At 39.1% G+C, this 68,524-nt stretch overlaps 10 protein-coding genes across 22 annotated transcripts; 5 read left to right on the top strand and 5 right to left on the bottom strand.

Moving 5' to 3' along the window:
• The first annotated feature begins 2,994 nt into the window (after positions 1-2,994).
• LOC133714287 (uncharacterized) lies at positions 2,995-3,721 on the top strand. The gene is made up of 2 exons (XM_062140376.1): positions 2,995-3,350; positions 3,452-3,721. The coding sequence occupies exons 1-2, from the start codon at positions 3,097-3,099 to the stop codon at positions 3,717-3,719; spliced, it is 522 nt and encodes a 173-aa protein (XP_061996360.1). The 5' UTR covers positions 2,995-3,096; the 3' UTR covers positions 3,720-3,721.
• Positions 3,722-5,045: 1,324 nt separating this feature from the next.
• Positions 5,046-13,250, top strand: LOC133716936 (WAT1-related protein At1g25270-like). Its single transcript, XM_062143571.1, has 8 exons — positions 5,046-5,239; positions 6,739-6,801; positions 8,525-8,641; positions 8,768-9,020; positions 9,118-9,236; positions 12,696-12,735; positions 12,843-12,993; positions 13,093-13,250. The coding sequence occupies exons 1-8, from the start codon at positions 5,046-5,048 to the stop codon at positions 13,248-13,250; spliced, it is 1,095 nt and encodes a 364-aa protein (XP_061999555.1).
• An 11,518-nt stretch (positions 13,251-24,768) lies between these two features.
• On the top strand, positions 24,769-30,220 carry LOC133714901 (anaphase-promoting complex subunit 6-like). 3 transcript variants are annotated; one of them, XM_062141171.1, is made up of 11 exons: positions 24,769-25,107; positions 25,436-25,587; positions 25,870-26,030; positions 26,829-27,010; positions 27,104-27,229; positions 27,484-27,558; positions 27,729-27,854; positions 28,770-28,839; positions 29,112-29,215; positions 29,309-29,435; positions 29,960-30,220. In XM_062141171.1, the coding sequence occupies exons 2-7, from the start codon at positions 25,455-25,457 to the stop codon at positions 27,766-27,768; spliced, it is 717 nt and encodes a 238-aa protein (XP_061997155.1). In that variant the 5' UTR covers positions 24,769-25,107; positions 25,436-25,454; the 3' UTR covers positions 27,769-27,854; positions 28,770-28,839; positions 29,112-29,215; positions 29,309-29,435; positions 29,960-30,220. The 3 variants fall into 3 exon arrangements, with proteins under 3 accessions (XP_061997155.1, XP_061997156.1, XP_061997154.1); XM_062141172.1 differs by having other exon boundaries at positions 29,314-29,435; XM_062141170.1 differs by having other exon boundaries at positions 29,112-29,435.
• Positions 30,221-34,795: 4,575 nt separating this feature from the next.
• Positions 34,796-37,112, bottom strand: LOC133714900 (cell number regulator 6). Its single transcript, XM_062141169.1, has 4 exons — positions 36,644-37,112; positions 36,113-36,227; positions 35,290-35,555; positions 34,796-35,201 (listed from the first exon to the last, which is right to left on the bottom strand). Exons 1-4 carry the CDS (start codon positions 36,752-36,754, stop codon positions 34,962-34,964), a joined length of 732 nt encoding a protein of 243 aa, XP_061997153.1. The 5' UTR covers positions 36,755-37,112; the 3' UTR covers positions 34,796-34,961.
• A 461-nt stretch (positions 37,113-37,573) lies between these two features.
• On the bottom strand, positions 37,574-38,814 carry LOC133714902 (peroxisomal membrane protein 11B). Its single transcript, XM_062141173.1, has one exon. It carries the CDS (start codon positions 38,527-38,529, stop codon positions 37,849-37,851), a length of 681 nt encoding a protein of 226 aa, XP_061997157.1. The 5' UTR covers positions 38,530-38,814; the 3' UTR covers positions 37,574-37,848.
• A 697-nt stretch (positions 38,815-39,511) lies between these two features.
• Positions 39,512-43,463, bottom strand: LOC133714898 (uncharacterized). Of its 5 annotated transcripts, none has more exons than XR_009848856.1 (10): positions 43,220-43,463; positions 42,916-43,044; positions 42,789-42,828; positions 41,957-42,032; positions 41,674-41,874; positions 41,278-41,490; positions 40,792-41,184; positions 40,632-40,692; positions 39,836-39,948; positions 39,512-39,758 (listed from the first exon to the last, which is right to left on the bottom strand). XR_009848856.1 is itself a non-coding variant. In XM_062141168.1 (8 exons), exons 1-7 carry the CDS (start codon positions 43,260-43,262, stop codon positions 40,834-40,836), a joined length of 1,053 nt encoding a protein of 350 aa, XP_061997152.1. In that variant the 5' UTR covers positions 43,263-43,463; the 3' UTR covers positions 40,531-40,692; positions 40,792-40,833. The 5 variants fall into 5 exon arrangements, 2 of the variants coding, with proteins under 2 accessions (XP_061997152.1, XP_061997151.1); XR_009848854.1 differs by having other exon boundaries at positions 39,836-40,529; XR_009848855.1 differs by having other exon boundaries at positions 40,628-40,692.
• Positions 43,464-44,955: 1,492 nt separating this feature from the next.
• Positions 44,956-49,580, bottom strand: LOC133715379 (conserved oligomeric Golgi complex subunit 7). Its single transcript, XM_062141866.1, has 10 exons — positions 49,183-49,580; positions 49,001-49,090; positions 48,783-48,902; positions 48,581-48,682; positions 48,211-48,473; positions 47,475-47,620; positions 46,994-47,192; positions 46,043-46,724; positions 45,626-45,958; positions 44,956-45,505 (listed from the first exon to the last, which is right to left on the bottom strand). Exons 1-10 carry the CDS (start codon positions 49,465-49,467, stop codon positions 45,227-45,229), a joined length of 2,499 nt encoding a protein of 832 aa, XP_061997850.1. The 5' UTR covers positions 49,468-49,580; the 3' UTR covers positions 44,956-45,226.
• A 6,206-nt stretch (positions 49,581-55,786) lies between these two features.
• LOC133716937 (uncharacterized) lies at positions 55,787-56,200 on the top strand. The gene has a single exon (XM_062143572.1). It carries the CDS (start codon positions 55,787-55,789, stop codon positions 56,198-56,200), a length of 414 nt encoding a protein of 137 aa, XP_061999556.1.
• A 450-nt stretch (positions 56,201-56,650) lies between these two features.
• Positions 56,651-65,270, bottom strand: LOC133718072 (probable LRR receptor-like serine/threonine-protein kinase At3g47570). 7 transcript variants are annotated; one of them, XM_062144876.1, is made up of 6 exons: positions 64,988-65,270; positions 64,704-64,872; positions 64,516-64,628; positions 63,865-63,938; positions 57,588-63,369; positions 56,651-57,481 (listed from the first exon to the last, which is right to left on the bottom strand). In XM_062144876.1, the coding sequence occupies exons 5-6, from the start codon at positions 60,298-60,300 to the stop codon at positions 57,132-57,134; spliced, it is 3,063 nt and encodes a 1,020-aa protein (XP_062000860.1). In that variant the 5' UTR covers positions 60,301-63,369; positions 63,865-63,938; positions 64,516-64,628; positions 64,704-64,872; positions 64,988-65,270; the 3' UTR covers positions 56,651-57,131. The 7 variants fall into 7 exon arrangements, 6 of the variants coding, with proteins under 6 accessions (XP_062000860.1, XP_062000859.1, XP_062000857.1 ...); XM_062144875.1 differs by having other exon boundaries at positions 57,588-63,751; XM_062144873.1 differs by having other exon boundaries at positions 63,842-63,938.
• Positions 65,271-66,856: 1,586 nt separating this feature from the next.
• LOC133716938 (uncharacterized) lies at positions 66,857-67,270 on the top strand. Its single transcript, XM_062143573.1, has one exon. It carries the CDS (start codon positions 66,857-66,859, stop codon positions 67,268-67,270), a length of 414 nt encoding a protein of 137 aa, XP_061999557.1.
• The last annotated feature ends 1,254 nt before the right edge of the window (positions 67,271-68,524 follow it).

The following is a 68,524-nucleotide window of genomic DNA, read 5'->3' on the forward strand; positions in this document are numbered from 1 at the left end:
TGCTACATAGGTGTTTTTACTATTTTATGCATAAACCTTTTTGTTTAGATTGTATACTAGTTCTCATAGCTACTAACTATATTTCTTCACGGTGTAGATTTTAATTATCCCTCAAAACTCTTGTGTTGATTAATTTACTTAACTACACAGTGATTCAAACTTCATAAGAGCTAGGGGTGATCATATGACATATGTGGTTGGTCAGGTCAGGTTTCAACTTGCTATTTGCTAATCAGCCAATCATATAATTTCAGGTTGACATTTGAAGAAACCATTCTCAACCACAGATACACACAAATCAACCCACCCGACTTACTGATCAGTACTTTTTTTTATTTTTTTTTTATAGATAAACAACTCAAATGCTACAACTAGTTTTTCATGAATCGAACTCACAACCTCCCAATTACAAATGGAAGACTATGTCACTGGACTAAATGACATTGGGCTGCTAATTAGTAATTACTAATTGGATTAGACGGGTTATAAGATTTATAATACCTAGACATTGGTTTTTTAATTATGGCAAATTTCACTTTACCCTCATGATTTTTGCACTCTAAATAATTTGTGTCCACGTATTTTTAATTTCATTACGGGTGCTCATATACTTACCAACTTCAATTAATTAATCTTGTATAATCCTTGGTTTTGTTGCCAACTATTGTGGGATGTATTTTGAAATTGAAGCCATATACGATATAATTTAGCATTGTTGCATTGGTGAATCATCATCGTACAAGGGAGTCAATTAGAGCCACAGTTTCAAGTTACAAAATATTTGTAAGAAAAACTAATGATTGGACATGATTAAATTGATTAAATTGGAGGGAGGAGAGCATAAAGGTACATGATGAAATTAAAAGTGCATGACCGATTTAACATGTAAATGTTAGGAAAATAAAATAAAGTAAACTCTTATAATTGTTTAGGCTCTTAAGTTGCTTTCTGGAAAGATAATTTCATTAGGAGACCTCTTGTTGATTTCTTTAGTTTGCAGGTGGTTGTGGAGAATCTTAATGGACGGGTTTTTGATTATATTATTAATGGTGTTTGCAATTTTCTTGAACTCTTGCAATTTCATTTTCCGGCTATATGTGAGTTGATAAGTTAAGTTCCAGTTGCTGTTGATCCAACCACTAAGGACTTGGTCATATGGTCTTCTTCCTCATTAATTGAGCTCACTGCTAAGATTGCATATCATTTCTTAAGGCAGCCATTGCCTTCTTTGAACTGGGGTAAGATCATGTGGTCTCAGTATATAACACCAAGAATGTCCTTATTAAATTGGAAAGTTTTACATGGTCGTGTGCTTGCTGCTGACTTTTTGCAAAAAAGAGGTGTATCTATGGCTTCAGCATGTGGTCTTTGTTGCAAAGGTTCAGAGTCTGTAGACCATATTTTTCTTAATTGCTCATTTGCCTTTTAAATTTGGAGATTCATGGGATTAAGGTTTGAATTGGGTACTCTTCCTAACTCATTAATTGGAGTCTTGCAATTTGGTCTTCAGGGACGTAGTGCTCAATTAAGAGAATTATGGATTTTTTGTTTGACTACAGTACTATGGTTCATTTGGCAAGCAAGAAATAAGGTGAGGTTTGATGGGTGACAATTCATGTATCAATGATTTGTCATCTAATTACAGGACATATACAAGCAGCAAGTCTGCTTGCAAAAGACCCTATGAACAACTTAATTCAAGATCTGCGAGTGGTGAAAGCTTTTGGCGCACAATGTAATCTTCGTCCTGTTCTGAAGATAACTGAGGTTATTTGGCATCCTCCTCCCCTTGGGTGGGTTAAGATAAACTCAGATGGTGCATGGAAAAGTGACTCTGGTGTTGGTGGCTATGGAGCTATTTTTGTGATTATAGAGGAAATTTTCTTGGTGTTTTTTCTTCAAATTTAGACATTCTTAGTTCCATTGCAGCGGAGGTGATGGCAGTAATTAAAGCTATTGAACTAGCTTGGGTTCGGGAATGGAAGCATATATGGCTAGAGGTAGATTCTTCTCTTGTCCTTGACTTCCTACGCTCTCCCCATTTGGTTCCATGGCAATTAAGGGTTCAGTGGAAGAATTGTTTGCACCATATTTCGATGATGCATTTTCGCTCGTCTCACATTTTTCGGGAAGGTAAGAAAGTTGCAGACTTGTTGGCAAACTATAGTACTTCCACGGTCTTAGTTTGGTGAGATTTGACTCCTCCATTCATACTATCTCATGTAATAGTGACCGTTCAGGTTTTCCACAGTATCGCATTAGCTAGTTTGTTTTTTGTGTGTTTGATATTTTTATTAGAGAGGTTTTGGCTTAGTCCCCCTCTCCTTGTATCTCTTTTCTTTAAACTTCTTTAAATAAATTTTGAGGCGTTAAGAAGCTTCATTGCCTCTCTTATCCCTCTATTCAGCCAAAAAAAAAAATATATATATATACAAATTTATACATTTGTGTCTATCAATTTTTGTACAAAAACACATTAAACTTGATAGATAAAGAAAAGAAATTCATGCTCGCACAACAAAGGTAGACGATTATTAGAGTCAAATTTGGGATCATTAACTTGCAAGCTTCTGTTACCAAACCAACTGGCATGGTCTTAGACACTAAAAGGCTTAAGAGTTGAGACTTTAAAATGGTTATGACATTCCACATAAGACATCATTAACTATCTATCATATCATTTTCGTACGTCTTACGGACTTTACAGTGTGAAGTATCGAGTTAAAATGTCATTAGGAGAAGTTTTAATTGCCAAAACAATTTGTACAGCCTCTAATATCAATCTTAATATTTATACATGTTGTTCATAGTCAATCCGGATCTTTGGTCCATATAGCTAGTGGAAATCAATCCCAGCAGAATAAGAATTGGATCGGAGAGATATTTTTTCATTGGCTCGGTACAATGAGTTTGGAACAGAGTCGCATATATATAATTATAGTTATATAGTTATATACAACTTCTAGTCCAAGTTGAATATGGAATGCCCTCGATTACTATAAAAAGGGGTCATGACCGGAGACATAAACTCACTCAAAGCACAAAACAAATTGCTCTCTCTCTCCTCGATCGGTGGCTAGCTAGTAATTACCAACAATGAATGTTGAAACTCGAATGGAGATCGTTGATCAGGATTTGAAACACCTCAGAACTTCACAATCACAAGACCGTCTTGGAGATGTGTCTTTACATATCAAAAATCTGGAGAAGGAGCTAATCCTTCTAAGCAGTATCAAGAAGATTGACCATGAATTGGAAAGACTCAAGGAACTGGACCGTCTCTATGCTGCTGGAGGAAACTGTCCGGCAATAAAAAACCTCGAGAGGGCTCGACACCAGCTCGTCCGGGAGTAAGTACTATAGCTTTCACCTCGATCAATTAGCATACAAATTGAAGCACGAATTATGTTTTTAACTAGTCAACGATTAACATTGTTTCTTTGTTTTGCAGACAGATGTCATTGGCAATTAAAACTCGCTGTTCGAGCCTCCTGTGCAGCAGCAAGAACATTGAGGATGAATTGAAGAAACTAAAGGCCCTAGAACCCACTTCTGACAACTGCTTCAGTAATATGAGGTCTGCAATACAACTTCTTGAGACAGCTAAAAAAGATGTCAAATTTGAGTTGGCCGAGACTGAGGCCCTTGAAACAATGGGTAATTGGTGCATGTCCAAGTTGGACAGCTTTCTTGATAGATTACGGCCCAACCAAAGCTGATGCCCAAGGCAAAATTATAACCAAAACCTGCTTGATTTTGATGGTATTCTTATCATAAAATTTGAAATTTTGAATATTTGTCTGAAAATAAATTTAAAATAAATATTACAACTATATTCCCTAGCTCCTCCTGTTTCGCTTGAATTCCCAATCATATTGTGCTTCTTGTTTTTTTTTTTTTTTTTCTGTAGTTTTATTTCAAAAACACCGTTACAGTAGTTTTACTAAAGACTTTGAGAGGCTCCTGATGCATTAAATAATTTCATTAATCTTTTTTATTTTGAATAAATAGAATATTAAGTGATATTAGTTCCTTTGCGAAAACCAATTTGAGGTAAAAAACGCTTACTCTCAAATGTTATTGGTCTTTGGGTTGATAATTTTTGGGTCATTTAGAAAAGTAGGATGGAATTTTCTCCATCTTTTTTATTTTGAATAAATAGAATATTAAGTAATATTAGTTCCTTTGCAAAAACCAATTTGAGGCGAAAAATGCTTACTCTCAAATGTTATTGGTCTTTGGGTTAATAATTTTTGGGTCATTTAGAAAGTAGGATGGAATTTTCTCCATTTGGACAATAAAAAAGAATGAAATAAATCTAGACCTAATTGGTGATTTGTAACTTGCAAGTAAGTTAACAGAGTTAAAAGAGGGCACTTAAAAAGGGAGTGTATAGTAACCTTGCGCGATCTGTTTTATTCTATTGTTCACATTTCATGCAAGTGCCGCAAGCCACCAAATTCCCGTTCATAACATCACAAAAAAATCATGAAAAAAGATACCCAAGAAAGGAACTCAAATGCGTATGTATAGATTCAACGGCTACAACTCAACTGGCCTAGTAAAAAAATGAAAAGCATGTGTATGCACTAACATGATATATTAATTGACTGAGATATATACAAACTTCTAACTCAATTACTTCATTTCCTAAAGGGTTTTGCAAGGTCATCAATTTACAGTACAGCCTTAATAAATACTGCAATATCAAACATAAAGAAGTGGAGCTGGCTAGCACAAAGATTGATAGACAAGGAATCTATCTCCCAAGGCACAATTGTACGAGGGAGATAGAGGAATCTTTCACTATTCACCACCCCCAAAAAAAAAAAAAAAAAATGATCATCATCGGTGACATCATGGTTTAATTATGATGAAAATGCAGAGATTCCTTGAATGTCCAGGCTACCACTCTCTATAAATATGTAGGCTACCACTCTATAAATATGTATAACAGCTCGCTGCCTCTCATAAACTGATAATCAAAGCCTTCCCCTCCCCCCCCCCCCCCCCCCCCCCCCTCCTTCCGTCTCGAAAAGTTCCTAATGGTGCAGAATCATGAGGCTTCCTCTAATTTGAAGCCGGTAATGATGATGGTGGTTACCCAGATTTTGTATACTGTGATGAACATAATGTACAAACTAGTTGCAGTAACAGGGATGAACTTGAATGTTTTCGTTGCCTACCGACTGATGTTTTCAGCGGCGTTTATGGTTCCACTGGCTCTGATACTTGAGAGGTACATAATATATTTCTCCAAGTCTTCATTTCTTCTATATTTAATTAAAGGGGGTGAAATTTGCACCCCCAAATTTGCAAACCACACCCCATTTTATTTTTTTAATAATATTTCAACTCCTATCTTTTTACACTTCCTAAAATACCCTTATAGTCAGATTTGGTCCTCTCTCTCTCTCTCTTTTCTCCAAAACCACGACAACTCTTATTCTTCTCTTCTCTCTCTCTCCTCTGAAAACAAGCCCAAGCTGGGTTCCTCTTTCTAGCTGCAAGGTTAAAGAGCAGAGACCGAACTGGATCATACAAAACATCAACGCCTTTAAGCTTTCTGGTTTTCAAAAAGTCCTTCACACTTTGGATAATACTTTGACTGCTGGAGTCCACATGATCAACCCCCAATGACTCCAAATACTGCATATTCTCAGCTCCCCTGCAAATTCATCACCCAAGACACAATCAATCTCCAATTCAAACCCAGACACAATCCCAATTTCCCACAAACAACAAAAGCAATGAAGCCAAACATGAATTACACCAACACATCCACACATGAATTACATAAACCCAATCACAAATGTACTTACTTGACCGGAGCTCAAATTGGCCTGGTGAAGAAGAGCCACATGAGAGGTCCGAAATGCAACCGGCAGTGCATCAGCAGCCACCAAACCACACCCTTCCGGCACTTCAAACCTTCCAACACCAAAAGTTTCCGCAATCAAATTCAACTCAATTATATAACAGAGAACTCACAGAAGTGACTGATCGACGACGATGAACTGAGCAAAGGACCCGAGGGCGGCGACGGAGCAAACAGCATCGCCGACTTTAAACTTAGAGACGCCGGGGCTGACGGTGTTGACGACGCCAGAGTAATTGGAGCCGGAGATGAAAGGCAGAGGCGGCTTCTCTTGGTACTTGCCAAGTATCTGAAGGTAATTAGCGTAGTTTAAGCTCGTAGTTTTCACTCTTACTCTCACCGATGTGGGAATCTCCAGTTCAGGAATCAGATAACTCTTCTCGATCACTATTGCTTTCTCTTCCGAAATCGGAACCGTTGGATCGAGGGCGGCGTAGACGGCGTCGATTTGGGCGAAGAGCATGTTGTCATAGTGGAGATTGGTCGCCAGATCCGGCGAACCGGCGCTGGGTTCGATTTGTAGGCAAAGGGTAGGAGTTGATTAGGAATGGAGATCCGATTTTGGCGTGGAAATCGAGGATCGGATATAAGCAATTCTTCAGATCCCGGCGGAATGCTCCGGCCGACGGAGATTGAGGTGGACTCGATTTATGGTGTGCGTGTGTGAGAGAGAGAATATCAAATCTGACTCTAAGGGTATTTTAGGAAGTGTAAAGGATGGGAGTTGAAATATTATTAAAATAATAAAATGGGGTGTGGTTTGCAAATTTGGGGGTGCAAATTTCACCCCCCTTAATTAATTGTAGAATAAACTTCTTAATCATTTTACACATCACTGATACCTGTATTGTAATAATCAGGAAGAGAAGGCCAAAACTTACTTGGGTTGTGTTGTTTCAAGCTTTTCTCTGCGGCCTAATTGGGTAAGTTTTCGTCGCATTCCATTAAGGTATATACAGTATATCACTATATCTCTTTAACCAAAACAAAATAGTAAGAAATCTTTGATATCCAAATTTAAATTCTGATTTAATAAGGGTCATTGACCCAAAGCACCAAAATTGGACAAAGTTATCCCACTTACCCGAGCAAGAAATTTTTATTCCCACTTACCCTATTTGAAGTAAAATGACATTTTTGCCCTCAGCCAAATTGGAAAAAGACATTGATGCCATGCTCCTCTATCTCTCCTCTCTCTCCGGCACGAGCATCACACTCCCTCTCTCTCTCCTCACCCACGCCGACGAGGACAACCATATAAACAAGCCTTCGAATCCCTCCCCAACTGGTCCTCCAACGACTTCGACCTCTACATGTCCTCCGATCCTGATTTCCCGCCGGCCCAGTTCGTCACCGTCCACGAAGAAGACGACGAAGACTTGACTGCGAAGACGACATCTTTTCCCAGTACCATTCCACAATCCACGCCGAGCGGAACCGCGATGACATCGTTTCGGAGCCCAATTCCATTTCCAACACACGACGATTTGTCGTCGGATCGCGAGAACCAGGTCAATTTCGTTATGGATCGGTTCCACAGCGCGTCGAGCAGTCTCAGGTAACAGCCCGTTCCGTTTTGGTCTCCGGCGACTCCGATTTTGGGGTTGTGGAGGGGAATTGTGACATGGAGGCTCTGGGCTCGAGCTCCCGGAGGACGTCAGCGACACATCAACTACTACTTCCGGTCCCGGGTCTGCAGTCGGAAAGATGGGAGAAGATGACATGGGTGCCCAAATCATTTTCTGGGTGCCCATATCAGTTTTTTTTTTTTTTTTTTTTTTTAAGTAACGGGACAGTGAAAGAAAAAAAGTTTTGAATGTCTATTGGGGCAATAGGCGTCTATTGGAGGGCAATAGACGTCTATTGGGGGGCAATAGACGTTTTGAATTGACGTAATCTCTTCTTTTTTTTATTTAATCAAAGTTTTATTTGTGTAATTTTAGGAAAATTAGTTCCCATTTCGGTAATCGAAACGTCTATTGGGGGCAATACATGGCTGATAGTCGTCTATTGGGGGGCAATACATGGTTGATAGTCGTCTATTGGGGGCAATAGACGTCTATTAGGGGGCAATAGACTATCGGAGCAATAGGCGTCTATTGGGGGCAATAGGGGGCAATAAAGGTCTATTGGGGGGCAATAGATGTCTATTGGGGGCAAAAAAACTTTCCGGTGAGATTTTCAGCAAATTCCGGTGGGCGGCAGCCGGTGACCGGAATCCGGCGGCCGGTGACCGGAATCCGGCGGCGGTGACCGGAATCCGGCGGCCGGTGACCGGAATCCGGCGGCCGGTGACCGGAATCCGGCGACCGGTGACCGGATTCCGGCGAAAGTTGGCCGGATTCCGGCGGCCGGTGACCGGATTCCGGCCGCCGGTGACGGACTCCGGCGAAGTCTCCTATGGTTTCTCTCTCTTCCATTTTCTCTATTTCTCTCTCTAAGTAACAAAGGGGTGAGGGGTAAAATGGTATTAAAAAAAAATTAAAAACAAAAAAAAAATATTAATGGGGTATTAGGGAAGACTCCCTTAGAGTGTATTGGGTAAGAGAGAATTAAAAAAACTTAATGGGGTAAGTGGGAAAAAAATCCCTAGAAATGGGGTAAATGGACAAAACCCCATTTAATAATTCATTTTGATTGTGGCAGGGCTGCCGCGACACAAAACTTATATGTTGTGAGTCTAGCGCTGACGTCACCCACATTTCTTGCAGCCATCTCCAATCTCCTCCCAGCCATTACCTTCGTGGTTGCTCTATGTTTTCGGTACATATATATACAGTTTGCACTACTTCCCGAGTACTGTTAAGTCTCATTCAGACATTTTAGCAAACATCTTTTCTTTATTATTGGATTATTTTATTTATTATTTGTGATAAATGATCTGATTAGGCAGGAGAAGTTGACCTTGGGATATTCCGGCATAGCCAAAATTGTTGGGACCGTGGTTGGGATAGGAGGAGCAATGCTTTTTACTTTCTACCGTGGACCTGTATTTACCATTTGGTCCACTCATATTGACCTTCTACGGCAATATCACAACACTAGTAGCGTCTCATCCTCAGGCCACAAGAACAATCCTGCGTTGGGCTTCCTGGCAGGCTTCGGCAGCATCTTATGCTTCGGAATATGGCTCACAGTTCAGGTTTCAACGGCCACAAATAAACCACATGATCTTCCAAACATTTGAATTATCTGCGTGTGTTCGTGGAAATGATCTCATGGATTTCAATTTGATGCAGGCGAAGATGAGCAAGAGATATCCCTGTCCTTACTCGAGCACGGCTTTGATGTGCATCATGGGATCCATCCAGTCCGTTATTTTTGCGCTTTGCATGGAGAGAGATTGGAATCAATGGAAGATGCACTACTAAAATTTTGCTCTTAGACATCATAACAATTACATCGGTGAGGAATTCCCGCGATGTAAAAAAATGTCATTAACATCGATTCCTCAAATACCGATTTGTATGCATATAACTGACATCATTTTTTACTGTTGACTGATGTCTATATTTTGATTCCAAAATTTTTGAAAACGCGGAAAGACTTGAGTTAAAAAAATTTGTACACGCGGGAACAAAATTTTCCCACTTTACTTCACTCACTCTCTCTCGCCCTCCCCCGAAACCTTATCCCTCTCCTCCTTACCCTCCTCCTCTCTCTCTCTCTCTATCCCCCCCCCCCCCCCCCCCCGCGTCCCAATCAAACCGGAACCACAAAACCCTAGAAAACGAATTCGCAGAGATTTCTTTGTGGCTCATCTCGGAGGTGCAGCCTGGCGTTGACTCGTTGGAGGAAGGCGAAGAAGATGGTGGCTACGGTGAGCCCACTCCGGTAGTTGGAGATCGTGATGGAGGAGAGAGAGTCCTCCAGATCCACTTTCTCTCTCCTCCACGAATATGAGTTTAGGGCTACGGTTAGCCCACTCCGGTGGTTGGAGATCGTGACGGAGGAGAGAGAGTCCTCCAGATCCACTTTCTCTCTCCTCCACGAATATGAGTTCTTGTTTCCTTTCTGTTCGGCACCCAACCTCCTTCTTGTTCTTCACAGAGAGAAAGATTGAAAGGATTGATTTTGAATCAAAGATTTAGGAATGGCTTCGAGAGTCATTCATCAACAATAAGCCAGAGGTATTGCTTTCTGATTCTAATTGGGGGTTTTGTTATTCTTGATGATTGTTCATCTAATTTGTGATACAAAATGTTCATAACTGGGTGACACATCATTGCTTTATAGAGAAATCTGGGTAATTGGTTTTGTATTTGTGCTTTTGTTTTCGTAATTTCTTCTAATTGCTGAGAATTTACTTTTTGATTGCTTTGATGTCTTCAGGTTCTCTAATCGTTTTTTTCCAGGTTTCATACTTCGTCCAGGTGAAAGGTGTTTTTGTTGGGTTTTTTTTTTTTTTTTTTACTTGAAACTTATTTGATTATGTTGTTGATAGGTGGGATCTGATTTTTGTATAGTTTGTGCTTTAGGTTTTTGGCCTGATTTGATGTGAATTCGGAGGTTCTGCATATTGAAGAAGTTAGCAAAACAAAGAAAAGAGTTCGGGTTTGGTTGCTCTTAACTGTATGGAGCTTTGAAATTTCACTTGGTTTTTGAAGAAAGTCCAACAACTACAGTCAAGGTATGTGAAAGTTTAGAAAGCATGTGCTACTGAGCTTAGTTGGCTTACTTAAAAGTTTAGAAAGCATTGTGCAATCCTTATAAGTCCAAGGATACAAGCAGTGTGGATTTGATGGATTGAGTACGTGTTTAGTTCTCATTCATCTAACAGTCACAAATCCTCACTCTGTTTTTTTCTTTCCTTTCTTTTATTTTGAGTCTTCAAATTGGGAAGAGAAATGAAAAGGTAAAAAAGTAGGGGGGGGGGGGGTAAAACACAAACAAATCCCCCAAGTGAATGGAGACGTAGTAGTTTTAACAGCAAAGAGGAAAAGGAAGGAGAAGAATAATGGTCATTCTGGGCAAACAGGTAGTTGTTGATGAGTTTTGTTAAAGATTTGGGCTTTGCAAATGTGGTTTGTGTTTTCATGCATTTTGTGAATGTGTGTCTGTGTGTTTAGGCTATTGATGATGATTGCAATAAAACTGGGCAAATGGTGACAGGGCTGTTGAACTGGCCTCAAGGGACTTTTGCTTCAAAGGTTAGTTCGAAATATGATACTTGCAACTGTCAATGTTTCATTGGATTTCTTGTGTTGTGGGGCACGAGATTACTAGCGATTCAACTTTGATTCTTTATCTTTAATTAGTTTTACATTGGATTTTTTTTAATAATATTTAATGTGCTTAGGAATGTGGCAATTGCCATTTTCTTTTTGGAGAAACTTTCTATCACTTTATTGATTTTTTTGGTGACTGAATTGAGAAAAGGGACAAGACAATTTGCCTACAACCATGCCAAATGAACTCTTTCTTGATTCCGTATTAGTAGCCATCTTAAATCTGTTTTGTATTTTTTTTTTAAAGTATTTTGTAAAACTGCTCATACCAATTGACATATACATGTTCTTTTTTGTGCTTGTTCTGTGGCAGCTGCAGACTACTTGTTGACATATTTTTTTTGTTAATTAATTCATGATTCTCACATAAAAAGTATTTGTAATTATAGTCACTCTTTTGTCTTGTAAATTCATTTTTGACTCCATCTATTTGAGTATGAGTTGATGTCTGAAATGCATTAATTAATATTTACTTGAGCAAAATGAATTCTAAGCTGATTAGTTTCCGATATATGTTTTTCTATGTGTTGCTAGCATAGGCTTCTCTGGCATGCACATCAGGTCCATGTATAACCAGCTAGTAGCATGGATGGTGGATGGGATCCTTCAAGACCAACATGGAGAGTTTTTTATTAGGAGGTAGTAAGGCCTTGTATTTTTCCTTCTGATATGTGGCCTTCCATTTTGTGTTATACTTTATTGGAGTGCATGATTTATTTGGTTAGTATTAAGGCTTTGGGAGGTGACGATCTGTTGTGAAAATGTGTTGCAGTGAGATATCCCCTTTTGTGATTTTGATTAAGATCAACTTTCGGATACATGGCTCCAGAGTATCTCATGCAAGGGATGGTTAGTGACAAGTTTGCATATGATTAAGCTTTCATTCAAAGTATGTATATGGTTGCAGTCAATCAATTGCAGGTAATGGGAGGACAATTTTGAGCAATACTCGGACTGTCAAGGGGGTGAGGGTTGCTAGAGATGTTAGTTTTGCTACAAGCTTTTTTTGTTAAGATAGTGGAATCTTTGCTTACAAGGATGTTGTATACATAGGTTGTATGTATTATATTCTTACAAGGATGTTGTTATGACCTTTGTTTTTCAATTGATTATGTACTTTATCAATATCAATGAAAATTAATATTCTCTCTATCTTTATGTATTTTTATTTTGATGGTTATCACCAAGAACTGATGTATATAAGAGGAAAGAAAATTGATTGTAAAGTTTAGCTGAAGCAAAAGCAATAAAAACAAAACACATTCAAATAATAAACTGATGTTAGAAAAGAAAAGGTACATCGGTTCTCTCTATAAAACATATGTTAAATAGGAGATCATAAATCGATTAAAATGATAAAACGATGTCATAATAAGAAGATAAATCGGTTTTATAAAAGAAAACTGATGTTAGGACCCAATTTATACATCAGGTACTTACAAGGAAGCGATGTGTATCGACATTTTTAACATCGGCTACTAACCGATGTCTGGGTTTTCATGATCTTTAACATCACCCACTAAGACATCGGTAGGTTTTTTTTTTAACATCGGTTTCTGGCCGATGTCTAAGGCCAAAATTCTAGTAGTGATGGGTTGGGATATTAGGTTGTGGACTGCTGCATACTCGGTACAATATTTATTTAGAAACTAGCTAATTATTTGGTGTATCCGATGCACTGATGCTCACACGCATGGTTTATATTAACATTTGAAGTTGTGTTGTGCATCATGTAGGGAATCATGGTTTCTGGAGTGGCAGTGGTTCTGATGTCTTGGTGTGTACAAAAGCGAGGGGCACTTTTTGTGTCAATTTTCGCTCCACTGGTACTGTTGATGGTGGCCCTTGCTAGTTCCTTGTTGTTGGAGGAAAAATCTAGCCTCGGAAGGTATAAATCTGTATGATATATAGTAAATTTTCAATTCCAAAATTGTGTCTTGTTGAATTTGTCAATGATGTGTGTATTTTGGTCGATTGTTTTCGACCGTGTATTGGGAGGGGTTCTAATTGTGTGCGGGCTATACATGGTGCTGTGGGGAAAAAGCAAAGAAGAACCATCATCACTCGTACTACCCTCATCGACAATAGCTCCCCGAAATTCCAAGTCCATAGATAGCGTTCCAATTCCATTGAATGTTGGATGATGAGGCAACATATATGTTATGTCCCGAACCAAAATTTTACATGTTTGATTGCAATTAAACGATAAATGACAATTTCGTTACGTTTTAATTATTTTCGATACTTTTAGTAGCCTTAAAAGTTGATTTTTTGTTTAGGTCAAAATTTGAGAAATATTTTTTCATAAAAGTCGTAGAGGACGTTAAACCGAGCGCGTGCAGTAAAAATTGGAGTTCGTATGCGAAAATTATAGGCGAAATATGAAAGTTACTGTTTGGGGTAAGTTATTATAAAAAGGAAAAGTTACTGTTTTGGGTAAGTTATTATAAAAAGGGAAAGTTACTATTTTGGGTAATATATTATAAAAATGGATAGTTATTGTGGTAGGTTTCCATTTCCAGAAACCCACCTCAGTAACTCTCTCTCTCTCCCCTCCCCCGATCTTTCAGTCCCCACCAATTCACCAGCGTCCAGCCACCTGACGGCTTGTCACCGGTCATTGGAGGATCGCCACTGTAGCATTTTTGGAAATTCCGGCAAATTCTCCCCTGCATGTTGGTGGTCGTGGGTTATGGCAATTTGGCCGGAAAACCCCAAATCGAAGCAAAACCTCCACTGTAGCATTTTTGGAAATTCCGGCAAATTCTCTCAATTCCGGCCATCTCCGGCCACCAAACCAAGTCCAATAGGAGCGCCTCGAGCCATTTGACATTTTCCCTCAAGTTTTAAGCAGCACCGCTACTGTCATCTATCCTCTGCAGGTTATTCGTTAACCTACTTTATGTATTATATTTCATTTTCCATAGATTGCTTTGATAACCTCGGGAGGATTTAGATTAATATTTGTATAATTATGGGTTGAGATTGAGTTTGATTATACTTTGAGATTGTTGTAAAAATTGTGGAAGGTTCAATTTTGTTTATTTTAGTTGGTTGAGTGGTTGTGTTTGGGGAGTAAGGTGGCTCCAGGAGTGGAATTTGAGTTTATCCATGTAAGTGTGTTTTGTGTTATATTGTCAGGTTAGGGTTGCCTACTTTTTACGGAAGTTATGTCGAATTTTCTTAGAAAGTGGGCCCCGCAGGACCACCTGAGATTTTAGGGGGAAATTTCGGGACGGGTCCTGTTAATATACATGCAACTGAGACTTTCTTTTTGAGATAAATTCTAGTTTAGAGACTTGAATGTTGGAGTTTTACTATAGAAACATCACACACTCCTACTATCAAACGTTTTGTTTCGAAATTTGGAATGACTCCAGTGATCAGATCGATTGTGATATAGCCTTATATTAATTTGAATCAAAGATACACATTTTGGAATCACATCCAAAGGCTAAACTTGATATAAATAAAAAATAAAAAAATATATAAAAAAAACATTTATCGAGGCTTTTACTGATTGCTTACCTAGAGACATAGAAACTACACAATCATATAGTGGCCCTACACCTCATAAGCAAGCCAGCACATGGTTCTTGATTTATGGCTTTTTTTTACGGATCATGGAGGTATTTTTGCGGCAAGAATTGTCTTCATAAATTACCACCCCATCGAGTAGGCAGAATAGGCTGAGTTACTCTCTTCCTCGGTTCCTCCAACAAGAAGGAGGGCAACAGTAATTTATTTAGTCTCTTCCTCATTTTCTCATACCTGCGCGCATCGGTTAACAAATAACCTAGCTAACTCCAGCTGGAGCAATATTCAAAAACCTAATTATGGTATATCTCCCACCTACATTATGTACACTTGATCGTGCATGTAACGTACAGAATCCGACTAAATTACAGCAAACACTTAGATTTGCATGGTTTGACTTGAACATATTTAGCCTTCCAATTCTAAATAAATATCCAGAAGGGTTTACCAAGTCATCAATTTACATTTCAAGAAAAAACTATCGTGCACACACACACTGTCCCCAATTCCCAATACGTAATGAGTGAAATTAATTAATACAAGACAGAAAAAGACGAGCTATCAGTCCACTGTCCACCACAGTTTTTACGGTAATTACTTCCTTAATTACCTTCCCGAAACAGAGGCAGTACGTCAGCGCTGACATCGCTGTTAAATTTCCTAAATTTCTCCTTCACTGAATATTTGCCACTATTAACCGCGCACAAAAAAAAAGAAAAAAAAAACATTATTCATCATCTTTGACGTCATCGTTACAGTGTAACTTGAATGCCAAGCTAAAGAACTCTATATATGTACGTAAAACACAGCTGCCATGCCGGGCAAGTTTTTTTCGATTGAACAATGTCGGGCCTGCTTGTATTTGACAATTTGAGCTTCATCTCTCTCATGGTAGGAATTCGCCAATTTTTTTTTTTTTTTTTTTTTGAGGTTTGGACGACAGTAGTAACCACACGTGCACACACCCTCATGAAGTGTATCACATCGTAGCCGGACTAATTCGCCAATTTCTTTATTGGTTAAAATCAAACATGGTTACCTACCTAGTTCTGATCCAAAAAGTCAAGAAAGAAATGACCTTTCAAATGATTTTTATCACATTTTTTTGGGACAAATTACAAGGCGGAGAGGAAACAGACGGGGCTGAAGGCCTGAAGCTCAAATTGTCAACTACAAGCAGGCAAGCTCAAACAAGATTCTACAAGTCGAAGCCCAAACAGTTTGATCAAGCAGCCCAAAATGAAATCTACAGCTTGAAGATGAGAGTAAAAATGCTACTAAGGATGAGAAGTTTTAAGCAGAATCTAGAGGAAGAGACAAAACAAGAATTCAACTGCATCAGTGACAAAGACGTTTTTTATTTCCTTCCTCCTAAGATTCTAAGAATGGAAGTAATTACAAAACAAGATTGTAAACCAACAGAGCACATAGATGAAGCACGTGACACATTTGAACCACAAGGGAAATGGAATACTGATGCATATGAAGATTGCCGTGACCCCAAAGAAAATGCCAACTCGCTCGAGCACATCAGCCACTATCAGATAGTTGAAGTGAATGGAATTGCTAACAAAGAAGCAAGTAAAGGACATTATGATGGTGAGTCCGAGGACGCAGAAGATTGCCGGGAGCTGAGAGTGGATTTGGGCGGATAGAAGAGCCATTTCAATCGCGGAGGCCGAGCCAAACACAACAAATATCTTCACCCAGTCTAAGCTGCGGTTTCTAGCTACCGGTGGTTGATCAGTTTCTTCTTCATCTGGATGATGAATCCAGCCGAGTTTTGTAAGAATTTGGAGGGCTAATGCCTTCAAATCAATTTTAGTATACTTCATGTTGTTGGTGTTGTAATGTTCTTGAATCATCATCTCCTTTTATAGTGTCTGCGACTACATGGGAGTCAGGAAGCTGTGAGGAAATAGACTGGTTGACCCATGCACCATGCAATGTATGACCATAATGGACACCGGAGACGCAATGTTCGTGTGAGTCAATGGACACCGGAGAGTCAAAGATAGAGTCTCTCTCTCTCCCCAACTGATTTCACCAATTCTAAGGGATGAGAATCAATGGAAGGAAAGGTGAAATATAAACATGGTGAGCCAGAGTGGCAGCGCCATCAAGAAGAACTCGGTTAGTTTAGCATTAGATCTCTTCAGCCAAGGAGATGAGCAGCATTAGTTTATACAAAGTTTAGAGAAATGGGAGACACGGCAACAGCAACCACGTTCATCTTCCCCGCATTAGTTTATACAGGAATTAGAGAAATGGGAGACACAGCAATAGCGCCCACGTTCCCGGCCCTCATATCTTACTTCCTTTACAGGAATTAGAGAAATGGGAGACACAGCAATAGCGCCCACGTTCCCCTCATATCTTACTTCCTTTTCTTTTATCTCTCTCTCTCTCTCTGCAAAATCCAATTCTTCGTCTCCGGGGAGCAAAAAAAAAAAAAAAAAGAAGAAGAAGAGGGTAAACTACAATGCCGTTCTGATTGCATTTCCCCTCATATCTTACTTCCTTTACATAGGAGACACGGCAATAGCGCCCACGTTCCTCTCATATCTTACTTTACATGGGAGACACGGCAATAGCGCCCACTTTCCTTTCATATCTTACTTCCTTTTCTTTTATATATCTCTCTATCTCTCTCTCTCTGCAAAATCCAATTCTTCGTCTCCGGGAGTCCGGGGAGCCAAAAAAAAAAAAAAGAAGAAGAAGAGGGTAAACTACAATGCCGTTCTGATTGCATTGTGTTTTTTAGTTTCGAAATTTTCCGGCGTTTGAGAATATGCTGGGGGGTGGGTGTATTGTATCTATACTATTAATAAGAGAAGATGTTTTGTTAGTCAAAATCTAAACTTTTGACAGAAGTGATCCTAGAAAATTAATAAACTTTGAGAATGAATTAAATCATAAGGATAATTGAGACATTTACAAAATGTTTTTTTATTAAAAAAATTTCAAAAAAAATACCACAACCCACTTTTCTCTCTCTCATTTTCTTTTCTCTGCAATAACCAACTCTATTTTCTTAAAAAAAAAAAAAGATAATAATAATTTGCACGTGCAGAGCATGTGTGGATAAATGTTAGTATGAAATTAGTGGAACTTTCAAAGAAATCTATGAAATTTAAAAGTCTGGGTGTATTCAATATAGACTTTTAGCAGTCCATGGAAGTTTTGAGGTATTCAATTAGGATTTTTTAAGACTTCATGAATTCCACCAAAATCTAGGGGCATTCAATTAGAACTTTTAAAAATGAATAAAAGTACAGAGGTATTCAAAATATCATTCATACTTATGGAATTAGAAAATCATGGATAATCATGGACTTTGTAGTGTTAACTATACATACCAAACTCCAATAATTTTCTAGCCTCCAGACCAAAGATTTGAAAAAGTCTATCAAAGTTTCCTCTTAAAAAAAAAAATGTCTATCAAAGTTGTTCTCTCTACGCACGAAGAAGTTGGTCCTTCATCAGATCTCTTTCTTAATTTTTTGTCTTTTCTCTAATCTTTTATGATATCAACGTTTTTTGATACCCAACATGTTCATCGTAGTTGTTGAATGTGATTTTTGTTTTTCAATTGTGATACTTCGAACCCTAATAGCAATAAAAATGATTTATGAAACCCTAAAACCCAAATATTGTGGTCTACCCCTAAGACCTTGAACAGTGTTGCTATGACATACTAAATTTTATCTTATTAATTAATTATTCTCATTAATTTGAATTTATATTATGGTTCAAAGAAAGGTTGAACAATTGAATTTCAATTAATTGATTATAGATCAAGACATTGACCAATATTGCTACACTATATGTTAATTGGCAAAAACAAAATTGATAAGAATAATTAACCATAAACATCAAGTAATCTATCTTGTATATTTATGTTGTTCGGAGATTAGGAATGAGAACAAACTCACTAGACAGACTAACAATCATTCATTTGAGTCAATTTATATTAGGGGGGTGTATTGTATTTGGATTTGTGCAGACTTTTTTAAAATGACAGAGTGACAGACTTTTTGAAAAGTCCACAGATTCTTTAAAAAGTTGATAGACTGTTATAGATTTCTTAAAACCATTGATTTTAGCAACGAGTTATTATCTTGTTTTGTGTTTGGGCTGCATTTGTTTTGTTTTTTATTTTTATATTTTGTACATGCTAGGAAATCTGTAGAAGTCATTCATAATAAAGTGTATAGACATGAATCAATAAAAGTCTGTTGCAAAAATCACCTTCTCTTCTACTCTTCTTCTTCAGTTGGAGGCAATCAATCAATTGAATGTAAGTAGGATTCAAATTTATTCAATTTAATCAATTCAAATTGGGGCAATTTTTAGGGTAAAGAATTGATGTCAAATTCAATTTCGTGGCCTTTGATTTAGCAGTGGATTGAAGATTTTTTTTGTGTGCCTTGCTGTGGAACTTGCTTACAAAAAGTTGAAATGGTATGGCTTCTTCCTTCCAATTTGGCGTGTATTGCTTATTGGATTCAGACTTTCAGAGTGTTTCTTCCCTTGGGCTTGTTAGCTGAATATGTTGAATAATTAGGCTAGCGTGATAGCGTACTCTCTTTGATCACATTTTCTGGTTATTAAATGTTAATTATTGAGAAGCTGCACGGCCTGCACCTTTGTGTATAAATATAGTTTGTTCAAATTCCTTATATAGTTGAGAAGCTGTAGCTTTGATTAGATTGTCAAATGTTAATTATTGACAATTGTTTTAAAGTTGCTTGAAGAGTTGAAGTTGACCCTGTTAGTTGGATGTTTGATCACTATTCTAGGCTTCTAGCTTTCTTTGTGAGCCAAATGTTACTGTTTACATTTTACTTGGATCTCAATGTCTATTCCAAAACAATTTTTGGTAGAAAAGTTCTTGATTGATTTCTATAAATAGAAAGCCTGCTGGCCTTTTTACTTCTGGAATTGCAGAAAGCATATTTAATTTGTGGACAGCTTCTATCTTTTTTTTTTTTTTTTTGGGGGTCAAAGAGCTATAGCTATCTTTTTGATTTACTTTGTTGATTTATTTTTCTTTTTTCTTTTTGTGTGTTCCAGTTTCTTGATGATGACAACATATGCTATTTGGAGATCAAATACACCTTTGATATTAGGAAAGACTGGGCAGCTTGATGGTCCATTTTTTGAAGGCTGAAATCTACCTGGTATTGCATTGCATGTTTATTTTGTTGTTAATTTTATTCTTTAGTTTTGTATAGATATGCATTTGAGCGGTAAGACTAACTACATCCCCCCTTCCTCCCCTCACCCCCCTCCCGCTCAGGGTGCCCGACGACTCTGTATATCTTTCTTTTCAATTAATAAAATTCTCTCGCACCGTCAAGATTCTCCATAATTATTTTCTTTCTGTTAAGAAACCCAAGCCCACCCAAAGTTTTAATCTTGGATTCGCCACTGGTGGTGACCCCGATTCTATAGTTTGTACTTAAAGTATTGTACAAACTGAATGCAGTTTCAGGCATGAGCTTCATGATCTTCATTGCCTACCGACTGATGTTATTGGATGCCTTTATGGTTCCATTGGCTCTAATACTCGAAAGGTACATATAACCCTATTTAACTAATCGTACATATAAACTTCTTTTTAGATTCATTCTTGGGTAGGGTCAGCTGTACCACGTGGCGGTGCGGCTGACCAATCCAAAATTAGAAATTTTTCTCCTTATTCCAAAATTGCCCTGACTTATTAAAGGTGAAATACTCAAAATACCCCCTGCTAAGATCCTGATTGGTCAGCCACACCGCCACGTGGTACGCCCGAGCTTCATCTTTGTGATAGCTCTTTGTTTTACGTACATATACATTTTTGCATTAAGCTCTACACTCCCTGAAGTTTCATTCATATATTATAACAAACTTCCTGCGTAGCTCTAACTAATTAAAACTTTTTTTTTTTTGGTGATGGATACCATCTGGTCGACTCATGTTGACCTTCTAAAGCAATATCATAAAAGTAGTGTTCCATTCTCACCCCAAAGGAGCAATCCTGTGTTGGGCTTCTTGTAGAATATTATGTAAATATTTACTTTCCTTGTATGTGTAGATTACGTACTTTGTATAGTTGTAGGAGATTATTTTCCTATTAGGATTACACATGTATCTCTATATAAACCTCCTATTCGGAGATGAAAAAGTAGTGAAGTATTCTAAACACATCGAATCCTTATTTTCTACTTGGTATCAGAGCCAAGCCGAAAGCTGAAGCCTGAACCATTGAAGACCAAAATATCTTGAAGTGTGAAACTGAAAGTCACCAATTGAATTGAAACTGCTGCACCACTGAAAGTCATCATCACCAATTGAATTGAAATTGCTGCACAATTTTTTGGTTAATTCAACCTAGCTGACAAGACATCCTGCAGTTTTTTAATTAAGTCTAGCACACTTTGTTTGACTAAGGCCTCCTACAAGACCTCCTTCTTGCAGGTTAATTAAATCCAGCCGACAAAGACCTTCTGACCTCGTGCAGGTTTTGTAGCTTGGTCACGTGTAGAGTTCTTGCTTTCTGGTCAATGGAAGACGACGCTGCCACCGTTGCACTCCACAACATGCCTCCAATCATCAACCATTCTCATACCACCACTCAAGATAATTCAGCGTTTCCAACAGGCGTTGCCTTGAGTGAATCCAACTACACCATACGGGCACCTTTTATGAAGATGAGGATTGGACCACGAGGAAAGGTCGGCTACCTTACTGGAGCCAGAGCTGCACCAGATGAGAACTCTCCTGAATGTGAAGTTTGGGCCACTGACAATGAAAAAGTGAAGAGTTGGCTCATTGATTCCATGGAGCCATCACTCATGAATTGATATATCCGACTCCCAACAGCCAAAGATGTTTGGGAAGCTGTTGAGAAGACCTTCTATGATGATTCTGATGAGACAAGAATTTTTGAATTAAACAAGAAGTGCTTTGGAGCAAAACAGAATGGCCGGACTCTTCCTACCTACTACAATGAATTGGTGGGAATGTTTCAGGAGATTGATCAGTGTATGGCCTCTCAAAATAACACGGTGGCTGCAGTTGTTCAAGAAACTACTGCCATGACAAGGATGCGAGTTCACATGTTTCTTAGTGGACTTGATTCAGAGTATGATCAAGTCCGTGGTGAGATTCTGCGCAAAGACCCGAAATTCGACTTGGAGCAAGGCTATGCCTATGTTCGGAAGGTGCATTCTGAGAGGCAGGCAATGGGACACGCTTCTGAGTCCTCTGTCATGGTTGTCCAACTCAAATAGGGTCCTCCTCCACAACGCTGCCTTCCAGGTCAAACAAATCCATATGCAAATATCAAGTGTCCAATTTGTGGAGATTTGGGTCATAGCAAGCAACGGTGCTATGAAGTAATTGGCTATCCTGATTAGTGGGATTTCACCAAGAAACCACGGAAGAACGTTGGAAAAGTTGCCGTGGCTACTACAAAGGAAGAGCAACCATCTAATGCCTCCGCTAATGTAGCACAGTCAGGTATGAAGGGTAAGGTATCTATGAATAGTTCATGGATAATTGATACAGGTGCATCTGACCATATGACTAATGATCCTAGCCTCTTGAAAAAATTGAAACCCTCTCAAAATATTGTTTCTACTGCTGATGGTACTCCAACTCCGGTTACCGGAGAAGGATCTGTTGTCCTTTCTAACACATTAACCCTTGATTCTGTGTTAGTTGTTCCTTCATTGACATATAATCTTCTATCCGTTGGCCAAATTATTCTAGCACTAGCATGTATTGTGACTTTTTATCCCTCTTTGTGTGTGTTTCAGGACATTCTGACTCGGCGGATTCTTGGTTATGGTGTTAGAAGGGGAAAACTCTACTACTTGGATCTGACAGAAAGTGGAGAGCAATAATTGTTAGGACAAGTGAATCAGGTCAATGGAGTAGAGAATGCTAAGGAAACAGTGTGGCTGTGGCATAGTCGTTTGGGTCATCTATCTTTTAGTTATCTTAAGAAACTGCAACCTCATTTGTTTTCGGTTGTTAGTGATTCAGATTTTCGTTGTAATGTATGTGAACTGGCTAAGGGTCATCGGATTTCATATTCACCCAGTTTTAATAAAAGTCCTATTCCATTCATGAAAATTCATTCTGATGTCTGGGGTCCTGCCAAGATCCCTTCTCTCTCTGGAGCTCGATATTATGTAACTTTTATTGATGATTGTACTCGTATGACTTGGGTGTCTTTATTGAAGAACAAGAGTGATGTGTGTTCCATGTTCAAAGACTTTCACAAGATGGTGTCTACACAGTACCAACAGGCTATTCGAGTCTTTCAATCTGACAATGGCGAAGAATATGTTAATGGCCATATGCAGGAGTTTATGCAATGTCATGGCATTCGACATTAGACTTCGAACTCGTATACTCCACAGTAGAATGGATTGGCAGAAAGAAAGAATCGGCAGTTACTTGAAGTTGTCTGTGCCTCTTTGTTTGGCATGCATGTACCTCGTGAATATTGGGGAGAAGCTGTGAAATCCGCTGCCTACCTCATTAATCGTACTCCTTCTTGGGTGATTGAATTTCAAAACCCTAAGCAGCAACTTCAACAACTTCTTTCACTTCCGTCGTTACCTAACCTGGAGCCTCGTGTATTTGTATGCGTAGCCTATGTTCATATTCACAAGCCTCAACGTAGCAAGCTTGATCCCCGTGCCTGTAAGTGTATATTTGTTGGTTATGCTGATTTTCAGAAGGGTTATCGATGTTATGATCCTCTCACTGTCACTATACATGTCTCTCTTGATGTTGCGTTTCGTGAATCCGAGACTTATTATTCAGGGGGATCAAGATTCGGAGTCTTCCCTTCAGGGGGAGAGAGGTTGTGAAGGAAATCCTCGAGATTTATTTGCATTTGAAGAATTAGAAGCCTTGGAATCGAGATTTGGAGTTGGGAAGCCTCTCATACCAGTGGAAAATGAAAAAGATGACGGAAAAGATGGGACAATTGAAGGTCGACCAGTGGGGTCCCCAACCTGCTGCACGGACAGACGTGTTGATGTCAGCCCAGTGGCTTGCGGTAAGGACAGATCGGTGGGGTCCTCGACCTGCTATGAGGATAGAACTGGTGACCGCCCAATTTTTGCTTCTAGTCAACATCATGACCAGCAAACAGATGCAACACACCGCCAAAACGTTAGTACATATCCCCAAAGTGACCTCGACCGGTCAAACAGGGAAGATGCTACACGCCAGAAATTTGGTACACGTCCTGAGGATGACTATGACGCTTCATTGCATCCTAAACTATATGAAACAGCACAAATCGACAAAGTACCCATTTACCGGCCCAGTCATGATACTTCCAATGAAGAAAATCTAATTCAGAATTCCCAATTGTTAGAGTTTTTTCCCTTCTCTACATCATCAACTGAAGAATCCGCCGCAAGTGTTCCTTCTCAAGTACCTTTAATTACGAATGAATCATCTGAGATAGATAATATTAGTTCTAGGAAATCACAGAGGGTTGCTAAGGGTATTCCTAAGAAACAATATGAACCAGACATCAAATCCAAAGCTAAGTATCTTATAGCTAGTTACATGTCTAACCATAGGTTGTCTGGGTCACATACACTTGTTGTTGATCAATTATCCAATATATCTATTCCTAGTAGTGTACAGGATGCTTTGGCAGATCCTTAGTGGACTCAAGCGATGAATGAAGAACTAGAGGCCTTGCAGAAAAACTCGACTTGGGATATTGTGACCATGCCTGCTGGAAGGAAGACTGTTGGATGTCGATGGGTGTTTACAGTAAAACTTAAAGCTGATGGGAGCATTGACAGGTACAAAGCCAGATTAGTTGCCAAAGGATACACCCAGCGCTATGGAATTGATTATGAAGAGACGTTTGCCCCTGTAGCAAATATAAACACTGTTTGAATTCTGATTTCACTTCACTACTAAAAACAATTGCATTCGCTTCGGAAATTTGCGACGGCATTGATTTCCGTAGCAATTGAGACTCTATTGCTACGGAAAATGTTCCGTCGCAATTAAGTCTAATCATTTGCGACGGAAAATCTTTGGCGTAGTAACTTTGTAATCAATTGCTACGCCTTTTTCTCTTGCCGTCGCATAACTTATTTCTATTTCCCCGCTAACATCTCGATCGATCCGTAGCCCTAATTAACCCAAGCTCTCTCTGTCTCTATCTCGCCCAAGCGCTCTCTCTCTCTCTTCTCGCCCAAGCTCACCCTAGCTCTCTCTCTCTTCAGAACTTGGGTTTCTGTCTTCGTCCAAACTCAGGTTCCAAGGGCCTGAGGATCCACGACAACCCTGCTCTCGAGCACGCCTCCAAGGCCTCCAATTTCCTCTACCCGGTCTTCTTCATCGATCAGCACTGCATGAATCCCGACCCGAACGCACCCTCGGCCGGGTCCTCCAAGGCCGGCCTGAACCGAATCTGGCGATCATTAGGTTTGCTCTAATTTATCCTTTTTTTTTTTTTTTTTTTTCACTCTGTCTTTCTCCATCTCTCTGTTGTCTCTCTTTCTTCTTTCGGCTAAATCTCATCTCCCAGATTTGATTAAAATTTGAGATTTTGATTCTTTGATTTGACGTCAGATTTGCAATTTTGATCATAAAGTTTACATTATGATTGATGGTTTGTAGATTAATCTGATGGATACTTTTCTGAGTGTTTGGATTTTGTTTTCCACCTATCTCCACAAAATGCACGAATTGATTAATAACAGCTGACCCATCACGATTTCTGACTCTGAATTTGATTCTCTTGTGCTTTCAGATCTAAAAGAAGCGGAAAAATGGTGAGAGTCAGCGTTTTGAACGATGCTCTGAAGAGCATGTACAACGCAAAGAAGAGGGGCAAGAGACAGTTCATGATCAGGCCTTCGTCCAAGGTCATCATCAAGTTCCTTATCGTTATGCAGAAGCACGGTTCGTAATTTCTTCACTCCTTTTTGTATTTTGAAAAATAAAGCTTGAATCTTTATATCATGTGTACTTTTGGAGTTGTGTGTTGTGCTGATCGAACTATGTGATTATTGGGTCTGGAATTGCTTAGTTATCTGATTACTGGGTCTGAAATTGTTTGGTTAGATGATTTACTGGGTCTGAGATTAGCTACTTATCTGATTATGGGTTCTGAAGCTGGCTATTATGTGATTAATGGGTCTGGAATTGTTTGGTTGTATGATTATTGGGTCTGAAATTCTGCAGGTTATATTGGAGAGTTTGAGTATGTTGATGACCACAGATCTGGAAAGATTGTGGTTGAACTCAATGGGAGGCTGAACAAGTGTGGTGTTATCAGTCCTTGCTTTGATGTTGGTGTCAAGGAGATTGAAGGCTGGACGGCTAGACTTCTTCCGTCAAGACAGGTTTGCCCTTGTTAGCTCATCACTGTATTAGATGTTAGGTTACCATAGTGTTGTATATGTTAAGTATGGTTTGCCCAGTTGATACAATTTCATTTGCCTTGGTTGTTGCAATATACCGTTTTGAAGTAGCATTGCCTACACAAGTATTGAAATCCAACTGGATAATTTGCTTTGTCCTATCTAACATGATTAAAATACATGAAATTTGTATCGCTTGATTTTTTTAGGACTTTCACAGATTTGAATTTTACCATTGGAATGTCTTATTGACAACAATCACATGCTGACATGTGAGGAAGGTAGGGGTCATCAAAACAATCTTTTTCTTTTAATAAGATTTACTTTTCATAGATGGAAGTAACATCCTGGATTGATTTTGATTCTTAAATTCCGCTTTCCAGAGTGTCTCATTGTTCTCTTCTTCTGTCTACTAGCTTAAATTTATTTTAAGTCTTTTGTGATATTATTTTTAGTAATCAGTAGGATGCTTATGAGTTGGGCCTTATTTCCTCAAACGATAATATGGTTGAGGATGATGGTATCCTCTACTTATACCTTTTGATTTGCTGCTGAATTTCAGAGGCAAGTCTACTTTCATCGATACAATTTGGTCCTCAAGATTGATGGCTTTCGTCATTTTACTCATGCTTGATAAAAAAGGTAAACATAAGTGAAACTCCAATATGCCGCAGTTTAAGTGGAAAGTTATCAAAGATCTCTATATCTTTATACTTTTTAGGGCCTTCTTTTTACTTAATAAAGATTTACTTTAAAGCATTTACTTGCTGTGTTTTCCAGTATGACAAAGAAAATGTTGTAGAAGCAAACTTTGGAGAACTTGAAAAAGAGAGATGTAACAGTAACACTTCCGATCTTTCGTTCATTCACACTCTGAATACCAACACTAACCTTCTGGTGTGCAAAGCAGAATACTACCATCAGTGTGGTGAATATCAAAAATGCTTTGAACTTACCTCTTTGTAAGTTGGCAACTGGTTTGGAACAAACTTCAACATTCTACTTATGAAATGCTCCTGCAAATAATTATTCTGTTTTGTCATTTTTCTTAACAGCCTACTTGAAAAAGACACTTTCCATCTCAAAAGTACATTAGTGCATCTAGCAGCTGCGATGGAACTTGGGAATTCAAATGAGCTCTATCTTATGGCATGCAATTTAGTGAAGGACTATCCTCAAAAGTGAGTGGTTGAAACACTTACTGCTTGAACCTTAAGTGCATAGACATGTATATTGTGGTTCGCTGGTAATGCGCATGAGACAGGATGTGCAACCGGGATTGTGGTTTCTTGGGGGTTTGGGGAATGCAGTAAACTGTAAACCCCATTGAGATGCCACTCGAAGGAAGGATTTTGGATTTTCGTTAGGATTTCTCTGTTGTGCTGTTCTTGTTATTCATTTAGTTTATTACTAATCAGGTTTGTAATCTGTGTAGGGCTTTGTCATGGTTTTCTGTTGGCTGTTACTACTATTGTATAAAAAAGTATGATCAGTCATGCCGTTATTTCAGGTAATGTCATCATGATTATTAGTCCTATATTCTGGGTTGCCCCTGCATGGTTGAAGATAGTTTTGAGCACTTGAAATTTTATACGTTTACTGTTTGTGAAGTTTTGATTTATTTGGGTTTGAAATATATTTCTGATTTCTGATTTCTCTTGTATCTATTATACACTATAGTAAGGCTACCAATGTCGATGGAAACTTTCCACCTGCATGAATGGGATATGGGAATGCTTATTCTGCTCAAGATGAGGGAGATCAAGCTATGTCAATTTATCGCACTGCTGCTCGTTTGTTTCCAGGGTAAGTTATTGTAACTCTCGGTGCTTTCTTTATGGTTGTTAATTGCCTTTTTGTTAAATTGAGAAATTTTCTGTTGGTTGGTGAAATTTCTATATTCATTTCATTTAAAATATGTCATCAATGCTTTTATTGTTTATATGTATTTTTCAACATTTCCATTGTCGGCTAATTGTTGAATGCTTTCTCTACACTTTCCCACCATATCTTCTTCTAGAATCGCTTTGCAAGATCCAGATTTTAGGTTGAAATTGAAGTTTCAGTAGAATATATAATTAATCTGGATGACTAATCAGCTCTCTTTGCAGTATTAAGGAAATTATGTAAGGAAATATGTGAAAATTTTTGTAAGAAAATTGTGTAAGGAAATTATGACTCCTTTGAGAAAATATGTAAGGAAATTATTGGAGTCATTCGTCAAATTATATGGGAAGACAAATATTTGAGTGAAAATTGTTGTATGATTAATTGACTTTGCTTGATATGTCCCTTTGGTTGCTCTGAGGTTATATGGTAGGGCAAAGAAGATATGTCTGATTTCTTTTTCTTTTTTTGTTAGTTCTACTATAAACATATAATGTTGTTTCATGTTTGGCTCTCTCTCTCTCAGAGGCTAGCATCAGTCATGATAGCCTTAAGTACACTTTGCTTTTGTCATTCAGAATTGAACACAATTTAACTTTGATTGTCATAAGAGAAGAAAAGAAAAATCTTAGCACTGACCTTGGCTGTAATTCTCTGACATATTGTAATTTTTACCTGTGCCAAAGTTGGACAACATTTATTTACAATATATGGTCTTTACTGTGGCTGCAAACGTACATAGTATCTTATTATTCATAGGTCTCTCAAGTAATCCATACTTAACGTATTGTTGATGTATTGTCATTTCAAAGATCTTGATATTCTCTGTTCCAGGTGTCATTTACCAACTTTGTACATTGGAATGGAGTACATGCGAACCCACAGCTACAAACTTGCTGAGCAGGTGACTTAGTGTTCTATAAAGTGTTTATTTGAATACTGTCTTTTGTGATCTTGACTTTGGTACGAGTGTGAATCAATCCGCGTCTATTCGTCTATGTGATCGTATAAGGGAAGCGCTGACTAGTCAGCGCAAGCACCTATAAATATAAATGACCGAAATGGTATCTCTTAGCCTGAAATAAAAACCAAATATTACAGCATATACGTGTCATAAGTTGGTTTTGGATGAAGTACTGTTATACCTTTTATAATACCTAGATTCTTTGTTCATAGGGTACTCTTAATGATGGAAGAGTAATTGCCGTGAAGCAATTGTCTGCAGCATCCTAGCAAGGAAAAAATGAGTTTCTCCCTTGTTGTGTGTTCTTGCAGGCAACGTATTAAGCTCCCCCCTTCTTGATTTTATGTCATGCTTGATTGTATTATTTGGTACTAATTCACTTTATTCTTTGAGCCCATTTTTGCTGCAGTACAGTGACTAAGAAGAAGTTGAGGCAGAGAATTTGGAACCTGCTAAGTACATTATGTATTCAAATGGTTTTTGATTTGGTCGACCCACAAATAGAAGTCCTGAAACACTACCAAGTGTTAAATAAGGTATTTTGTAGTTGATTAGGTGTTTTGTGAAAATTACTTTGGGATATTGCTCCTAGAACATGGAAATTACTGACATTATCTGTATAGATGTTTTCATACTTAGGAGATTCATTTATCTGTTAGTGTATCTAGCTATGTTGTTCCATATATGATTACTTACGAATTCAAAATGAATAGAGGAAAATTCTTACAAATAAGTCCTTTTTGGATGATGAACAAATACTCAAGTTGTATATGTATACATGAGCCTTGATTGAAATTTTGGAAATTGATGAACATATTACTGGTATATAGATGAGCTTAAGTTTTTCTTTCTAAGTTGAAATTATAGGATTGGGGTTTAATGCAAACTGCAGATAAGAATCAGTGGTTTCAGAATCTCAGATATACAAGTACTTTGCTCTCTCAAAAGTGCAGAATTATATAATTCATGATTCTTTCAATGATATCAGCTGATCGAGAATAGATTGTTCATGATCCACTAGTTTATTTTAGCTAACTGATCAAAATTCTCATCCTTACAGGTACTTGATAAGAATGGGGCTACTCCAGCTAGAAGTGTTTTGGCGTGGATTCTAATAAAAATTTGAAAGTATGCTTAGTAGCAGCTGTGGTTGATAATTTGGCCATTTTTTTTACTTCTAATGAAGGTGCTGCAGTGTTGGCATGGCTCATCTTTGTTTTTAAACAATCTTTGGCTGGTCTTAGAATTGTGATTGTTGGTTAGTTATAGATGATGGGTTTCATAATATTTTTCAATTTATGATATTTGGTGGGTTATACTAGCTTTGGTGTGCAATCCACACCTTTTTTTTTTTTTTTATTTATTTTTTTTTTTTATAAATGGAATATTCTTTTGCGACGGATACTTTGCCGTCGCAACTAATTCACCCCATTTTTTTTTTTTTAAATGACATATCTTTTTGCGACGGCAAAGTAACCGTCGCAAATAGTTTAGCCATTGCGACGGCAGCAGTTTGTCGTCGCAAATACTTTTTGCAACGGAAATTTACCGTCGCAAATGGATTTTGTGACGCCACCTATTGCAACGCCAACATTTCCGTCGCAAAAGTCTTAATTTTCCGTCGCGAAAATTTTTTTCCGTCGCAAAAGCAATTCTTTTTAGTAGTGTTGCAGCAACAAAAGATTGGCCTCTACATCAGTACGTTTGATGTGAAGAATGCTTTCCTCAATGGATACTTGGAGGAAGAAGTATATATGGACATGCCGACAGGAGTCAAAAATATGCCTTGCAATGCTGGCAAGTTTTGTAAGTTGAAGAAGTCTCTGTATGGTTTGAAGCAGTCTCCTAGAGCTTGGTTTGAGAGATTTTCTAAGTCTATGAGGATATTCGGATATAGACAGAGCAACTTGGATCATGCCCTGTTCATCAAGCGTAGTCAGGGTAAGATTACCGCTCTGATAGTATATGTTGATTATATGATTGTCATAGGGGATGATCTAAAAGAGATGGAAGCTCTACAAAAGTATCTTTCTAAGGAGTTTGAGATGAAAGACCTTGGGCAATTGAAGTAATTTCTTGGAATTGAAGTTGCAAGGTCAAAGAAGGGGATTTCTTTATCTCAACGTAAGTACGTACTTGATTTGTTAGCTAAGACTGGGATGCTTGATTGCAGACCTATTGAGACGCTGATCGAGATGAACCACAACCTTGCCATCTATCCGGATCAGGTTCCAATAGATAAAGGAAGGTACCAACGTCTAGTAGGGAGGCTTATTTATCTTTCTCATACTAGGCCTGATATTGCTTATGCTGTGAGTGTGGTTAGTCAATTTATGCATTGTCCCAGTGAAGAGCATATGGATGCAGTGTATCGTATTCTAAAATATCTTAAGATGGCACCTGGAAGAGGTTTGTTGTTCGAAAAAAAGGGTGAATTAGAAGTTGTGGGGTACACAGATGCAGGCTGGGTTGGTGATAAAACTGACAGACGATCCATATCTGGGTATTTTACATTTGTTGGAGGAAACCTTGTGACTTGGCGCAGTAAGAAACAGAAGGTTGTTGCTAGGTCAAGTGCTGAAGCTGAGTTTCGAGGTATGGCCCATGGAGTTTGTGAGATGTTTGATTTCGTAATGTACTGAAAGATTTGGGTTTTAAGCTCAAGAAACCTATGGACTTGCATTGTGATAGCACATCTGCTATTGAAATTGCCCATAATCCTGTTCAGCATGACCGGACTAAGCATGTGGAGGTAGATCGGCACTTCATTAAGGAAAACCTGGATAGGAAGATCATCCGTTTCCCTTTCGTGTATACAGAAGATCAATTAGATGTTCTTACGAAAGAAGTGTCAAGGAAAGTGTTTGACAACTCAATTGACAAGTTGGGCATGGTTGACATCCATGCACTAACTTGAGGGGAGTGTAGAATATTCTGTAAATATTTACTTTCCTTGTATGTGTAGATTATGTACTCTGTATAGTTGTAGGATATTATTTTCCTATTATCTCTATATAAACCTCCTATTCGGAGATGAAAAAGTAGTGAAGTATTCTAAAGGGCTAAATACAGATTACTACCTTATAGTTTGGGTCCAAAATCAATTCAGTCCCTGAACTTCTAATTTCATCAAAAACACCCCTGCACTTTCAATTTTGATCTAATAGGTCCAATTTGTTAGTTTTCCGACAATTGAGTTATTTAACTTGTTAATGTGGCTCATATATGACCTATGTTTTATGATGTGGTGTCTGCAGGCCACCTCTAGTCAATTTAAGAGTGAGTCCTACTATTAAAAATAAATAGTTTTTCAACAAATAATTCAACTATAACTTGAACCCATAACAAAATATTAACGAATTGGACCTATTAGATCAAAATTGAAAGTGCAGAGGTGTTTTTGATGAAATTAGAAGTCCAGGGACTGAATTGATTTTGGACCTAAACCACAGGGTAGTAACCAGTATTTAGCCCTATTCTAAACACATCAAATCCTTATTTTCTACTCTTCTTGGCTGGCCTTGGAAGCATGGTGTGCTTCGCAATATGTCTCATAGTTCAGGTCATTGACCATAAATTATCCGAAACAAATAGATTGTCTGTGTTCGTGTATTTGGAAATGATTTAATGGATTTCATCTGTATGCAGGCAAAGATCGATGAGTAAGATATATCTGTGTCCTTACTCAAGCATGGCGTTGATGTCTTTCACGGGATCTACTCAGTCCGTTATTTTTGCGATTTTTGTGGAGAGAGATTGGAATCAATGGAAACTTGGTCGGGATATTAGACTGTGGACAGCTGCCTAGCCTATTCGTAACAATATATTACTCCTCCAGCTAATTAAATGGTGTATCCGATGCACCGCTACGTGCATTATATTGACATTGTGAAGTTGTGTTGTAGGGAATTGTGGTTTCTGGAATGGCAGTGGTTATGATGTCTTGGTGTGTACAAAAGTGAGGACCGCTATTTGTGGCAGTTTTCAATCCACTTACACTTTTGCTGGTAGCGCTTGCTAGTTCCTTGTTCTTGGAGGAAAAGTTCACCCTCCGAAGGTATGTACTTACATATATGGACGTGCTACAGATACAGTAATTCTTCATTTCGGATCCAAATATGTGAACTGTTTATGTCTGTGAGTCTTGGTCCTGGTCAAACAGTATTAGGAGGAGTTCTAATTGTGTGCAGGCTGTACATTGTGCTGTGGGGAAAAAGCACAGAAGAACCAACAATAGCGCTCCATGATTCCCAGACGTCTATAGAAATCGTTCCATCTATCGTATGAGGTGCAACTGATTTTGAAATGTCAAAGACAAACTGAACTGAATGGTTCGAAATAGCAGGAAGATATGATATCTTACTGCTCTTAGGAGTAGGCATTATTATTAACAAAAAGTATGGAGGATTAAAATATAAAAGATCAATCTGAATATATAGAACTACGAGTTTCGAACAACCGCGAAAATAAAAAGAATTCAACCATGATTGCACAAAAGGTAAAAATTTAGATCATAAATATGAAACGTACGTATTATCCTATGATCAGGATTTAAAACACCCTTTAAAACTTTAAAAGGCCATTGCGGCGGTGTCTCTAAAATAACTTACAGAAGGTAATACGCTCCAAGAAATGGAAGCAATCAGCAAGCGAGGCTTGTCTTTCCCTTCTACTCCTCATGTAGTGATCTACATCTACCATGTCTTGTTTGCAGATAAAATCACTAATGCCTTTCGCATCATCTTTCCCATACGTACAGCAGATCATCGATCTCATCCTCGACGACTGCCTCACCGGAATATTCCCCATGATCATCAGTACTAGTACTACTCCCAGCCGGAGAAGTTAGCCTGGCAGTAAGGTCGTTTCTTTCTTCGGGCCCCCGCCACTTCTGCTATCAGCACTATTAACATAAAGAAACTTCTCCAGCCATGAAAACAACAGTATAATAGGTTCTCTCTTCTAGCAGTGAAATCAAAGTGCCGGACAGTAATTTGGAATAGGGTTTAATTTGAACAGAGTTCTTGTAGGATTGGAATTACAAAACTGCTAGCTTGCAACCCTTGTTTTCCGGTGTCCGGACTATTCAATTGGGATATCAATTGGAGCTAGTCCAAGTGACCTTTGCCATAAGAACTTCTTTGTATATATCCACGTTTTAGATGGCATGATCATATACATATCTTCATTTGCTGACTTGGTAAGCAAGTCTAATTTTAAGAATTTAGTGTTGACATTTTTTTTTTTTTTTGAGAAAGAATTTAGTGTTGACATTATTCAAGTTGATATACCTATGAGAGATACTTAAGCTAGCCCTCACCACAAGTAATTAGTACGACATACTCATCGATCTAATTTTCTTTGGTTTCCAATTTAATTAATTGTCATTTTCTATAGAGGACGTTCTAAATGAACATATCAAATCTTTTTCATAACATTTTGAAAAAAAAAGTTGCTAGCATAAGACAGAAAAGCTAAATGTGATGGAAAGACCATAAGTGAATTGGGCAGCTAACTATATCCTACAGCACAAATGGTTTTGTTCTAATTGATACGAAGTCTAACAGAAAATAAACAGCATGGATCGTAAAATGTTCAGAGGCTTCACTCCCCTAAGAAAATCGAGAAAAAGGGGCAAAAAAAAAAAAAAAAAATTTCTTTGATCGTGTCATGGCTAGGTGCATTTGTTTTGTGGGTTAAAGATCTGGTGCGTCACAATTGCCTTGCACTCGCATATCCGCTGATCTTAGCCGTACGTTGAAATCATTTACTATCACATTGATCTCCCAGATTCTTTTCCGAAGAATTGATCTCCTAGATGTTAAGGAATAAAAGGAAGAAAAGAGCTACTCAAAGATTTAAAAAAAAAAAAAAAAAAACAGACTATCGAATAATGAATACACACTGAGAAGGGATAAACTCTTTCGATTTACATCTAATTTATATTGTATAATGTTTTGAGCAAAGATGATCTCATGTATGCGATCTGAACATTTTACAACAATGAAGAACTCCAACACAATAAATCCCTACTGAAATATTATGATACTTATAAAGTAGTCCTACAATGCCTGCATTTCGATATTAGTATGCCCATTGTTGGTAGTAGAGGATGGTGCATCAGAGTCCTGGTTGTTGTTGTCATCAGCAGGTTTGTTCATCTGTTGAACAGGAGGAGGGTTGACAACAGTCATTGGCATCACAGAATTTTCTGAAAGGCGACCCTTCATCTCCCTGTGCTCCTGACACAAGGCACACCAGTGCAGGCAGCAGTGCACCAAGCAAGGGTCACATGGCGAGTTCTGCAACCAACAAATTATAAACAAGCTTTGGTTCACAGAATATCTTTTAAGTGAATTGATTGGAGCACTGGGAAAACAAAAGAACTACCTTAAGATGATATTGTTTCTGCAAGGATTGCCGAACAAGACCTGTATACACTCCACACATCCACCATGCAAACAACAGACCCTCGCAGATAAGAAATGAAGTTCTTGGGTCAACACCATGGAAGATTGCAGTTCCTGCTGCAACAGCCATGCCACCTTCAACAAAAACGGCATGACAAATGCATGGTGTGGTCCATGGCACATCATCTCTTAAGTTTTCAATATTACGCCCAAACTGAACACAGGGACAAAATAGTCCTGTCAAGCCTGTGAAGGTAAAGAATGACACGGTGTTTAATCTCACATAATCAGTACTACATTTTGCTAGGGATCATATATATGGATAATTATTGTAGGTCGTAGCAAAACATAAGTTGAACTAGAGTCTGGTCACACAAAGTAAAAGCACAGAAGTTTGTACTTGGTAATCATAAGGCCATGGTAAACCATTGAATTGGCATGAATATACTACTTCATAAAGTTAAAGGTTGAATTCAGAGCCTAACACTGATACATAATGATAACATAATTCGCAAAACTGCATTGCTAAAAACTTATCATTATTTTGAAGGGCAAGCACAAAATCCAGTTCTGAGCACTTAATATTTCTAATGAAAACTGAAAGAGATGTAAAATGCTCCAAAATCAAATTTATATCAAATCAAAGCTCAGCATACACGTAGTAGATTTTGGCAAATACTTGCTAGAGCCATAAGATTTAAAAAATGTGAAAAAAGCTTCAATCCCGGTCTAACCATCAGATTCCAAAGTTTCCCTATCTTTGAGTACAAGAAATGAAAAAGCTGGTTCTCATATCAACTTACAACTGTCTCTATCTTCACTGCAGCCGAAAATTCCAGTCGTCCAAGGTTCATCGGCCGGGGGCTGAAAGCTTTCCGGTAAAGGTTGTCCACACTCATGACACTTCTTAACATTCAACTGCACCCCATAACACACAATATCACTCACCAATTACATCAGTATACGAATAACTTAAAACAAACATCCCCATTCTATAGATAATCATACGCAATCTACCCCATAAATTACAATCCACATCCAAGTTGTCACATTCATCTCCCACCATTACATGCATCTCTGATCTATATATGCAATACAGCAATTTCTAGATCTATATATGCAATACAGCAATTCCAATTTTTTTTTTCTTCTTTCTCAAAACTCATTCCTCTATATTTAGTCTTCCAATCAGCTCAATTGTATCAATTTCCTCCTTACCTATACCAATTATCACAAAATTACACTAATAAATTTTACCTGTAATTCATTTTAGAATCGGCACGAAACAAATAAAGAAAAGTAAAATTAGATCGAAGAGGAATAAGAGGAGACACCTGAGGAACATCGATGGGCTGATTGAGCTCGCCGGGCTTAATGTCCTCCTGCAGCGGCGCTTGATCTTTCGTCAGCTTCACATAGCGCGAGTGACCGCTTCCGTCCGCCATCTGATCTGAATTTCAAACCCTAAATTGGGAAGCGAAATGCAGCGAATCTAGGAAATGAGATCGGGGATTTGGAGAGTCAACTCTGGGTTTGGGTCTCTGACTCTTTGGGGTTTCTTTAGAGGTAAGATTAACTCGTCTCTGAGTCCTTCTCTAGTCTAATGGACTCTCTCTCTTTCTCTCTCTTCTTCTTCTTCGGTTTCAGAATTTATATTTTGGATAACGGTTAATTTACAGGTGGCCCACTTTTTTCGCATTATGTATTGGACTCTTGGTAATTTCCGTAGTTATATACGACATGTCGTGTTGGTTAGGTAAGGAATTTCGTCTACACTATTGACTTATTGAGGTCCATTTACTTTGTTAATGTCACAGTAGAGAAATTAAAACCTATTCTGTGTTAAAAATAGTAAAATACACCCTTTCAAAAAAAAAAAAAAAAAAAGTAAAATACAATATCAAATTCAACTTGTTTATTAAACGAGTTACCTGTAATGATCCGTTATTTCATGCGAGTTTAAAATCGTGTTATTAGATCATATTGAAATTGACAGTCCTAGTTAAGAGGCACTAGACTCAATTATTAGGCCCAAAATATTAAGTTTGGATCATATATGTTTCTTGGGTTTCATTTTATTTCACCTTTCTTGGATGTGGGATTAGAAGCATTTTCTATAGCAAAGAAAAGATGGTACAACCGGTGTGTGTACTTGTATGTGTTAGAGTATTATGTATTTTAATTTCAATCCTTTGATAAAGACATTTTTTTTTTTGTTTCTTCATGAAACAAACACTAAGGCAGTAAGGTGTTGGAGGAAATCGTAAGCACGCCAATTGTAATAGTATTACAATGTTGAAGTTACCCATTTTTGTGATATACATTAGAAGTAAACAAAAACTTTGACAGTACGTAGAGAAGTCCAAATTGCATATAGTCCTCATAGACATTAATTTACAGTAGCAAGACTCATCTGGATAAGATGCATCCATACCTCAACTTTGAGACACACACACAAAGCAATTTCTCAGTTACAGCAAGTGCAGGTTTCATTTTCAAAGCTCAGCTAGCGAGGTTTTACATGGCTATGGTAGAAATCTTATGAGGGCCAATTTCTGTACCAACCGGACCAAGCAGAGACCAATCCACTAATCCCAAGAGTCACAGTGTGGTTGCAGAATGGATTAGGCTCGATATCAGCAATTGCAATAAGTAAGTCTGCAACATTAGCTGCTACAGCCATTAACCTCATCACTCTATCACTTCTAATCTTTCTTATGCTCTCATTCTTCTTCTCAATGGACTTGTCCTCCAAACCCATAACCTTCCTCTCTTCCTCAAGCCCTTCTTTTAGAGCGATAAAATCAGATATAATGAAGAAAATGTACCCAAAGGACTCACCAAATGCGGAAATGAAGCTCATCTTTCTAGCCAAACTTGGGTCCAAAGTCCCAATTTTTGACAACCAAAGAAAATGGTCAAAAAAGAAGTATATCATCTCACCAGCATTAGCAAGAACAGCCAAGAACCGAAGAGTTGGCGTTGATCCAGGGCTTCGTCTCATTGCATTGAATCCGGTGAGGAACCTGCCAGTCCGAAAAGCCTTTCGGCTAAGGCCAGACGAAACCTCCCACTGCTTGAATCTCTCGGCCATCTTCGGGTTAGTGGACTCGGCATGCCAGTGCACAAGCTTGGAGACATATTGGAACGTCTTGACAAGCTTGTCTATGCCATCTCTCTTTGCTAGGAAGATCACTAGCTTGTCTACCGAGTCATTCATGGTTGAAGTGAGCAGAGGGTTTGGGTTGGATTACTAGAAGAAACAAAACTAAGGAGAACCACAAAAGCTTTGAGGATTTTGGATATGATCATGCATATATACTTGTGGTTGGACCTTGTTATGCTCCTTGCTACCAGTAGTTTCTGTGCTATCTGTTTTATTGGCGTATTTTTCAACATTTGGCATTCTTGTCTTTAGCAGACTTATAGTAAATTGTACCATATCAGAAGTGAAAGGAGAATAGACTGGTCTCACCACTACAAATCCAAGCAACTATGCACGATAAGTTTTCTCATTCAAGTCATGGAGCAACAGATCAGAACCTCATGATCAAGCCATGATTGTTAGCTACTCATCACTTGATTGCCGTTCATAGCCTGATTGTGGGGTTCTGCCTTGTTTGCTTCATGTTCGTTGTTACTATTGAATAGGGTCACTCCTTCCTTTGTAGGGGTGCCCCTGGAAATCTAGTTAACAAATATACTGTGCCCCATATTAGGGTTGTTTTGTATTTGACAAATTACACATCTTACCTTGAACTCCAGTCCCTTTTACAATTGGTAGGTAAAGATCAAATTGGAGTTTTAACATGCTGCCATGAAATTCATTCAAATGGAAGTGTTACATGTAGAGTTAAAATGCCCAACAAGAGCCACAAAATCGGATCAACGGACCCAAACATACCCTCCTAACGATAATTATAAAAATCTCCAGAACACCTTCACATAACAAATACTATATCGGCTGCGGGCCATAAACTGGTTGAAACCAAATACCGGCGTACTGAGTCAGAACTCAGACTCGAGATAGTTTTCTTGATTAGTTTTCACTCATTGTGCATGACCAGGAAACAGGCCATTTCTTGCAAGAGAAATTCCCAAGCTGTATATCAACACAACTCGAATCACCGCATTTTAAACATGCATAACTTGGAAATTTTATGATAACTGGATAATTAGCAGGCAATTGGAATGCACCAAAAGACCTTTGTCAATTCAACTTTTGTGAACTTTCGTATGAGAGCACTGTACCATTCACTTTTGAAAAAATAAATGTAATTGTTCTTATAAGAAGAGTGCCATGAGCACCTTGATAAATGTGTATTGAAGAGATTACAGACTCAAATGTATATTGATAAAGGTGATTACCATAAAAACGTAACGGCTATCACTCAGAAAATGGCTCCTGTCTACCAGAAATTTCAATTCCATTAGGCGACTCATTTTACCCTGCACAAAGATTTCCTTGCTATGAGAACTATAAAGGCAACACTCTTATCATTCGGCACATTATAACTGGCAGTTACCTCCATTCACTGATACCATTTCATATCCCCTATCAAACAGCCTTGGAAACAAAACTTCTGTAGAAAGCCCCTCCAGATAGACCAAATTGTGATCGAGAACTTGAACTCCAAAGCTACCTAATTCACATGATAATGTAATTCACAGATTTACCATTCAATACGTCGTTGGCCTATTCATCCAACTGCCTATTACTGAAAACGAATGCTTGAACCAGCACCCGCTTCATGATTAGATTTCCATGTCCTAAGAGGCGGTGAGGAGAGGACAAAGTAGTGAGTTTTGAAAGCTGGAAAGCTAGAAGACCACTAAACCAGACAAAACCAAACCAATTGTTTCAAGCATGTATAGAAAATCCCTAAATACCTTAAAAAACAGGTAGCAAATCATCACATTGCATGATTGGCATCTTGCATTTCCGCTAGTTGAACCATGCCGAATGAGCAGCATTTGCAATTTGCAATCAATTGGTTAAAACTCAAAACCAGAAAGAAGAGGGAGGAAACCAGCTATGGGTTTGTGATGGAGAGAATATAGGATATATGTATATATGTTACCTCAACAATGATTAAATAGCTTTTCCTCTCCCCAGCTGCTGTGTCAATTATGCATACAATTTGGGTCTGAAGTCTTTAAGTATGTGATAACACAGAAGTAGCCAACAACAACTTACCCATCAAAAAGGGATAAGGGACTCTGAAAACAATTCCTTGAGAAATTTCATACAAAAACAAGAAAAATTACCTCATCCCAAGTCAAATGAATTATAAATGAGTTACAATAGTAAATAATACCTACCTCAACCCTTTTCTGCGCTAATAATATTGATGAAATGGAGTTGATATAGTCTCAACAAAAGCTGTGAGATGGCAAAGAAACATTTCACCCATGATGACAATTTAGTTCAAAACTCCAAATGCACATGTTCATCATAAACCTTAGAGATATGAAAAGCTACCTCAATAAATTTCAAAGCTCAGACATCTATCTACACAACTCATTAATACGGGCGAACTGGACTCCTAGGTGACCTCCTGTGGGTATGTCTAACAGGGGAACGTGACCTGCTTCGATTACGGTACCTATCCCTGCCTGCATCTCTTCCATTCCTGGACCTCCAATCCACCCCTCTTCCACCATCCCGACCACCCCTACCAGTCCACTCTCTTGACCTTTCACGATCCAAGTCACGTTCTCGATATCTGTCACGATCTCTATCACGATACCTGTCCCTGTCACTTGAACCACTTCTCCTTCTACTCTCATTTTCCTTCTCCAGCTGTTTCCTCCGTTCTTCTGCTTCTTTCTCCCTAGCTAACTTTTCTTCTTCCCTTGCTTTCTCCTTAGCTGCCTGAAAAATGAAATCCATGTCCTTCAGTCACTAAGAAAGAAATAAACTTTTTCTTCTTCTTAAGTTAACTACTCCAATATTCAAGAGACTCACCTTGTACTCAGCAATAAAATCCCGGACCATGCCATAACCAATATGCTGCTTCCCAGTGACATGAGATTGAGTCCTCTCTAAAGCATCATTGGCCACAAGAAATGAACCACATATCTCACAGAGTGCCATTTTTTTCTCCTGTGGAACCATCAATGGTTGAGCATTTGGGGGCTGTAGAGCCAAGACTGTTTTCTCAACATTAAGCACATCCACCTGCCAAAAGGGGGAAAACAATCAGAATTTCAAATTTTACCGGATTATTACTGAACAGATAACCAAGAACAAAAAAAACTTGTATGGCATGGACTAACAAACATGCAAGCAAAATTATACACTTTCTGGACAATTATTTGCAATACAAAACTAGATGATGCTCAAAGATAAACTCAGGCACACCTTTCTCATCAGTGCTTCAGCTTCATCCACCTTCCCAGATGCACCAAGCTCCTCCGCTTGTTCCAATAAGTTCTTTATTTTTTCCTCCACAACAGATAACTGTTCAGACTTTTCAGCTGACAGAGGAGGTTGTGGTGGAGGTTCCACCTCCTGAGAAAGGCGTTCTCGCCCACGCTTAACTCTTCTATCCAAATCCATCACCTGCAATGAAAGTGGCATATGACAAACAATGACTGGAGAAAATCGGAGAAAACAAAGACCAATAGGAGGACAGCTAACTTACCAATTTCTCACAAAACTGAGCAAGATCAGCTTCAAACCTTGGCACATACGCAGCATGCCTTGGAGACTTCTCGAAACTAAAATGAATTAACAAAAGAAAAAATTAAAACTGGAAATTGACATCCAAAAGCAAGGAAAAAAAAAAGAAAAGAGAAAACTAAAACCGTAAAGAAAGTAAAAGAGTAGAAGGATGTGGTGCCTTGAATTGTAACAAAAAAACTGGAAATAACTTGGTTTATGAATTTGGTGACTGATCTATTAGATTACTTCTGATCATCAACATAACTTCCATTATATTTTTTGAAAACCCATCTAGATACTCTCCCTCATGTTTGTGCAAAAATATTGATAAACATATTCATTAACAATATACAGGTAAACAAAATAAATCTTAAGCTTACAAAGGATTCAATCACCAGGATTGGGAACCTTAAAAAGAAAAGAAAAAAAGGGAGTAGATCGTCATATGTGACTCATAACCAACTGACTGGGTTACCATGTACCATGCAAGGCATATAAAAGTTTCTATCTTCCACCTAAACCACTCATAATCTCATATCCAGCACCAAACTCATCCACACAAAGATAAGATAAGCAGCCTCCTTCCAACAGAAAGTAGCTAAATGATCAGGAGTTGATCATATTACGAGGTAAGCAGAGCTTAAATTCTACAACATACATGAAGCATTAAACAAACTGCGACAACATGCATTCATCACCATCTTTTGATTGTATTTCATCTAAATGCACATAAAACTCTCAAAAATATCAAATACGAAAAGCTCAGATGACATATCCCGAAAGCAGAACCCTAAAGATCAGCTAATAATCACCTTTCTTTCAGCTTAGAGTCATGTATTCTGGGGCACGACCCTGATTCAAAATCAAAAATTTTACTGTCAGCAACCAAAATCAAACTTAAACAGGTGAAATTCAACACAAATTGTAATTGCAACACACCTAGATCGCTTCGGGTATTGACAAACAGATCATGAGGACAAAACCGAACCATATAGGCTCCGCAAACCTCCTTAGAGTCCCAAGTGATCTCCTTGTACCCTTTTCTCTCTTCCTCCGTCAAATTCCGAGCTGGATTGCACCACACACCAGTCAAAAAAAAAAAAAAACTCTCAAATCCAAACAATAACCAGAAGCAATAAACAAAAACCCCAAATTCACAGAAATACAATATCAAATTGTGGAAGAGACAATAACAAACATGTAGGTAGCATAGCGAGGATTGATTAGGGTTTGTTGGAGATACCTGCGCCCATGAGTTCGTCCAGCAGAGCTCGCTGAGCATCCATGGCTATTCGAAGCGACGAAGATTTTGAAATTGAATTGAAAACTATGTGATTCTGATTGAAGAGGAAGAAATTGAGAAAGGTTTATAGGAATTGGGTAGTGAAGTAGGGTGCGATGGTTTTAGGGAGCCTAGGGTTTGCTCTAAAGGAGTAGAAGCATCAGAGAGAGAGACACAGAAACGGTGATGGCGGTAATTGTGCCAGGTGGTCTGGGGTAACTTCAGGCCTTGTTGGTTATATAGTTGTTGCTTTTTACTGTGATTGTGTTCTGTTTTAACTTTTACTTGCGGTAAGTTTTTTCGTTTTATTAAAGTAATTTTAGTTTTATAAATTTATTGTATCTAGCTTTAGTTCTTTGCCACTATAGTTGGTTGCATAACTCAAGTTTAGCACCTCTAAAAGCTATTGATTTCATGATTGTGTTCTTGTAAATTTGTAATGACTAATGAGAACTTTGGAATCTCATGTCTATGGAAAAGGAAAAGAATTGATTTCATAATCAATAATCAATCCGATTTACGAATTTAACGAAATCTAATAAGAGAAAATTCACAAACTTTTTGAACTTTAAATAATGTCATTTGATTTGTTAAAAGTAATGAATAATGAGAATTCTGAAATCTCATGTCCACGGAAAAGGAAAATAATTAATTTTATAATGAGTCTCAATCCGCGAATCAAAAAAAGCCTAACAAAAGAAACTTCGCGAACTTTCTAAATTTCAAAAAATGCAATTTGATTTATTTAAAAATAATGAATAATAAGAACTCTGAATTCTCATGTCCATGTAAAAGAAAAAGAATTGATATCATAATGAGTTCCCATTTGCGAATCACATGAAGCATAACAAAAGAACATTCGCAAACTTTCTAAACTTCAAAAAATACAATTTGATTCATTTAAAAGCATCGATTTGATAAATTTTGAAGTATAATGGAAAAATGAAATAGACTACTTCTATTCAAACCTCCACATTTTGTATATAGACCTCCCTACATTTTTTGAAATTTCTAAAATCCTGTTTTACCCTTTGCAAAATCAATAAAAATAAAAACGAATTGAGGAATATGGCAATTGAAGTCGGGCATGCATCTCCAACTCTCCGATCTCAACAACTTTTCTAATCATCTCAACAACAATCCCCACCGATCATTCCATCTGCCAATAATTAATATGGGTATATACTTGGTTTTTGGTAAAGAATACTACTCGATTTGCTGTGATTTTTGTAAAGGCAAATTAAACACATAGTGAATCCAATTGAAGGAACCGTAAGCATATACCTTATTTGTGATGATTTTTAATCATGAGTTTGATATAAACCAAACAAAACTAATTACAAGATCTGTCGAACTCTCTTGTTCATATGAATTTGTTTCTGAAATCTTTTTTTTTTCTTGAAAAATAATCAAAGACTCCCCAAGCTTCCTTTGTAATTCAATAACGATGAAAAATAAATTCTTCAATGGGTGTTAGTCTGTTAGATACTGGTCTTGCTGTTGGAAGAGGGCAGGTGCCTCACTGGTGAAGAGAAGAGAGAAACGTTGGAGGTGGAAAAAGAAAAAGGTTGTAGAAGGAAAGAAAAAAAAAAAAAAAAATGGAGGGTAAACTTGGAACTTTATATGCAAAATTTGAAGATGAGCTGATGAGGTCTAAATAACAATTTGAGAGATATGAATAGAAGCTCCCAATGAAATAACAAAAATAAAAAAAATTTAATGGTCGACTATATACTCATCTTACAAATCTTTCCAAAGAGCAATAATTACAGCAAAATGTTGAAAATTGGGACTGCTGGCTGCTTTACATGACCTTTTGTATAATACTTTACCAAGCAATTCAAAAAAAATTGCTGCCAGATGAATCAAATTTCCGATGGCCAGAACATAGATCGTTTCAGGACCTCAAAAGAGGTACATGTATCGCACAACTCCTAACCTTTAATATCAATACAAAGGAAGGGAGGACTAATCTATCATCACACGCCGCATCTTACAAATAAGGTTTGCAGTAGGAAGATCAAGCTGGTTTCCTGAGTCTGATTTGATAAGATCTTTGAGCTGGTCTCTTGGGGTGGAAAGACAGGTATGGAATGTGGATAGCACTTGAGGAATTGGCATTGACAGAGCAGAAAGCACATTGCTTAGATACTCTATGTCAACAGATAACTGTTGCGCTCCCCGGTCTGTGATATACTGAATCCCTCGCAGCTGCTCCATGTAAAGAGCAGTGGCGCCCTCTGCGACCTTCATTACACGGAAAGCAGCATTGTTAAAACCAAAGTCAAGGGTAATGATCTAAACAATTACGTTAAAGCAGAGCAGTTGAGCTGATAATAAAGAATTTAGGACTCGGGAGATTGTTACCTTGAACATCCATTCTGTTGCGAAAAACTGGGCTTCCTCATTGTTGGTGTCACTATTTGCAATGCCCTCTGCAAGTGGTTCCAACTGCTGGGGTAAAGTAAGAAGATATTCACCAACATTAGTCACGTAGGACTGAGGGTATGAGCTGAAGGTTGGGAGATGGTAAGCACTCTGTTCTTCAACTGAGGACCATATTGGCAATCGAGAAACATCACTGAGGCGTTGCCGTACTTTAGAAATGAGAACATCATATACAAGTTCGTTGACGGTGTCAGCAAATGCTGCAACTCTCTGAGATGCAAGTGGAAGTGCATGAAACCGGGGATCTTTAGACTGCATAACCAAAAAACAAAAACGTTATATTATAACACAGAAGAGAAAGGAGCAATATTTAAAAGTCTAAAATGTTAATCATACCTGACTTAAGAGGTTGAAGAGTTTCCGAGCCTTCTCGGGAACATCAATTAGCCGAACAGCTGCCACATCCAAGGCAGCTCTTCCACCCAAAGATGGTTCCCCGTTTCCATCATCACTAGCAGCATGTGACAGGTTTTGGTCCGCACTTGAACCAAAAACTGAAACAGAAAGAGCTGTGCTCAACCTAGCCAGAGTAGCCCTTAAGGAAGCTTCAAAAACAGAGGACCTGCTAGTTAGACAATCTGCAACTGTGAGGATTTGCAAAGCACCTTGCACAATGGACCACTCCTCCTCATTTGAAATCGAGTCACTTCTCCGTGAACTTTGGCCATCCTTCTTATCCAATCCCATCTCCTTCCTTGAGCCAACACCATCACCACCATGATCCACTCCACAGACAACTCTTAATGATTTCAGGGTTTCTTGCAAGGTGGAGATATAAAGCAACATTATATCATCAACTGCAATAATTAGCTCATCTGCTTCGGAACCTCCAGTAAAGCTGATGCATCTCTCAACGGCTGCTTCAAGAAGTACAATAACTTGGGGAATGGATTCCTCCATTCTGCGAACCGTTTCACTAAGTTCAATTCCCTGAGCTCCCACACCACGAGTAACAGCTCCTCTTAGATCAACCCCAGCAATCTCAGCAGAAAGTATAGCGCGCTCCATCTGCCCATACCTAGATCACGTGTTCCATCATTGATCAACTAATAAAAGATGGCACAGTTTGCCAAAAACAATAGCCAGCAATAAAGATGGCAGGAGATTATCCCAAATATCACAAAGAAGGGACTTGACTGCTACAAGAATTGACCAGATGCAAAAATTAAAACAAAATAATGCATGTAAGAAATGGCAACCAGCTTCTCTTGTACATAAGCCATTACTCTAACACAAAAACAGATTGACAGCCCCGAATAACCACTCAAAAACAAGGATCTTTCTTACCTCTGTTTAAATGATTCATAGGGTAAATACACCGACTTTAGCGTATCCATCAAGACACGAAGATCAGATTCTGAAAACAAGTGCTGAATATTCCTTGCAAAGGTCTGGGTCATATTGTGTAACTCAATCAAAGCCTCCAGATGCTTCGTCTGGATTTTGATACCCTTTGGCATATCACCAGAGAGAATATCTAATATACCTGAAGTTATAAATAAAGAGTTTAAGTTCTGATAATCAAGACTGAAACTTATGCAACTACGAGATCATACTGTCAACGCCCTACTGGTACTCCATCCAGTAAAAATGAACTATGCAAGTCAAAGGACTCAGTTTCAAGGGAAAAGATGGTAAACAGGACTGTATGGAAGTAAGATTCCAAGTCACCCCATTTCCATACACATCAGAGAATAGAATGATCAAACACTGGAAGTCTCTGATCACATCATGTAAAAAAGCACTAGATAACAAAATCAAATGCTACCTTTTCCCAGTGATTTTGTTTCTGGAACAACATCACCAGTTGCAAGGTTGATGCGTGAAACAAAACTTGCCCCTACAGCAACCATCATCTCAACTAGCAGCTTTGGGACAAGGGATTTATAATCCTCGGGAAAGGCAACCATGCACCTGTAAAAAACAGTTGAAGAGAATTATAACCCAAAAAAGAAAGATCTATATTAAAATCATAAAGAATTCTTGCAAGATTTCTTTTTAATGCTGAATATATATATATATATATAGTGAAATCTTATCAACAAACTGAAAGATCAAAATAAATAACATACGTATGCAGAAGTGTATATAATATGCCTTGTCACTAGTTTTTTATAGTATAACCAATGAAAGAACATAAGGAAACACAGCTGTATTCAGTTTCTCAAAATTTTGAGCATAAGATTGCAATATAATTAGATCAAATTAAATTTCAAAACAAAATAAAAGAATAACCTAAAAACAGCTCCTTCAGAACTATACAAAGCATTAAACAATAATGATCAGGTTCCTAACAGCATTAGACAACCAAAGGGATAATGTGAAACACTATTTTTAAACTGGCACACATGTGAAATATCAAAGCTTTAGTTGGAACATATATCAGATTAAGTAGATCGGAATGAAATTCATCAAATCTAGAATGCGAAGACACTGTTTCTACCCCAGAAGAAAAGAAAACACAGAGAATGTTAAATTTGGGAATCAAAGAGTGAGAATAATACCACTTCCATTCTTGTTCAAGATAAAGCAGCAATTCATCATAGAAATTTGGCAGCCAAGTGGAAAACAGAATGCCAGGAGCAGCTGACTGAAACTCATTACTAGTTTTGTCAGTTGCAAGCTTATTAGACGGTGGTTGCTTTGTGTCAAAATCTTCCCAGAGCTGCTTTATTGGCTTTAGGTGAACTTTTGTATAATGTAGCTCCATGGACTTGAATCTCCCAATTCGAATGAGAATTCCCCGCAAATCTTGCGCAACTTCAACCTGCAAGTAAACACACATACAATGTAATGTCAACATTGAATGATAAAAACAGGCAATATATGATAGAAAGCAAGCAACTGTTTAAGCAAAAAGTCGTGAAATGTAACCTTGCGATTGGATATTGCGTCTGTGAGACGTGGTTGCACCATTGAATCAAGCCTGTCCTCTAAGACCTCAAGTTGCTTCCTCACATTAGCAAACTCAGCAACCTAGAAAAATGATAGATGCATTTCATAGTTTCGGTACTTTGTACCAAATGCAAAACAAGCTGGTAATCAATCATAAACCGGAAATCTAACAGAGCATTACCTCCCCTACAGCTGACAAGCAATACCTCATGTTGGCTAGGGTTTCAGCAGCGCGAGGCAGATCACCGCTGGCAAAGACGTCCTCCACAGTCGAGCTCAGTTGAGTTAATCCAGCAGCATCCTGGTGTTTGAATTTCGTTACAACTTTTCTTCTATCTCAATACTAGAAACATTTTCAAAGCCAAAGTTTCAAAGAGAAATCTATATCTTCTTCTTTACCTGCAATGTTTCATACGCAGCTTCCATTCTCTGCTTCACTATATCGTACTTCGCAAGCGCCATTACAGACTCAGCTGACAATCCCTCAGCCTAAACAATGCCCACAGATTCCGATCATCACCGAATCGCATTCAATTTTCACAGAACTGAACGAAAATCAGCGAAGTAAAACAGTTACCTACCTTCTTGAGCTTGTCGAGGATTGAGGACACGGCGGAGCGGAGCGAAACGGCGTCGTCGCGGAGGCGGATGACTTCGCGCGTGGCGCGTGGGACGCGGAGGAGTGAGGAGGCGCTCTGCTCCTCGAGCGAGGCGCCGATCTCCTCCGAGACCATCTGGATTTTCATCTCCAGATCCACGAGGTGCTTGTCGACTGAGTCCTGCGGGTGGCGGCTCTGGCATGCCGTGTTCACCCACTTCTTCCGGTCGAAATTCTCGTCGGAGAAAGGACCGAGATCCAGCATCATGGTTCCGGCTCAGTGACTCGGGTTCGGATCGGGCGGGTTGGCTCGGTGTAATTGGCTGAGTGCGTAACGGAAAATGTTCAACTGCCAAGTTTCAGGCTTGGGAGTCCATAGGATGACGATGATGAAACTGAACTGCACGTGAGAGGCACGTGGAAACTTAAAGAAAAAGAAAAAGAAATCCATGTCGTAGATTAATTTTTTACTGAGTTGTGCTTAGTAAATTCGGGCTTAATGAATTCAGAGTGAATAGTAAGAATCAATTATTACATGACTCAAGTTAAATTATTGTCTATCTTAATATGAAATCACTATTCAAAGTAAAAGCAATGACAAAATGAACTATTTAAAGAAATTACAACAGACAAATGAATGAGAGGGAAGAGATGGTTTGTCATCGAGTATGAGTGATCAATAGAGCGTTAGACGTGAGGGAATGGAAATGATAATTGTTATAGGGTTGAGAGCACAGTTGCCTAGGTGTCATACGTCGTTACTTCGAAGATGAGATAAGATACAGTTTGAAAGTTACTGTCTACAACTAGTTCAAGACTTCAAGCTATCGAGTTCGAGATGAATATCTTTCTCAGCTAGGTTTTGTGATTAAAGAGATTACATTTTTATTATCTCAGTATCCAAACTTCCATGCAACTCATGTAAATCGTCGTGCTAATAGGGTAACGCATGTCCTAAATCGGTAAACAATTAGTTTAGATTTCAACCGCTCATAGTTCTTTGGTCCTTCCAATTTCATTGGAGATATCTTTTTGAGTAGTTTTTACTTTTTACTACTAAGTGTCAATGAAATTCACTTTAAAAGAAGTACTGCATTAAGGAAATATTAAGTTACACTTGAAAACCTATTTCACCTCCCCTTATCTAAAGAGTAAAGACTTCTTCAAAAAAAAAAAAAAAAAGAGTAAAGACAACTATATTTCATTCGGGTTTGGAGCACAATGTGGATTCCAGCCCATAACGAAGCCCAAAGATCCACCAGCCCAAAAGGCTGAAAATATCTAATTTCGTATTCCAGAAACTTCGCGGGTACAAAATGCCAGAGTCGCTCGCTCGCTCACTCACTCACCAAGACACACACTTTCTTTGCTCTCTCGGCTCCTCCTCCAATGGCGTTTCCACTCTCTCAAACCCTCAAGCGAGTCCTCATCTCCGGCGACCACCTCTTCCCGGGAACCGTTTCCCGATCAATCTCCACCACCGCCTCTGCCGCCATGAGGTACCACATCTTCATGGCCGATCGAAACGATCCCAACGACAAAGGCCCCCTCCCCGCCGTCCAGATCAAAGACTGCGACGGCTGCGAAACCCTGGTTCCTCTGCCGGAGGGTTGCAAGAGCGGCGAGGCTAGGGCGGAGGTTAAGCATGGTATGGTGACGGTGGTTGTGCCGAAGCGGAAGAAAGGAGAGTAGAGCTGGGTTGAGTTCCAATTGCAAAGTAGGTAGGTAGTTTGCTAAGCTCTGTAAAAGCCTGCCTTCAAATAGTGTAGCTTTTTCTCTGTGCATGGCCGGTATGTGAAATTTTGGGGCTTTCTTTTGTATCTGACTTGACAAGTGATGAATGAAAAAGTAGAACTTTTGTTGAGATTACTTGTGTTATTTGGTTTCTAAAATTGACTATTACCATCTGATGATTTTGCCAATTCTAAGAAAGGTGGGGGTTTGATTTGTTGTTGGTCTTTTCGAGTGGAGAGGGTAGTAGTGTTTGATGAAATGTCAATGTGATGTTGTTTATTGTTTATGAAACACATTGCATACTTTCGCCGAATACTTACTTGATTACCACAATACTTAGCAAAGCCAATTAAGGATTCATGGATTAGTGCAACCTGAAATGAAATCACGTACACACATTGCATTTCAAGCCGTTTGAATTGTTGTCATCTTTTCAAGACGAGTACAATATGCCTATTGTCTGCAGCCTACATTGGTATGGAATGCCAAAAAGCTTCAGTCAGTCAATTCATCATGCCTTAAAGGCCTCCAGGAATTTTAGATGTTTGGAGATTACATTTATGCTCCAGAACATTACTTTTAAAAATGATGACCGGTACTTTTAAAAAACAATCCGATGCCAGGAGTCGAACCTGGAAACTAAAATCCGAATTTTAGGGATGAGCTACAGTAGATTCTTGCAATATTAGATCACTAAATTATTTATATTTTAGTCACAAGTCCGTTAATAGTGAATATGCAGTTCTTTGCTCGAAAAATATTCAGATGTTACAGCACACTCTAAATTTGAGCCCACAAAGTATACATCTATATTAAATCAAATGGTTTCATCTTTTAAACCGAATCATTGTGGTAAATGAATACTGTTACTTGGTTGCAGAGTAGATAGTGTTATTTGGTTGCAGGGTGATACTACAATTTCAGTATTTTCGCCCACTTCATGGATTTGGTTACTTGGATACTGCCATTAGATTGTTGTAGTCTTTTCATGTTAAGTGCAATGTGTTCAATGAAATGTCCATTTAATGTTGATTATTGCTCAAAATATAGAGATTATCCAGCCTAAAATTCGACTGAATAGCTTGATAACCTTGTAGTCGATCAGTTCAGCTTGCCTTATCGGCCTCTTGATAACCTTGTAGTCGATCAGTTCAGCTTCCCTTATCGGCCTCTGGTGTATTTGAGCTTTAATGGAAAGCAATGCCAGCCTATCTGTCTCGTTGCCTCCTCTGAGTGCTAACCTATTGCTGTCCATGGTTGAGGCCATGGAGTTGCAGCAGCAAACAAAAGCTATTGCTAGTACTAGTATTAGTGCTAGTACATTGGAAAGAAAGTATGATGAGGTCATTTTGAATTGGTTATGGGGTTGTGAAGATATGTGAGTTCCATTTGAGGCCTGACAAATTAACTTATAGGATTGGATGTGGTAATCTGCATCAGACACTTTGCTTGGCTGAAATTAGTTTGAAGTAATGAACAACCTAGCAGTGTTAACCGTCTTTTGCAAAGACGACTTGGCTTGCTTCCAAAAATACTGTTCTTGCCTTTCCAACGGAACAATGTCGATTGATTTGGAAGTACATGACCAAATGCACCACAAAAGACTTGGAAAAGTCTCTTGCATAAATTTTCCATCCCATGGTAGAGAAAATTATGTCACAAAATGAAAACAGAGTTCATATGTCACACTATTAGCAGACCTACGAAACAGAGTTCATATGTCCCATGGTATTTCAAGACATATGAAACTAGTTAATCAGTTCGAGAGACTTGGCAGGAAGCCCAAAATATTTTTCTTTAATTGATCAGTTTTTGCATATGGAAACGAATATTGAGTTGCCGGGTTTGAATTTGTCAACCTCTTTGTAACCGTTGATCGCACTAAAAAGAGAATGCAGATGCTCACTAGAATTAGATTGATATCAACCTCAATCTTTATCATACAACAACCAGAATTCCCAGCTATTTGAAGAGCCTAAAGAAATCGCCAAAACTCTTGGCCTCTTTACTAAATACTAATACTAATGAATGTCTTCTTGGGTGGCAAGTAGAATTAGCATATAGACTTCTTTACTGGTATAATGTTGTTCGATGAAATAGTAATGTGTATAATGAAATGTCCATATTTTGTTGTTTGTTGCCTTGGTTGCTAGATTACCCGGCCTACATTTGACTAGGAAGCTTGAAACCCTCTATTCAGTTCAGCTTGCCTTATCGGCCTCTGGAATTGTAGATGCTTCTGCCAATCAGGCAATGTTTTAAAGAATTTCATCTACATTTCAAATTTTCAACATATTTCCTTTGCTGGTCTCTTTACTGGTAATCCTTCAAATCCAAACTATGTTCAGAAAGAATGTGAACTGTCACTTGGTCCTATTCCTATTGCATTAGTCATTTGAATCAATGGCCAGCCTTGAAATCAAACTACAACTAAAGCCAGCATCATGGTTCCGGCTCAGTGACTCGGGTTCGGATCGTGCGGCTTGACTCGCTCCGACTCGGTGGACTGCGTAACTGAAATGTTTTAAACTCGGCAGTTTCAGGCATGGGAAGTCCATAGGATGATGATGATGAAACTGGACTGCACGTGAGAGGCACGTGGAAACTTAAATCTAATATGGGCCTTGTGTTTACGACTTTTCACAACATTACCAGCAAAAATTACCAAAAAGAAAAAGAAATTCATGATTTTTTACTCAATCGTGTTTAATGAATTCGAGTAAAATAGTAAGAATCTATTAAATGAACATGACTCAAGTTTAATTATTGTCGAACTTAATATAAAATCACTATTCGAGTTAAACGTAATGATAAATTAATTATTTAAAGAAACTACAATAAACAAACGAATGAGAGAGAAAGAGATAGTTTGCAATTGAGTTTGAGCGATCAATAGAACTATACAGGTGAGAGGGAAGATGAGTGATAATTGTTATTAGGCTGAGAGCACTGTTGTGTAGGCATCACACATCGTTACTTTGAAGATGAGATAAGATGCATTTTGAAAGTTATAGTATACAACTAGTTCAAGCCATGGAGTTCTAAGATGAAGTCATGAAGATATTTCTCAATTTGCGTGACACATGTCCTAACTCCGTGGCACTTAATCTAGATTTGAACCACTCATATTTCTTCTATGCTCTCAATTTCATTCAAGGTGTCTTTTTAAGCGGTCTTTATCACCGGGTATCAATGAAATTCATTTTAATAGAAGTGCTATATAAAGGAATTAAATTTTGAGGTGTTTGAATATAAGTCCAATTTCATTCCTTCATAATGGATGCAGTCCATATGTAATTTTCTTATCAATCTAGGTCCATTGACTTTTGTTTTTTTATTTTCATGCCCATTTTGCCCCTTGAGTTAAATATAGAAACAAATTAATTGCTTTTAAGCATTAATTTATTCTTTTTTTTTACAATTTGAATTTTGAACTCATGATGAACCTGCAAATAATTCAAAATATAATTAGTATTATAAAATTAGTAAATAAAGATGGGAAATCAACCTAACTGGAAGGTACAAAACCTATTTCACCACCATTTTTTTTTTGGACAAATAATCATATAGATTTCATTAATACGGTAAGGCCAGAATGACCATTACATATCATTCCGCTACCATGTACAGATAGACAAGAAGCTGTGATGCAGTAGACACCACGGTGACACATAGGATAGGACCATTCATTCGAAATGTCATGCTCACTTATTCAAAGCGAGCCTATTAACTATGACACAGTACGCATAGTAATAGGCAAGTTTAAATTAAAAAACTAACTAGAGGGTGGGTATAAAAACCCACCAGTCATTCCGGACCCAAAAGGGCCAGGCCCAGAATTAATGTGCCATGCTCCAGGCTGAACCATCTGCCCAAGGCGACAAGCCCCACTAGACCTGACTAGGGCACCCAACCCAGATGGAGGCCCAACAAGCTTAAGGCCCAAAAGTAGCGTCTCTGCTGGAGACCACCATGACGACGGCGCCGCCATCAACGTTGGCCGATCAGACCTCTTCCACAAGGAGAGAACTCCTGCCGTCGACGTCACCCAGATCCGGGTTTGAACTCGGGTCCGAAGACAATCCATTTGCACAGCTACCCAAAGTAATCTGGGCACCCAGAGCCGAATCGGGTTCAAGGTGCCACCACCATGAATCACCGCCCCTATGTTCCACCATAGCCAGTAGTCTATACTCCCTGCAACAGGAAACAAGAACACGGTGAAGTCTGCACAACCCAGCACCGCCTCCATCAGCAGCCAAACCAGCACCGCCTCGCTCCACCGATGTCGTCGCCAGAAGACGACCCAGTCGCAGGTGGTCGCGGGTCTTCCTCTTCCGAACCCGTGGTCGAATCCCCCACTCCAGACGCGATCGATCTCGAGTATGATTCACAGTTGCAGGCTTAGCATCCCCGAACGCAGCAGGAAATCGGAGGCAGAGAACCCAAAAGATAGTCGTCAAGAGATCTCGACATTGAATTTTGGCGAAGCAGGCTCCGACCAATGATGGCGTCGACGCTTCAAAGCGTCCTTGAATACCCAAGCCAGGGCGGCTAGGGTTTACTGGCGGCAGAGCTCTCATATATGTTCTTTTGCAAATCCTATTTCACCACCCTTGGTCTAAAGACAACTATATTTAGTGTTCAAAACACAAAACAGACAACTATATTTTATTTGGGTTTGGAGCACATTGTGGATTCTAAGCCCATAACGAAGCTCAAACACCTACCAGCCCAAAAGGCTGAAAATATCTAATTTTGTATTCCAGAAACTTCGCGGGTACAAATGCCACGCTGCACTCACTCACTCACCAAGACACACACTTTCTCTGTGACTCTCAGCTCCTCCTCCAATGGCGTTTCCACTCTCTCAAACCCTCAGGCAAGTCCTCATCTCCGGGGACCACCTCTTCCCGGCCACCCTTTCCCGATCAATCTCCACCACCGCCTCTGCCGCCATGAGGTACCACATCTTCATGGCCGATCGGAACGATCCCAACGACAAAGGCCCCCTCCCCGCCGTCCAGATCAAAGACTCCGACGACAGCTTCACCGTCACGAGAGCCTTTCCGGGATTCGGGAAGGAAATCGTCAAGGTCGCCGTGGACGTCGAGAAGAACACCGTCAGCATCAAGCTCCGGGACTGCGACGGCTGCGAAACCCTGGTTCCCCTGCCGGAGGGTTGCAAGAGCGGCGAGGCTAGATCGGAGGTTAAGCATGGTATGGTGACGGTGGTTGTGCCGAAGCGGAAGAAAGGAGAGGAGTAGAGCTAGGTTGAGTTCCAATTGCAAAGTAGGTAGGTAGTTTGCTAAGCCTCATAAAGATTGTAGCTTTTTCTCTGTGGTATCTGAAATTTTGGGGCTTTCTTTTGTATCTGACTTGACAAGTGATGAATGAAAAAGTAGAGCTTTTGTTGAGATTACTTGTGTTATTTGGTTTGCAAAATTGACATTCCAAAATATGCAATGTGGATTCGAATTTTCTGCCGTTGGTCTTTTTGTGTTGAAGCAACGTGTTCGATGAAATATCATGCGATGCGATGTTGCTTATTGTAACATAAAACATTGCATATTTTCGCCAAATACTTACTTGATTACTACAATACTCAGCAAAACCAAATATGGATTCATGGATGAGTGCAACCCGAAGGAAAATCACACACATTGCATTTCAATCCGTTTGAATTGTTGTCATCTTTTCAAGACGAGTACAATATAATATGCTTGAAAACGCCTATTGTCTGCAGCCTACATTCGTATGGAATGCTTGAAAACGCTACGTCCATCATATTCAACTGCCAAAAAGCTTCAGTCAGTCAATTATTCATCTTGCCTTAAAGACCTCCAGGAATTGTAGATGTTTCGGTGCCAATGCTAAGAAAGCACCATGAATGGAGTTGATTAATATGCTAGAGAAATGCAGAATTGATATATCAAAGTGGTTAGCTTAATAACCCTGTAGTCGATCAGTTCAGCTTCCTTATCGGCCTCTTGAATTGTAAATGTTTCGATGTCAATCAGGCAATGTTAATGAACTTGATCATCTGAAGTGCTCCAGTTCAAGGCCAAACACAAAATACAAGATGTAGTATTAACCTAAACATTCTTCGGGCATATATAGCAGCAACAAGACTTGAAAGCAGGCACAAATAAAAACATGAAGGGCAGTGAAAGCCATAACAAAACAATAGCAAAGTTTCTATCCAACAAGAGTGGCTCGAATGCTTTTCAGTTCAGATACAGCATCACCAATATTCTCTCGGTCTGTTGGGGATTCCACAGAGCATGCAACTCCAATTCCCAGTATTGAACTCAAGCATTCCTCAAGAGCATCATTGGTGCTCTGGCTGGGTTTGCCTACTTGAACAAGTGATGAATCTGCAATCTCTGAAACACGCTCGGGGAAAGCCCTTTTTACAAACTTGTGAAGGTTCAAACCGTCCACGAACATGTGGTCAGTGGGTCTCTTCCCTGCAAACATCTCTAACAAGAGAATGCCGAAGCTGTAGACATCTCCATATGTTGACAACTCACTTCCCATTCCATACTCTGTGGTTCAAAGTTCAAACACCACAGTTGTTAGCAAAGCAACTCTCATTAGTGAAACTACCTAGCTACAAGAAAAATAGCAGAGCAAAATAGCACAAGTGCATACCTGGAGCAGCATAACCAACAGTCCCTCTTATTCCAATGGAACTTGATTGATTTGCTGAAACGTTATTGGCTAGTCTTGAGAGGAATCTAGCTAATCCAAAGTCAGCAACATGTCCAGTCAAGTCATTGTCCAAAAGAACATTGCTCGGCTTGAGATCACAATGAACTATTGGTGTTTCGCAATGATTATGAAGATAATCCAGTGCACAAGCAACGTCAATGGCAATGTCTAGCCTCTGAACGAGACTTAAATTCATCGGTGCGTCTTCTGTCCCAGTAGTTGGATGCAGCCACTCCTCTAAGCTCCCATTCTCCATGAACTCGTAAACCAAAGCTTTGAAATCATTACCACGAAAGTCAACACTCGAACATGCAGTTATAATCGGGACTAGATTTCGGTGTCTGATATTTCGGAGTGCCTCACATTCGGCTAGGAAACTCTTGGAAGCCCCCCGGCGTAACATGTCAAACACCTTCACAGCAACAAGCTGAGCTCCATCTTCGCCGAGAACTCCTTTGTAGACAGACCCAAAACTACCCGCACCAATCAAATTTGTTGCAGAGAAGCCATCAGTAGCTTTCAAGAGAGTATTATAGGACACTTGCAAAATAGAGTCCGCAAATGTGCTTGATGAAGTTACTTTGCATTTCTTTTTGGAGAAACAAAGAAACAGAAATGTCAGCAGCATAGCTATTCCAAGAAGAGTGAATGCTGATACTAATAAGATTGTTAGTTTCATGCTACGAGACGTCGATTCTTTAGACTTGCACTTTGGAAGGTGGAGATCAGAAATACCTCCGCAGAGCCTAGTGTTTCCGACAACTGAAGTAGCACTTGCATTGTTAAATACACCTTTAATTGGTACTGCACCCCAAAAGTCATTGAAAGACAGGTTAAGTTTCTCCAAGTCTCTAAACCCTGCCAAAAATTCAGGAATTTCACCGGAGAGATTGTTGCGCGAAAGGTCTAAATCTCGAATCCCTCTCAAGGAAACCATAGCCGAAGGAATGGAGCCGTCAAAGAAGTTTCCTTGCAAGAGCAGGATTTCTAAACTCAGGCAACTGCCAAGGCTACTAGGAAGTTTTCCTGATATCATATTGTTAGAGAGATCCAGCTCACCTAGACTTTTTAACTCTCCTAGCTCCAAGGGAAGGGAACCACTGAGACGATTTTCGGACAAGTTCAAAGAAATAGATAAAGAAGGAACACCAATAACTTGTGGAGGTATGTGGCCACTAAGATTATTGCGTGAAAGATCAAACACTAGCAATGAATGGCATTCCCCAAGGCTTGTAGGGATGGTACCATTAAAATTATTTCCTTGCATTTCGAGATAAACTAATGAAGTCAGATTTCCTAGAGAAGATGGGAGGCTCCCTGATAATCTGTTGTTTTGAAAAGACAATCTCCCAAGACCTGAAAGTTTCCCGATGTCAGTGGGAATGTTACCTGTGAACATGTTACCAGACAAAGCCAATGATTTCATGTTGACCAGATTCACTATCCCTGCAGGGATGCTTCCATGTAATCGGTTTTTGTGAACATCGAGAAATGCAAGGTTGGTTGAGAGATTGGATACTGATGCGGGCAACATCCCTCCGAAGTTGTTGGTATCTGCAGCCAAACACACCAACTGTGTAGCATTGGTCAAGTCTGAGAAAAAACTCAAGTCCCCATCACTGCCACTTCCGAGATGATTACCAGCAATATAGAATATCGCAAGGGTACGAAGCTTTTGTAAATTTGGCACTTGCCCTGTTAGTTTGTTATCCTCAACATAAAAAGCCACTAAATTAGTGGCATTGCTTATTGACAGAGGAAGTGATCCGGTAAGCTGATTATCGGAAATGCAAAAATATTGGAGATTCGAAAGGGTTCTGAACAAGGATGGGGGAATGCTCCCTTGAATTTGGTTAAATCCCATGATAAATCCGAGGAGACTAGAGATGTTATAGATGGAGGGAGGGATGGTACCAGACAACTTATTTGATTCCAATGAGAAATATTTTAATTTTTTCAGTTGCCCGAGAGAACTAGGAATACTTCCCACCAAGTTATTACTATAAGCATCAAGTGAGCCAAGACTAGAAAGGTTACCCAAGGAGGGAGGTATCTCTCCTGTTAGATTATTAAATAGCAAACTCAGATACTCAAGCTTAGACAAGGAGCCAAGTTCTGCAGGAATGTTACCTCCCAGCATGTTGTAAGAAACATCGAGAATAATGAGTTTGAAGCAATTGGAGATATTGGCAGGAATAGGACCACTGAGTGAGTTGTTTTCTAGACGTAATATCCGCAACCTCCGCAAGTGCCCAATTTCTGGAGGGATTTTTTTGGTGAAGCTATTATCATAGAAGCTTAGATCCCTTAGGAAGCTCAGGTTTCCTATGTGAGGAGATATGGACCCGGATAACTTCAGGGAGGTTAGGTTCAGCTTAATGACCCTCTGAAGATGGCGTCGGCTGCAGGTGACACCATGCCAGTTGCAAAAATGAGTGGACTTATTCCACGAGCTCATGACCGGCCGGTTGGGATTTTGGTGTATTTGAGCTTTAATGGCAAGCAATGCCAGCCTATCTGTCTCGTTGCCTCCTCTGAGTGCTAACATATTGCTGTCCATGGTTGAGGCCATGGAGCTGCAGCAACAAAAAAAAGCAATTGCTAGTACTAGTATTAGTGCTAGTACATTGGAAAAAAAGTATGATGAGGTCATTTTGAATTGGTTATGGGGTTGTGAAGATTTGTGAGTTCCATTTGAGGCCTGACAAATTAAGTTATAGGATCCGAGATATGGTAATCTGCATCAGACACTTTGCTTGACTGAAATTAGTTTGAAGTAATGAACAACGACCTAGCAGTGTTGACTTGCTTTTCCAAAGACGACTTGGCTTGCTTCCATAAATACTGTTCTTGCTTTCCCACCGGAACCGAACAATGTCGATTGATTTGGAAGTACATGACCAAATTCACCACAAAAGACTTGGAAAAGTCTCTTACATAAATTTTCCATCCCATGGTAGAGAAAATTATGTCACAAAATGAAAACAGAGTTGATATGTCACATTATTAGCAGACATACGATTATGACTGGCGATGTAGGAGAGACTCAATACATATGAAACTAGTTAATCAGTTCAAGAGACTAGGCAGGAAGCCCAAAATTTGTTTCCTCTTACTTGATCAGTTTTTGCATGTGGAAACGGATATTGAGTTTCCGGGTTTGAATTTGTCAACCTCTTTGCAACCGTTGATCACACTAACAAGAGAATGCAGATGTTCACTAGAATTAGATTGATAACAACCTCAATCTTTTATCATACAACAACCAGAATTCCCAGCTATTTGAAGAGCCTAAAGAAATCGCCAAAACTCTTGGCCTCTTTACTAATACTAATGAATGTCTCCTTGGCTGGCAAGTAGAATTAGCATATATACTTCTTTACTGGTATAATGTTGTTCGATGAAATAGTAATGTGTTTGATGAAATGTCCATATTATGTTGTTTGTTGTCTTGGTTGCTAGATTACCCGGCCTACATTTGACTAGGAAGCTTGAAACCCTCTAGTCAGTTCAGCTTGCCTTATCGGCCTCTGGAATTGTAGATGCTTCTGCCAATCAGGCAATGTTTTAAGGAATTTCATCTGCATTTCAAATTTTCAACATATTTCATTTGCTGGTCTCTTTACTGGTAATCCTTCAAATCCAAACTATGTTCAGAAAGAATGTGAACTGTCACTTGGTCCTATTCCTATTGCATTAGTCATTTGAATCAATGGCCAGCCTTGAAATCAAACTACAACTAAAGCCAGCATCATGGCTCCGGCTCAGTGACTCGGGTTCGCATCGTGCGGCTTGACTCGCTCCGACTCGGTGGAGTGCGTAACCGAAATGTTTTGAACTCGGCAGTTTCAGGCATGGGGAGTCAGTGACAGTCCATAGGATGACGATGATGAAACTGGACTGCACGTGAGAGGCACGTGGAAACTTAAATCTAATATGGGCCTTGGGTTTTATGACTTTTTCACAACATTACCAGCAAAAATTACCAAAAAGAAAAAGAAATTCATGATTTTTTACTCAATCGTGTTTAATGAATTCGAGTAAAATAGTAAGAATCTATTAAATGAACATGACTCAAGTTTAATTATTATCAAACTTAATATAAAATCACTATTCGAGTTAAACGTAATGATAAATTAATTATTTAAAGAAACTACAATAAACAAACGAATGAGAGAGAAAGAGATAGTTTGCAATTGAGTTTGAGCGATCAATAGAACCATACAGGTGAGGGAAGATGAGTGATAATTATTATTAGGCTGAGAGCACAGTTGTGTAGGCATCACACATCGTTATTTTGAAGATGAGATAAGATGCATTTTGAAAGTTATAGTATACAACTAGTTCAAGCCATGGAGTTCTAAGATGAAGTCATGAAGATATTTCTCAATTTGCATGACACATGTCCTAACTCCATGGCACTTAATCTAGATTTGAACCACTCATATTTCTTCTATGCTCTCAATTTCATTCAAGGTGTCTTTTAAGCGGTCTTTATCACCGGGTATCAATGAAATTCATTTTAATAGAAGTGCTATATAAAGGAATTAAATTTTCGATAATAAATAACTTAAAAAACCTTTTTTTTTTTTTTTTTGAATAGGGGGTTTGGAACCCAGCCTAGCTGGGAGGCTCAGCCCCACGCCCGGTTCCATTTATTATATTAATAGTAGTGTTTGGCTCCAATTTTGTTGCAGCTCGTCAACAGTCTCTTTTCTGCGCGGGCGTGCCAGCACCGTTCGGGTGCGGTCGTCGGGGGTGTCCCTTGACCTGCTTTCTATCAAGCGATTGTAGACGAGGAGAGCACCAACCTCGTCGTGGGATTCTTTGTGCCTCGTGGTGAGGACTTTGCTGAAGTTTCTTCTTGTTCACAAGTCGATACTCAATATTGTAGATTGAGCAGAGCGAAATCACCGGGAAGTATTGAGATCTTGCTAAAGCGTGACTTTAGCTTGGCTGGGTTGCTAGGGCGTTACCCTTGCTTCGCTGGTTCCATAACCGTTGTGGTCGTGGTACTACAATCGGCTCCCAAGGAGACTAGGACCGAAGCACGTTGACAGAGGGTTTGGTGGCACTGAAAGTCGGCTTCTGAGAAGACTAGGACTAGAAGTATGATCACCGATAAGAGAAAGAGAAGGAGAGGAGTTGCTCTTAGAGAGGTTGCTCTAGAGAGAACTTAGATCATCTTAGAGATGTTTGTTGAATTGTGTTGTTGTCTCTTTGGTCGCGGCACTACCGTCGGTTCCCGAGGAGACTAGGACCGAAGTATGTTGACAGAGGGTTTGGTGGCACTGAAAGTCGGCTTCTGAGAAGACTAGGACTAGGAGTGTTGTAACGCCCCAAACTGCACCTCACCAGCTTGAGCACGTCACAGTGCCGCGAGACCCCGAAACATAAACCGAAGGTTCGATTTACGTTCCAGAAACCCGCAAGGCATTTTATTAAATAATTTTTCGTAAACCGCACAGCGAAAACGTTTAAAGTAATATTGAGGTGAAAACTTTAAAACTTTAAATTCAAATGTTCGTCCAGGACTTAACGGTGCAAACAACCGAGGAATAAAGGACTTAGCATAAAACAAACAAATTGTGACAAGTTCCGAAAATACAATTTTAAGGAATAGGAATAAGATTGGAACTTAGAACCTGACTTCTATTGAAATATGCACACCCAGCTCCGTCCGCTCCAATCCCGTTCCCAGTGCACAGTACCTGCAACCACACTGTTGTAGGTGTGAGCTTTCGTCCTCGCTACTCAGTAGGGGCTTCACCCGACTAGGTTTGAAAACCGACACATAAGATAATAATTTGGGATCCCAGTATGAAAAAGTTAAACCATTTCTTTAAAGAACGACAAACTTTAAATATCTTTCGGACTCAAAATCCAATGCATGAAACTCAAAGAAATTCATAATACCTGATGGCCAGTCCCATGGACCAACTACACGGCCTTACCTCAAATAAAATCATCACCAGGTAAGCGAAGTGAGAGTGTCCACTTACGCCATATCACCTAGAAATAGTGCCACACCTCAGTGGATGTCATACACCATTCCGTCCATACGGCCCCTCCGGAGGTTTAGGGGATCGAAGCCCAAGGAATCGCTATGTTCCACTCACTCTCAAGCCATCAATAACCAAACCATGCAACTCAAATATGCATAAACGTTTAATTCAAAACGGAAAACAACTAACCGAATGAGTCCCAAGTCCCCTACCTGGATTCCGATGCTTTAACCTTTTACGTTGTCCGAGATTCACGAACCTTCCGTTCCTCGGGTAACTGGAAATCCTAGATTCCGACATTTTGATAGTTAATATCTCATTGAACTAATAATTGAAATCTCAACGATTACAAATCGTACAATTAAGTTTTCCTGGTTTGACCAGGAGTTGACCAATTTGACCATGTTTGACCAACCGAGACTTGTTCGATAATTAACCCAAATTACCGAACCTTTACTTATTTTCCTTTCTTTGCTTATTACCATTTCATATAATGCTCAAACAACGAAAGTTATAATAAATTTCCAATCGACTTTACTTAACCATTGTGTCGCGTAGTAATTCAAAGGAATTACTAAGGACACCCAATATTTTCCCAACATAATTTCAACTCAATATGGGTGTACCTAGTTTACTCTGGACACCCATAATTAGAAATTGATCTTTTCCAAACTTTTCACAATCATCTAAAGTCTCATCAACACAACTATTTCAATTAATATCACCAACAGATCCATCAGTTCACTCCAATTTAATCCATAATTTCACAAACTACCAAAACTGCACAACTCGATTAAACTAGGCAAAACACCACAGTTCATCCAATATGCCAAACGTGCCAAAGGTGCAGAACTTCAATTTACCTTCGATAGCACAAATTGCAGGTGAAAAGTCTAATTTCAACTCTTTCCCGGAACCCGGCTAAAAACACACTGCCAAATCGATGTCCACCAATGCACAGCTTCTGAAATTTCAACTTCACCAAAGCAACAACCCATCAACAACGTCACAACAATGACAATACACCAAAGCCGAGAGTAACTCAACTAACCTTATTTTGATCCTCAACGTTTTCTGGAAAACTCGACGAAGCTCACTTGTGATGAAGTACGGTCTGGCAGTCACCAACTCGAAATTTCCAGACTTTAACCTCAATCAAGGTCAGTCCTCGCCTATAGATGCAGTCGAGTGGGAAACAAAGCCCAGCCATGCCGGAAAAGCTACCGGCGTCGAAGAACAATGACAACCCAGAAACGCAAATCGTCAAAACTCAATCGAATTGAAAAGCTAATTGTACTGGGGTGTAGACCAAGAAGAGGAGGTGAGGTTTCATACCACAGGCGGCCCAAACGGTGGCCGGAGTCGCCGGGAACTGCAGAACTCGCCGGAGACAGCTCGGGCTTCCAATCGTCAATTCTTCGTTCCGGGCCGTTGCATGTACAATCCGACACCGCAGAGATGTAGGCGACGTCGAGACGAGGCTTTTCCCGGTGATCCGCCGCGAAGAAGTGGCCGGGGAAGCGTTTTCCGGTCAGGCCCAGTCGCGGGTCTCGTTCGGGTCGGAGAACTCTGGTTCTCTCTCTCTCTCTCGATCATTCTGGTCCTTCCAACTGATCAAAAGCTATATAAATAGATTGGTCCAATTAACATGGACGGCTAAGATTAAGCAGTGGAGGGAATGGAAGGCTAGGATTGCACCGCAGAAAATCCTATTTCTTTAATTTATTTTCTAAAATTCCACCACTTCGGAAAATCGTTATAAATAGCTCGGGTATCCGAAAAATTCCACGAACTCATCGTGACGTGTACTTTATTACCCAACTCTGAAATTGAGGATTTAACATTATGAAAATTTCTGAAAATATTCTCGAGTACTTTGGTAATTGTCGAGATCGCGAAATAATTTCTCGTACGATCATCAATAAGTTCAACACATTTTTCCGGGGCTCACAAGTGTGATCACCGATAAGAGAAAGAGAAGGAGAGGAGTTGCTCTTAGAGAGGTTGCTCTAGAGAGAACTTAGATCATCTTAGAGATGTTTTGAATTGTGTTGTTGTGTTTTGATACTTGTTGTAGCCTCTATATATAGGCTACCAAGAAACACTATTTGGCCTTAAACAACTCATAATGAGTTAGATTTTAGCACTTAAACATTAATGGAATGTTAGGTTTAAGCACTTAAAACACTAATGGAATGTTAGGTTTAAGCACTTAAACACTAATGGAATGTTAGGTTTAAGTCATTTTCTGCTCCCTTATCCTTCAATTTTTATCTCCACTAATAACTCAGATTCAACCTTCGATTTATTCATATGAAATGATACACCATGAATGTAGATTATTGTGGTAAAATTTCAGAATTTATTTCCATGTGGTTGGGCCGGAAATGCTGCTGGACCTCTTACAGGTCCAGTTTTCCAGTTTTGCTTCTGCAGAAAATTGGATTGATTGTTTGAAGGCTTTCCACTCAAAACTATCTCTGGCACTCTTCATAAGAAATGATTCTTGGGCTTTCTAGAATGGATCTGCAGAGTTTCAGCTCATTTAGAATTCATTTGGTCAGGCGGCCGCTCCTTCTGTTTAGCTCGGTTTCTCCTAGCCGAAGTAGGAAAATGTGTTATAGTTGACTTTTCATGCTTCCATAGTAGGCTTTATTTAGCCTCTAAATATATATTTCGAACTTGTCGACAATATATAGTTTGAGCCACTGACATTGGCTCAATTTCTCCAAGACGTGCCTTGTCAGGCCAAAATACTCATTTTGGGTCCAAACAAGTAGTAAAATTTTGCATCGGGGGGACATAAAACCTGAACCCCGAGCTACATAAGAACACTGACACATATCCTCGTAGAGAACGTCCTGAATAATAGCAGGAGTCTCATCTAACCATACATCGTCAATAGCAAAACAACTACTCAACTAGCAAGGTGTGCAAGTCTATCCACATTGAAAACCTATTTCACAACCCTTGGTCTAAAGACAACTATATTTCGTGCTCAAAACAAAAACAGAAGACAGCTATATTTGATTCGGGCTTGGAGCACATTGTGGATTCTAACACATAACGAAGCTCAAACATCTACCAGCCCAAAAGGCTGAAAATATCTAATTTTGTATTCCAGAAACTTCGCGGGTACAAATGCCACGCTGCTCATACTCGCTCACCAAGTGACTCACACTCTCACTCTGAGCTCCTCCTCCAATGGCGTTTCCACTCTCTCAAACCATCAAGCGAGTCCTCATCTCCGGCGACTACCTCTTCCCGGCCACCCTTTCCCGATCAATCTCCACCACCGCCTCTGCCGCCATGAGGTACCACATCTTCATGGCCGATCGGAACGATCCCAACGACAAAGGCCCCCTCCCCGCCGTTCAGATCAAAGACTCCGACGACAGCTTCACCGTCACAAGAGCCTTTCCGGGATTCGGGAAGGAAATCGTCAAGGTCGCCGTGGATGCCGAGAAGAACACCGTCAGCATCAAGCTCCGAGACTGCGACGGCTGCGAAACCCTGGTTCATCTGCCGGAGGGTTGCAAGAGCGGCGAGGCTAGGGCGGAGGTTAAGCATGGTATGGTGACGGTGGTTGTACCGAAGCGGAAGAAAGGAGCGAAGTAGAGCTAGGTTGAGTTCCAATTGCAAAGTTGGTAGGTAGCTAGGTTGCTTAGCTCTGTAAAAGCCTTCAAAGATTGTAGCTTTTTCTCTGTGGTATGTGAAATTTTGGGGCTTTCTTTTGTATCTGACTTGACAAGTGATGAATGAAAAAGTAGAGGTTTTGTTGAGATTACTTGTGTTATTTGGTTTCCAAAATTGACATTCCAAAATATGCAATGTGGATTCAAATTTTCTGCCGTTGGTCTTTTCATATTGAGGGCAATGTGTTCGATGAAATGTCATGCGATGCGATGTTGTTTATTGTAATGAAAACACACACATTGCATTTCAAGCCGTTTGAATTGTTAAGACGAGTACAATGTGCTTACAGGAGACAAAAGCCACATTAATATTCATCAATATCTCTTACAGGAGACACTCAAGATATATAAAACTAGTTAATCAGTTTTTGCATATGGAAACGGATATTGAGTTTTCGGGTTTGAATTTCTTAAACTCTTTGCAACTATTGATCACACTAAAAAGAGAATGCAGATGCTCTCTATGATATGCAAAAGGTTGGATTGAAATCAACCTCAATCTCATACAACAATCAGAATTTCAAGCTATTTGATCGAAGAGCCTGAAGTCGCCAAAACCTTGGTCTCTTACCAATACTAATGAATGTTGTTGGGGACATCATTGAGTATAAAATAAGTGCAAATTTGGTGTATGATGTCTCCTACTCCCAAGTATAGGAGGTCAAGTTTTAGTAAAGGGAAAGTGAGAGTATCGTACTCAAGGGATTGAGTAACTCTATCTTAGCTAGATTACCGCAAAAATAAACTTAGAAAACACATGCAAGTCTACCTTTTTACAAATCAATAGTCTCGGCCCTTTGGAAGCCAAAACTATCAAGAATGATATTCACAATGGTAAAGTAGTGAATCGGATTGATTGATTTTAGAATTTACGCAAGCAAATTAAAGTAAACAAAAATAAAGTAAGCAAATAAAAATAGAGAGTTTGATATAAGAGAGAAATAGAGACTTAAGCATCACACCTAGCCTTACTCATGCACATAATGTAAACCAAAATTAATGTAACAACATGCTTTGATAAATTTCCCCTTAGTGCTTTGATGAAGCTACCAAGAAACCAACTAGTCATGCAATTTAACAATATCTTCCGAAGCAGAGTTAAATTACACAACCTTTATACCATTCAAATATTCCAGATCCTAAATGGCCTATGGCGTTGTGAGCCTAATTTCTTCCG

This window comes from Rosa rugosa, chromosome 6, assembly GCF_958449725.1.
Source record: "Rosa rugosa chromosome 6, drRosRugo1.1, whole genome shotgun sequence".
Classification (NCBI taxonomy): Eukaryota; Viridiplantae; Streptophyta; class Magnoliopsida; order Rosales; family Rosaceae; genus Rosa; species Rosa rugosa.

Bases quoted from the DNA above. Each gene is read 5' to 3' on its own strand.
- LOC133714287 (XM_062140376.1), top strand. From the start codon at position 3,097: ATGAATGTTGAAACTCGAATGGAGATCGTTGATCAGGATTTGAAACAC. The intron at 3,351-3,451 runs GTAAGTACTATA...TTTGTTTTGCAG, and splicing joins CGACACCAGCTCGTCCGGGA to ACAGATGTCATTGGCAATTA.
- LOC133716937 (XM_062143572.1), top strand. From the start codon at position 55,787: ATGGCGTTTCCACTCTCTCAAACCCTCAGGCAAGTCCTCATCTCCGGG.
- LOC133715379 (XM_062141866.1), bottom strand. From the start codon at position 49,467: ATGATGCTGGATCTCGGTCCTTTCTCCGACGAGAATTTCGACCGGAAG. The intron at 48,903-49,000 runs GTAAAGAAGAAG...TTCAAACACCAG, and splicing joins CTGCGTATGAAACATTGCAG to GATGCTGCTGGATTAACTCA. The intron at 48,474-48,580 runs GTTACATTTCAC...GTTTACTTGCAG, and splicing joins ACGCAATATCCAATCGCAAG to GTTGAAGTTGCGCAAGATTT.
- LOC133716938 (XM_062143573.1), top strand. From the start codon at position 66,857: ATGGCGTTTCCACTCTCTCAAACCATCAAGCGAGTCCTCATCTCCGGC.
- LOC133714902 (XM_062141173.1), bottom strand. From the start codon at position 38,529: ATGAATGACTCGGTAGACAAGCTAGTGATCTTCCTAGCAAAGAGAGAT.
- LOC133714898 (XM_062141168.1), bottom strand. From the start codon at position 43,262: ATGGATGCTCAGCGAGCTCTGCTGGACGAACTCATGGGCGCAG. The intron at 42,829-42,915 runs GTGTGTTGCAAT...ATTTTGAATCAG, and splicing joins CAATACCCGAAGCGATCTAG to GGTCGTGCCCCAGAATACAT. The intron at 41,185-41,277 runs GTGAGTCTCTTG...TTCATTTTTCAG, and splicing joins ATTTTATTGCTGAGTACAAG to GCAGCTAAGGAGAAAGCAAG.
- LOC133714901 (XM_062141170.1), top strand. From the start codon at position 25,455: ATGGTGAGAGTCAGCGTTTTGAACGATGCTCTGAAGAGCATGTACAAC. The intron at 27,230-27,483 runs GTGAGTGGTTGA...TAATCTGTGTAG, and splicing joins GTGAAGGACTATCCTCAAAA to GGCTTTGTCATGGTTTTCTG. The intron at 27,559-27,728 runs GTAATGTCATCA...TATACACTATAG, and splicing joins CAGTCATGCCGTTATTTCAG to TAAGGCTACCAATGTCGATG.
- LOC133714900 (XM_062141169.1), bottom strand. From the start codon at position 36,754: ATGGCGGACGGAAGCGGTCACTCGCGCTATGTGAAGCTGACGAAAGAT. The intron at 35,556-36,112 runs GTAAGTTGATAT...TTACCTTCACAG, and splicing joins CAGTGAAGATAGAGACAGTT to GCTTGACAGGACTATTTTGT. The intron at 35,202-35,289 runs GTAGTTCTTTTG...TGTTGGTTGCAG, and splicing joins AGAAACAATATCATCTTAAG to AACTCGCCATGTGACCCTTG.
- LOC133718072 (XM_062144870.1), bottom strand. From the start codon at position 60,300: ATGACCTCATCATACTTTTTTTCCAATGTACTAGCACTAATACTAGTA. The intron at 57,482-57,587 runs GTATGCACTTGT...TTTGAACCACAG, and splicing joins TGTTGGTTATGCTGCTCCAG to AGTATGGAATGGGAAGTGAG.
- LOC133716936 (XM_062143571.1), top strand. From the start codon at position 5,046: ATGGTGCAGAATCATGAGGCTTCCTCTAATTTGAAGCCGGTAATGATG. The intron at 8,642-8,767 runs GTACATATATAT...TGATCTGATTAG, and splicing joins GTGGTTGCTCTATGTTTTCG to GCAGGAGAAGTTGACCTTGG. The intron at 12,736-12,842 runs GTACAATATTTA...TGCATCATGTAG, and splicing joins TGTGGACTGCTGCATACTCG to GGAATCATGGTTTCTGGAGT.